We start from the raw sequence: 72,089 nt of genomic DNA on the forward strand, positions 1-72,089 counted from the left end.
CTTTTTTCAATAGAAGGCTGTTTGTCTCCACTGAAAATGATTTTAGTGTTGCCATGTGTATCAATTGTCTTAGCTATATCTTCTGGATCACTTGCTGCAGCTTCTACATCTGTACTTGCTATTGCACCTTGCACTTTTATGTAATGGAGATGCCTCCCTTCCTTAAACTTCATGAACCAACATCTGCTAGCTTTCAACTTTTCTTCAGCAGCTTCCTCACCTCTCTGTCATTGTACAGGGGATATAAGATCTTGCTCTGGATTAGCCTTTGACTTAAGGGAATGTTGTGGCTGGTGTGATCTTTTATCCAGACTATGCAAACTTACTTCATATTGGCAATAAGGCTGTTTTGCTTTCTTCTCATTTATGTGTTCACTGGAGTAGCACTTTTAATTTCCTTCAAGAACTTTTCCTTTCCGTTCCTAGCTTGGCTGTTTGGCACAAGAGGACTAGCTTTCAGCCTATCTCAGCTTTTGACATATCTTCCTTACTAAGCTTAATCATATCTAGCTTTTGATTTAAAGTGACGGAAGTGCAACTCTTCCTTTCACTTGAACACTTAGAGGCCATTTTAGGGTTATTAATTGGCTTAATTTCAATATTGCTGCATCTCAGGGAATAGGGAGGCCCAAGGAAAGGGAGAGAGACAGGGGAACAGCCGGTCAGTGGAGCAGTCAGAACATGTACAACGTTAAGTGATTTAGTTTACCATCTTATATGAGAGTGATTTCTAGTGCCTCAAAACAATTACAATGGTTACATCAAAGATCACTGACCACAAATCATCGTGATGTATATGATAATAATCAAGTTTAAAATATTATAAGAATTACATGGCATAGAGGCACCAAGTGTGCTCATGCTGTTGAAAAAATGATGCTGATGGACTTGTCTGAGGCAAGTTTGCCACAAACTTTCAACTTGTAAAACATGTATTATCTGTGAAGTCCAATAAAGCAAAGCATGGTGAAATAATCTATCCCTTTACATTGGAGGAAGGGCTCAGACCGAAGCTCTAATTCCAACGTTAGTATCAGTTCACACTGTGCTACTTAGGCTTTGCTGAGCCTCCATTTCCTATCTTTAAAAATGTAACTTACACATTCAAGGGCTTCTAAGATATGTTCTACTTTCAATTCAATAATTCTGTGATTCTCCAATTTAGCTGGGACATGCAAATTTAATCCTGTAGTCAACAATCCCTAGTGTAGGATGTTATCAGCAGAAGCACAGTTTCATTTATTTGAAAGGATTCAACTGATATGCTCGAGGCATCAATGCTAGCCTGGATGATGGACAAGAGAATCTTTTCAGCTGTGACCATCTGGCTTAGCCATGTCCCTGACCTTTGCACACTCCAGGCTAAGCAGTCTTTGCTAGGCTATGAGCTATGTCAGGACATGAGCAACAACAAATTATAATTCCACTGCTCAGTTGTGAAAGATCTAAGATAATGGATAATGTGACCTGCAATGGGAACATGAGATGTGGAGACAGACCTTGGTTTAAATGCCGACCCACCTCGTACTAGCTTATGTTTATAAATAGATAAGTGGATCTGGCAGGAAGGAGAACCAGGGTAGGTGAACTCTGAACAGAAATCTAACAACAGGCACAGAGATGGTTTTACTCTCTGCTCCATTTTAAACTGCCTGGACAGAGGTGCTCCTGGACCCAGAGGTGTGATTTCCAGCCAGCCAGAAGCCAGAGGCCTGAGAGCGAATCCTACCCTTAAAAAGTGAAGTTAAGAGAGGAAAGGATGACCTCACAGCAGCTGAGTACAAGCAATTAGCACAAATGAGCGTCAGAATCATAGACCTTCAGATTTGGGAGAAAACTAACTGATGTAATTCTCAATATCCTACAATATCCTGACCAGTGATGGTCTATTCTCTGCTTCGGTATGCCCAGTGGTGGATAATTCATCCTCTCCCAGGAAAAAAAAAAACAAAACTTTAATTTTTTTGCCTTCTGAAATGCATTATTTTCTGAGGACTATTTAACTTTCTTATGTTTTTCTTGTGCAAGGGTTTGAGTAGGAAGTATAAGAAAGAATGGAAGAAAAAAAAATAGCATCTATTGCTGAAACTTGACCTGATGGGTTGATAGTATCACAGTTTCATTTGTTTTATTTTCAGGAATAATTTAACCTCAGAATCCATGAATTGCTATGGAGAAGCAAATCTTTGTGAGCATTTTCTTTGGACTTACTTTGAATTTCATCACTTTAGAGAGAACTATTTTATATTGCTTAAAAATTCAAATTATTGTGACCAAGTTTTGGAAAAATGCCAGAACAAATGGTTTCTTTTTTATATCTATTTCAAATACATAGTTTGATGTTTTCTCTAAGCTCTTGCTTAAAGTGTGAAATTGTTCCCACGGCTCTGGTAATGCTTCTTAAATTTCTTATTAAAAACAAAGTGCAGAAATATACTGTATGGAAAAAAAAACTACCTTTAATAAAAATAGCTAATCTTACATAGAATCAGACCTACAGTGTCTATATAATATTTACAACCTTCCAGAATAGTTAATGGGAATCATTTTCATTTTTCCTCAAACTGGAGTGCTCTTTAGCATTATTTTCTCTTTTCTTAAATATATAGGGCTTATATTTGATGGTAATTAGAACTATTAGAAATGCAGTAACTGTATTTCATAGGAATAATTTGTGCTCTCTACAACCCAATTGCCACTATATTTTAATATCTAATACACAGTCAGTAGAAACTTGCTTTCACTATTCTATTATTCAGTTTTTATACCCCAGAAAGAGCAAACACTATTAATTCTTCCATGTATGCAGTTACGAAACAGGATTATAATGAGGTTGAAGGGTCTTACTCTTTTTTTTTTCTTTTTTTTTAGATGAAGCCTCACTCTGTTGCCCAGGCCGGAGTGCAGTGGTGCCATCTTGGCTCACTGCAACCTCCACCTCCCGGGTTCAAGAGATTCTTCTGCCTCAGCCTCCCAAGTAGCTGGGACTACAGGTGCACGCCACCATGCCTGGCTAATTTTTGTAGTTTTAGTGAAGATGGGGTTTCACCATATTGGCCAGGCTGGTCTTGAACTCCTGACCTCATGATCTGCCCACCTCAGCCTCCCAAAGTGCTGGGATTACAGGCATGAAGCCACCATGCCAGTCAGTTCTGACTCTTAAGGAATCATCCATCCAGGAAATTAAAAAGATTTCAAGAGGAGTATTTATGCATACCAGTCTAAACAGTGCCGTTTATCATCAAGTCATACAAAAACCTACCATTTGAATCTGACTAATTTTTTCTAACAAAAGTGATGAATTTTAAGACAGGAAAACAGAGCAGTGTAGTGTTTGAGAGGGCAGACTCTGGAGCCAGATGGCTCTGAATTTGGATTTTGTCTTCATTATAACTACCTACAATGACCATGAGCAAGCTATTCGGATTTAAACCTAAGCATTTAATTATACACTTAAAGATAAGCCTAATAAGAATTTTTAACCTCATTAAGCTCTTGTGAAGAATAAATAAGATAATACATACAAAATATCTTCTATGACACCTAACAGAGTAGATGCAATAAATATTAAGTGCTGTATTGGTCTATTTTTATGCTGCTGATAAAGACACACGCAAGACTGGGTAATTTATAAAGGAAAGAGGTTTAATTGACTCAGTTCTGCAGGTCTAAAGAGGCCTCAGGAAACTTATAATCACGGGTGAAGGGGAAGCAAACACGTCCTTCTTCATGGGGCGGCAGGACAAAGAAGTGCCGAGAAAAAGGGTGAAAGCCCCTAATAAAACCATCAGAGTTCATGAGAACTCACTCACTGTCATGAGAACAGCATGAAGGGAACTGCCCCCAGGATTAAATTACCTCTAACACGTGGGGATTATGGGAACTATTATACAGTTCAAGATGAGATTTGGGTGGGGACACAGCCAAACCATATCAATGCTATTATGGGATTGCTTAATCCTGCATTCCAGAATGATAGGTTGTAACTGCTATATTCCAGGCCTTGTGAAAGTACTGGGCATATGAATACTCGAAATTCCTGGTTTTATTGGTTCTCAAAATCTAGAAGAGATGAAAGAAACATAAATAACAGGAGTATAATGAGAAAAATGCAGTGGCAAAGGGACATGGGTATATTGCCTTGGGGAACCGAGAGAGACATCACGCATAAGACAATGTTAAGACGCAGAATTTTAGAAACATTTCTGATCCTTTTCTAGCTATGGCAAAGGCTCTATGGATAAGATTTCTGGGAATAAATCATATGCTTCTAAAATCTACTATAATTTCTTCAGGCTTTTAAGGATGCTGTCCAGGCATTATTCTAGAGATTAGCATCAAAGCACAGCATTCACAGCATTTCCAGAAGTGTCAGGAAATTCTATAGACTCTCTTGGGTCCCTTAGCTGATGGGAGAACATATGTTATCTCATATGATGTAGTGGGTTAATTGTGGCCTCTGGAATCAGACTCCTGGGGTTGAATTTTGACTCTTCCACAAGTACCAGTTTGCTGTATGCAAAATACTCAGCTTCTCTACACCTCAGTTTCTTCTTCTGTAAAATGGGGAAGCAGAATAACAATTTTATAAAATTCTGTGAGGATTGAAGAATAATATAGGTAAGTCACTTTCAGATGTTAAGGGATAAATGGATGTTAGCTTTTATTGCATATGATGAAAGAGCTAAAAACTACTCTCATTTCAGGAAAGTTGTCATTGTTTGTTTGGTTTGGTTGGACCATGACCCACTAATCAGAATAAAAAGATGCAACTCCTGGTGAAAAGGAAAAATCTAGAGGTGCTAGAAGGAACATCTCTATTTGTTATTCTGTTCTGTCCTAGTTCCCTAGATGGTGAAGGGTGAAGGGTTCTGTAAGTGTCAAATAAGATAAGGGGCTAGTTTCCATTTACATTGTTGTGATAGCTCTATTTTCTGTGTGCTCGTTCATAATGTTCTTATTTAATGTGTCAATATGTTTTAGTCCTGACATAGCGTGCTCTTGGTTTTATGACCAAATCTGTAGCCATGCTGTCCATAGTTTTGTTTTTCATATTTTAATAAGGATCCATTGGTTTATCCTTTCATCAGGCTCTTCTTGTGAAAAGATTCATGTAAGAATCAGCCAGAGCTAAATAAACAACCCCCTAGCTACCCAAGTCAATAAAAAAAGAAAGCAGCAAGGTCTTGGAAAGGAAGATATGTCATCCATAGAAATATTAATAATAAACTCTGAACACAGGAAGTGGTGGGAGTGTAATTCATACTAAAATAAACATACTGATTAATTAAAATCTCAGTCACCATGCCCTGCCTGCAGGCACTTCATTGTTAGTGTTACCAGGAGCAAAGCTGTATTGTTATGCTCTGATTTCTAGAGATTATCATATGGGATGTCTTATTATAATAATTTGAAAAGCAGCTCCAGAATCACCAACTGCTCCACACCACATGACAATGAAAAAACACACAAACACATTTGATGCGTACTAACAATTTAATATATATATATATACACACATACCATTTCAGCAGTAGACCGAACTTATTTCATTTATCCTTTTTATTTCTTAACACTAAATATTTATTATACTCAGATTTGATAGGAATAAACATTTCACAGGTTTTCTGCTTAAGTAGACTTTTTAAAACCTGTTCAGTATTGTGAGACATAACACAAATACAAAAAAAGTATAAAGCATGGTTGAAGAATACAACGAAAAGTATAAAGAGAACACCCAATATGAGAAATAAAATATTACTACATTCATAGAGGTTTTCTATATCACTGTGTGTCTCTTCCAGAGTCTATTCCTCCTTCCTTCCCACTTGAGACAGCAATTGCCTTGCTTTTATAGCAACCATTTTCTCTATAGTTTCCCAACTATGTGCACATCCCTAGTAATGTAGTTTAATTTTGCATTTAAAAAAATTAATTTGGGCCGGGCACGGTGGCTCACGCCTGTTATTCCAGCACTTTGGGAGGCTGAGGCGGGCGGATCGAGAGGTCAGGAGATCGAGACCAACCTGGCTAACACGGTGAAACCCCGTCTCTACTAAAAATACAAAAAATTAGGCGGGCATGGGGGCGGGCGCCTGTAGTCCCAGCTACTCAGGAGGCTGAGGCAGGAGAATGGTGTGAACCCAGGAGGCGGAGCTTGCAACGAGCTGAGATGGCGCCACTGCACTCCAGCCTGGGCGACAGAGCGAGATTCCGTCTCAAAACAAACACACAAACAAACAAAAAAAAACAAAAAACAAAAAAACAAAAAATTAATTTGAGTGGATACATGCAAAATGTATTATTATATGTTCTGGTTTCATTTATTCAATATCATATTGGAAGATTTTAGAATACGGCCAGGGTTTATTTTATTTTATTGCTATAAAAGTTCCAAACTATGAATACATAATATTACTTAACCATTCTACTGTCTTTGGACATTTGGATTGTTTCCAGTTCGGGATAATTAGAAGAAATGATGCTATAGACGTTCTTTTGCATGTCTTATATTCTGGTCCACATAGGAGGAGATTGTGTGAGTTTTATTCCAGGGTTTGAAATTGTAGGATGATAAGACATGCATATCTTCAGTTTTACTAGCTAATTCCAAACTGTTTTCCAAAATGGCTGTACCAGTTTACACTCCTACTAGCAGTGTATGCAACTCATACTGTTCCCATCTTTCTCAGTCTTATGGCTCTGTAAGGGTGTCATATGACAGTTTTAATGTGCCTTTTCCTGATTACTAATAATGTTAAACACCTCTTATATGTTTCACAACCATTTGAATTTCCTTTTTTCTGAAGTTCCTGTTCAAATATTTTGTCAATTTTTCTACTGGATTTTCTTCCTTTTTCTTATTGTTTGTTCTAAAGTCTCTGTACTAGTCCTTTGTTATTTATTTAACAAACTTTTTTTCAATTCTGTGACTTGTATTTTGACTCTATTGATGACGTCTTTTGATAAAGGAGTTCTTATTTTAATGTAGTCAAATTTAATAATTTATTTCTTAAATGTGCTTTTTTTGTGTCTCATTTAAGAAATATTTTCCTAACCCCAAGGTTATGATGATAGTCTTCTATAGTATCTTCTAAAATCGTTCTAATTTTATCTTTTACATGTAAGTTTACATCCCACTTGGAGCTATTGTTTTTATATGGTCTAAGGCTAGAGAATAATTTCTTTCTTAAATCTAGAACCATTTTTTCATGTAGTTAACTATATTGAGAAGACCATCCCTCACTCATTTTTCTGTAGAGTAACCTCTCCCATAACAATAATGGCAATAATAATAATGGCAATGACAATAATGATATCAAATATGGTGCTCATTGTATATAGTCAAATGTACTAATTTAATAAAAACGTGGCTATTTCTGGGCTCTCTCTTTTGTTCCACTGGTGTATTTGTCTGTGTGTTTATTTATTTCAGCACCAGTGTTTTAATTGTAATAACTTTATCTGTGCTTAAGATGTTTTAAGTGACTACAGTATTACAACATGTTGAAGTATTATAAGATAGTAAAAAACTTGATATCTCTTTGGTAAGTTTCATAATTGTTAATGATCAACTTGATGATCAGAATCCATGTAATATTTAAATGTAGTTAAACCAAGAATTCTTTTTTTTTTTTTTTGAGATGGTATCTCGCTTTGTCGCCAGGCTGGAGTGCAGTGGCGCGAGCTCGACTCACTGCAATCTCTGCCTCCCGGGTTCAAGCGATTCTCCTGCCTCAGCATCAGGAGTAGCTGGGACTACAGGCGCGAGCCACCACGCCCAGCTAATTTTTGTATTTTTAGTAGACACGGGGTTTCACCATGTTGGTCAGGATGGTCTCAATCTCTTGACCTCGTGATCCACTTGCCTCGGCCTCCCAAAGTGCTGGGGTTACAAGCATGAGCCACCGCACCTGGCCACTGATTCATTTTTAAAAGACGGTAAATGATTCTTGATGATCCAACTCTAGTTTGAGAAGATAATATGTAATAAAGAAGCAAATGAGGAAGCAGAGTATCTTAACCAGGGGTGCACATTAGAATAAATTGTGGAGGCTTTCAAAGTTCAAATGTTTTACTAGTCTCAAAGAAGTCTAAGATATAGGATATTTTTGTATTTTGAGAAAGCTCCATAGGTGATTCCAGTCATTATTCTTGTTGATAATTACTCCAAAGAGTAACTTTCTGACAATGTTAATTTTAAGTGCCAAATCTACCATACATTAGTTTATGACTTTGAAGATGTTACAGAAACGTTTAGTTTTCTCAACTGCAAAATAGGGATGAATGACACCTACCTGACAGGGTTTATGAAGACTGGCAGGCATCACTAAATCTTATTTCTCATCCCCCTTTAATCTGGGTTTTCTGGTCTGTAAAATTGAGCTAATGATTACTAGTACAAAGAGCGGCCGAAAATACCTAAATAAAGCAAACTATATGGAAGCAGTTAATGAATTGCAAAATATTATTTAAATATAAGTTATTTTCCTCTAAAGAGCTATCAGGTCAAGGAAGACCTGGGAACAAGAGATAGTGAATTACTTAGTAGAAGGAATGAGTGCAAACTTTCAGGGACTTAGTGTCAGTTTCTATTAGAAACTGAAAATGGTGTCCTGTGCGCCTTCTGAGGCACCATCTTCTTGTCAGTGTGGCCATTTGTCAGGTAATATAAATGGCAGTGGGAGATACGGGCATGTTCTGTTCCTTTTCTTTTCTTTTGAGACAGGATCTCACTCTGTCATCCAGGCTGGAGTGCAATGGCATGATCTTACCTCACTGCAACCTTCATCTCCCAGGCTCAAGGGATCCTCCCACCTCAGCCTCCTGAGTAGCTAAGACTACAGGTGCATGCTACCATGCACAGCCAATTTATTTTTATTTTTATTTTTTGTAGAGATAGGGTTTCACCATGTTGCCCAGGCTGGTCTCGAACTCCTGGGCTCAAGTGATCTGCCTGTCTTGGCCTCCCAAAGTGCTGAGATTACAGGTGTGAGCCACTGAGCCAGGCTATGATATTCCTTTAGCCCTAATATCAAGTCAACCATTCTATTGGTCGCCCCAGTGCAACTAACTTACAGTGTCTGCCCACTTGAACTTCACCTAGTTTACTTGGTTATTATTTAGCAAACAAAGTGGCTTGGACAGCAAATTGGAATGGAAAAGACTTGTTGAGCAAAGCTGGGTGCAAGTCAAGATTATTAGAAAAAATAACCTGCTTCGTACTCACACAGATCCCCAAGAGAGCCTCTTCATTCTGACTAATAAACTGGCGTCTGTTTTCAAGGCTGATTGTTTGAATAAAAAAGAATTTCTGCTTGAAGAAAATGAAAATGTACTTGGGTATCACATGTACCTCACCTTCAAATATCTAACTTACACAATAGACATCCGTAATAATACATCTTCCTCAATCAACCTAAATATATTAAACTGGAGTTTCCAGCACTGGCCTAGGTGTTATTCATGTGCCAATAGCTGTATTCAAGGAAGAAACAGTCCTTAAATAACTGAACTTAGAACCAAAAAGCTAAAAAAAAAGCATGACTCTTAAATGTGGTAATTATTTTTCTAGCACTATGACTAGTAGCCAACATTTTATTTACACTTATCTTTGATTAATCTTAGTTCCTTCCTTATCTAAAATGTTTCTAGTTTTATTGTGTTTAAAAATAACTTTTGATGTGAATGCATAAATTATGTATGACATAGGCAAACAAAAAACAAGCAAAAAACTCTAATAATTTTGTTGAATATTATATGAACTGGACATATTAAGGTTCTCTATAATTTTTTCTGTCAAGTAATTGTAATTGTATCTTGTTTTCGAGGTTTGGTTCAGGTGTTTTCAAAAAGCTTCCTTCAGTCCTGTCTGAGCTAAGAACCTCTGAGAACGCTGTGAATATACATTTAGGGTTATGTTCACCATATGCTACATGTGAAATCATCTATTTCTGTATATTTTCCCCATTGAATTTAGTGTCTGTCCAAAGTAAGGACAGTCTCATTTTACTGCCATCATCTTCCGCAGAACTTGGCACCAGCTGATTTACACCTTAAATGTCAGTTGAATGAACCTGAACTGATACTACCTCTTGCTGTAATCCATTCTTCTCTCATATAAACTGAGAGTGAGATGAACATATTCTACTAAATAAAGATGGGATGAGAATTCTTAACTTCATACTTTGCTGTTTTTCCCTTACCGACCCTCCAGCCAAGAATACTGTGTTAAACTGTTCAGAAACCCAGCAAATCTGGCTGGAAAGAGAACATTATGTCCAAGCCACAGGAAGCACGAAAAGGAAATAAAAGAATTTCTCTAGAAGTATAAAGTTAGAAGTGTTAAGATGCCTTGGAAGCCAGGAACAATTGAAATATTTTCAAAGCACAAAGTTTCTGATTTCCTCAAAAGGAAAATATTTGAGTAAGACTTAACTATATTCTAGCTTCTAATATATTAGCTTATTTTATTTTCACCCTGTATTTGGCTGACTTAGGTGCAGACATTCTAGTAATAATGAGATATTTGGAGTATTAGCATGGCTATTTAAATATAATTTGTATTTTCTCTCAAGATGTGACTTTTTAAAGTTTTTATACAGTGCTTAATCATATTAGGTACATGTTTTCCCCTAAAGAAATACATAAAAAATTTGCAGAAAAACTTCCACTTTTTTCCAAAATTATTTTGTGTTCTTTATTTAGTGTTAAATATAGGCTAACCACAGTATCTTGAGATTGATTATTTAAGAAATAGACTAGTATTATGGATGTGCTCAAGCAGAAAGCTACGTATGCAATTTTAAAAATTCCATTTGGCTGTCATTGGAAAGTGTAATATTCTAGTTTTTAAGTAGACATGCTTTGGAGTCACACAGATGTGGGATTAAATTCAACTTCTGCAGATTAATAAGTGAGACTTTGGGGATTCTATGTAATCTCTTTGAGCTGCATCTTTCTCACCTGTAAAATAATAACACGGTATACATACGGCTTGTTTTGAAGTTTTAAATTCTCAGTTGGGAGCTATTCATATACCCTCTAGGAAATAGTTTTTTTTTTAAACTATTCACTTGATGTCAGGGGATTCCTTTGTCTACTTTCCAATTGGGTATTTTCTAATTTCCAACCTATTATAGCAAAGACAGATCACTGTCTTCATTTTACTAACTGTCTTACTAACTGCCATGTTTTCTATTTCCTTCTACCTCACCGCAAACTCCTGGTCTCTATGATTCCATGCATAGTATAATCATTGAATGTGAATTTCACCTTGCATATAGAGTCTGTTTGGCTAATTTGCTTTCCTCTACTTCATTCATATCCATATACATTTATGAACATCATGTTCTCTTTCCAGTTGCAAAATGTCCTTTATATGGCCTTTAAATGTATTGTCCATTTTGAAAATTAGGTGCACTTTCCTAGGCAGCTCCTCCACACCCCCCGCTCCTTCCAGCCTGCCTCAGTCTTACATATGTTCAGCCAGACTTGGTTCTCTTTGACCACAATTTCACCTCCATTTTCCCCAGTCTGTCCTTGTATAAGTCACAGAGTTCTTCTTACTTTGCTGTACCACGCCTTTATATGTTTATTATTTATTTATTTTTGAGACAGAGTTTTGCTCTGTGACCCAGGCTAGAATGCAGTGGTGCAATCTAGGCTCACTGCAACTTCTGCCTCCTGGATTCAAGTGATTGTTGTGCCTCAGCCTCCCGAGTAGCTGGGATTATAGGCGTGTGTTACCACGCCTGGCTAATTTTTGTATTTTTAGTAGATACGAAATTTCACCATGTTGTCCAGGCTGGTCTCAAACTCCAGACCTCAAGTGATCCGCCTGCTTCAGCCTTCCAAAGTGCTGGGATTACAGGTGTAAGCCACCACACCCAGCCTTTGTCTTTATTTTTCAGGACACTTTCTCTTATATGATTTGTTGTAAGCAGAACATTTGGAATGAAGTTTGGAATGCTGTTTAATCTGTCCAAAACTGTTTCCTTATCTGTGAAATCAGGATAGAGAAGTGACTTTACAGATGTTTCATGAGGATCAAATGAGATGACATACATGAAATTTTCGGCACATAGTAGGTGCTCAAATTTTAGTAGTTTTCTGGCCTTCTGTACATTTTTCTCCCCTGTAGAAATCATTGTGAAAATAAAATTCATTTTTTGTGATAATTAAATGCCTCTTATGTAAGTTTTCCTCCTAGGAACTTATATTTTAAAATTAAATTATAAAAGGCAACCCAAAGAACAAGAGAAAATATGTGCAAAGCATATGTCTAATAAAAGACGTATTTTATCTGCATAGAGTCCCTGACCAGGTCTCCCCTTTCTGTTAACCCATTAATCTTACAAATTACAAAATTTCGGAGCTGATATCTATCTTAGATGTCATTTAGTTTAATTTCCTCATTTTGCAAATGAGGGTGCTGAAGCCTACAGATGTGCATAACAAACATTGTCTATCCTTTCTCTCCAATTACAATCACTCCTTGAAAGCAAAGACTACATTTTATGCACATCCCCATGTGTCTGCAAAATCTAAATATGCTTTTGTGTTGAGAAAATAATAACTACTATGAAAGACTTTGATATAATTTTAGAGTTAAAATATCAAAACATGGTGCCTGTAATGGGTGCCCTTGTTGTCAGTGCTTAAAACCAACAGCAGAGAGGACGTAGAACCTGCCTCTACCATATTTCTGTTTGTCCCCTGCCATCTGTTAGGTCCTTGGATAAACTCAGTCCCCATAAAGGACAGCGTGCATTGTATACGGCAAAGAGACCCTGGACTTTGAGGCTGGACAGATCTGGATTGAACTCTACCACTTTGCCAGCCTGTGGCCTTGGTTAACTAACTTAAACTCTCTGGGCTTTAACAAGTACCATAATGCAAACTTGAAGTGAGAATCAGATACAAATTAGAAAGGCATCTACCACATACATGCTGCATAATTGTCAGCTATTATTATTAAAGTTTATTTGATCTAACTAGGGGAAATGCATGCATAGGATAGATACAACAATCTCCAAACTTGTCTTCCTAAGGGAAATAAGCAGTACAACAAAACGAATGGAACTAGAGAAACTTACTTATTTCATCAATCTTTTGAAGAGCTATAAAATATTAGGGCTCAAGATAAAAATAAAATAAAGGAGGTGGGGTTGGGGGCACAAAGGTGATGTTATGCCAAAACAACAGAAAAATTTAGTTATAAAAAGCACTTTTCTTCTTTTTTATTTTGTCATTTGGACAAAGCAAAATATTTTGCATGATTGCCTTTACTCATTTTTTTTCACTAGTAGTTTTGTTTATGTGGAACATAGACAAAAATAAATCAACTGTATGATGTCATTCAATTGCTCACTGATGTAGAGGTATAGAAGAAAAATCCATGGAATTTGCAGTCACATGGACCTAGGTTCCAATCTTATCACTTCTTATTTGGAATATTATGAGATAATGTAGAAAAAAAAGCATCTGGCAAAAGAACTTAAGTCAGATACATATTTTACTGCAATTTTCAAAAGACATGATTTAAATCAACAAATGCTTCTCTTCTGTTTCCTTTAGGAGTGTAAGATGCAAATGCAAAATCTAACATGGATACAAGTCTGTAGATCTGTGACATTGTCTCCAGGGGGTATTTAGTGCTCGTCCAGTAAATGCATATGAGGCATTAATACAGCAGCTTTCACTGGAAGCATTGAAGCATTGCACAGAATTTCTTATTAATTTTCTTTTGACCAAGTTTAGGGAAGTTTAGAAAATAAGAGAGGAAATCTGGTACACTGGAAGTGGCACAAGACTTAGAGTCAAACACATGCAATTCAATTCCTGCTTTGCTATTTATGAACTCAGTGAGTTTGGAATGCTGTTTAATCTGTCCAAAACTGTTTCCTTACCTGTGAAATTAGGATAGAGAAGTGACTTTACAGATGTTTCATGAGGATCAAATGAGATGACATACATGAAAATTTCGGCACATAGTAGGTGCTCAAATTTTAGTAGTTTTCTGGCCTTCTGTACATTTTTCTCCCCTGCAGAAATCATTGTGAAAATAAAATTCATTTTTTGTGATAATTAAATGCCTCTTATGTAAGTTTTCCTTCTAGGAACTTATATTTTAAAATTAAATTATAAAGACAACCCAAAAAACAAGAGAAAATATGTGCAAAGCATACGTCTAATAAAAGACTATTATCCAAAATATATAAAGAACACTTAGAACTCAAAAATATCAAAAAAAAGCCCTATTGAAAATGGGCAAAGGACTTTAATAGATGTTTCCCCAAAGAAGATATACAAATGTTCATTAAGCATGTGAAACTATGCTCAATGACATTAGTCACTAGGGAGATGAAAATTAACATCATGCTGAGGTGATAACCACTTCACACCCACAAGGATGAGCATAATCAAAATGACAGACAATAGTGGAGAAATTGGAACCCTCATGCATTGCTGGTAGGAATGTAAAATGTGCAGCTGCTTTGTAAAGTGGTTTGGCAGTTCTTCAAAAATCTAAACATAGAGTTAGCAGACAACCTGGCAATTTCACTTCTAGGTATATATCCAAGAGAAAGGAAAACATATGTCCACAAAAAAAGAGTATGCAAGAAGGTTCATAGCACCATTATTCATAATAGCTGAAAAAGTGGCAACAATCCAAATGTCCATCAGCATATGAAAGGTTAAACAAAATATGGTGCATCCATACATAGAAATATTATTTGTAATAAAAAAGGAATGAAATATTGATATATGTTACCACCTGGATGAACCTTGTGAATATTATGCTAAGCAAAGTGAAGTAAGTTACAAAAGATCACATATTATATTATTCCATTTGTAGGAAATGTCTAGAATAGGCAAATGCATAGAGGTGAAAATAGGACTAGTGGTTGCCAGGGGGTGGAGGGGAAAAAGAATCAAAAGCCATTGCTAGTGGATATATTATTGTTTGTTGGTTTTTGTAAATAGACTTTTTTTTTTACTTATTTTACTGTTTTTGAATTTTTTATTTTTTGTAGAGACAGGATCTCACTATATTGCCCTGGCTGTTCTGAACTCCTGGCTTCAAGCAATCCTCCTGTCCCAACCTCCCAAAGGGCTGGGAGTACAGGCATGAGCCACTACACCTGGCCTAGACTATTTTTTAGTGCGGGTTTAGGTTCACAGCAAAATGGAGTGCAAAGTACAGAAATTTCCCATTTACCCCTTGCCACCCCCATACATACAGTTATCCCACTATGAAAATCCCACACCAGAGTGGAACATTTGTTACAATTGGTGAAACTACATTAACATATCATTATCACCCAAAGTCCATAGTGTACATCACAGTTCACTCTCGGTGTTGTACATTCTATGAGTCTTGACAAATGTATAATGACATGTATCCACCATCATAGTATCTTACAGAGTAGTTTCACTGCCGTAAAAATACTCTGCACTCTGCCTATTTGTCCCTCATTCCCTTTACCACTGGAAAACACTGAATTTTTTCCAGTTTCCATTATTTTGCTTTCTTCACAATGTCATATAGTTGGAATCATACAGTATAAAGCTTTTTCAGATTGGCTTCTTTCATTTAGTAAAATGCATTTAAGGTTTCTTCACATCTTTTAATGGTTTGATAGTTCATTTCTTTTTAGCACTAAATAATATTCTATTGATACAGATATCACTATATCTATATCACTAAATAATATTCTATTGATATAGATATCACTGTATCTATATCACTAAATAATATATCACTAAATAATATAGCACTAAATAATATATCTATTGATATAGATATATCACTGTTTATCCATTCACCTTCTGAAGAACATTATGGTTGCTTCCAAGTTTTGGCAAGTAGGAGTAAAGCTGCTATAAACATCCATGTGCAAGCTTTGTGTAGACATAAGTTTTTAACTCATTTTGGTAAATACCAAGGAGTGTGATTGTTGGATCATATGGTAAGAGTATGTTCAGTATTATAAGAACTTCCAAACTGTCTTCCAATGTGATTGTACCCTTGTGAATTCCCACTAGAAATGAATGAGAGTTCCTGTTGCTCCCCATCCTTGCCAGCATTTGGTGTTGTTAGTCTTTTGGCCATTCTAATGGTATGTGGTAGTATCTCTTTGTTATTTTAACTTTCAATTCTCTAATGACATATGATACTGAGCAACTTTTCATATGCTTATTTAACGTCTGTGCAACTTTTTTGGTGAAACATCTGTTCAAGTATTTTATACATTTTACATTGTGTTATCACTTTTCTTGTTGTTGAGTTTTCAAATTCTTTACATATTTTTGATTACAGCCTCTTATCAGATATGTCTTTTTCAAAAAATTTATTTTAAGTCCTGGGATCCATGTGCAGGATGTGCGGGTTTGTTACATAGGTAAACATGTGCCATGGTGGTTTGCTGCACCTGTCAACCCATCACCTAGGTATTAAGCCCAACATGCATTAGCTATTTATCCTGATTCTCTTCCTCCCCTGACCCCCTGCCAACAGGCCCCAGTGTGTGTCATTCCCCTCCCTGTGTCCATGTGTTCTCATCGTTCAGCTCCCACTTATGAGTGAGAAGATACAGTGTTTGGATTTTTGTTCGTGTGTTAGTTTGCTGAGGATAATGGCTTCCAGCTCCATCCATGTCACTGCAAAGGACATGATCTCATTCCTCTTTATGGCTGCATAGTATTCCTTGGTATATATGTACCACATTTTCTTTATTCAGGCTATGATTGATGGGCATTTGCGTTGATTCCATGTCTATGCTATTGTGAATAGTATTGCAATAAACATACATGTGCATGTATCTTTATAACAGAATGATTTACATTCCTTTGGTTATATACCCAGTAATGGGATTGCTGGGTCAAATGGTATTTCAAAGTGGGCAAAGAACATGAACAGGAAATTCTCAAAAGAAGACATTTATGCAGCCAACAAACCTGTGAAAAAAAGCTCAACATCACTGATCATTAGAGAAATGCAAATCAAAACCACAATGAGATACCACCTCATGCCAGTCAGAATGGCAATTATTAAAAAGTCAAGAACCAACAGATCCTGGTGAGACTGTAGAGAAATAGAAACACTTTTACTCTGTTGGTGGGAATGTAAATTAGTTCAACCATTATAGAAGACAGTATGGCAATGCCTCAAGGATCTAGAACCAGATATGTCTTTTGAAAATATTTTCTCCTAGGTCTGTGGCTTCTCTTCTCATTCTCTCTTTGCTTTTTTTTACTTTTATTTTAGGTTCAGGAGGTACTTGTGCAGGTTTGTTACATGGGTAAATTTCATGTCACTGAGGCTTGATGTATGCATGATCCCATCACCTAGGTAGCGAATGTAGCATAAGTAGCTTTCCAACTCATGCCTCCTTCCCATGCTCCCCCATCAAGTAGTTCCCAGGGTCTGTTGTTCCCATCTTTGTGTCTATGTATATTCAATGTTTATCTTCCACTTGTAAGTGAGAACACGTGGTATTTGGTTTTCTATTCCTCTATTAGTTGGCTTTGCTGAGAGTTTTTATTATAAATGGATACTAGATTTTTTCAAATGTTTTTTCTGCATCCATTAACATGATCATGTGATTTTTTTAGCCTGTTGTTTGATAAATTACATTAATTGATATTCAATTATACCCAGTTGATTGATGGTGTTGTTGAGTTCAACTATGCCCTTACTGAATTTTTGCCTGCTGTATCTGTCCATTTCTAATAGAGAGATGTTGAAATCTTCAACTATAATAGTGGATTCATTTATTTCTCCTTGTAGTTAAATCATTTTTTACCTCACATATTATGCTACTCTTTTGTTAGTCATATAAATGTTAATGTTTTTATGTCTTCTTGGAAAACTGACATTTATCATTATGTAATGGCCCATTTTATGTCTGATAACTTTCCTTCCTTTGAATTCTGTTCTGCCTGAAATTATCATAGCTACTCCTGCTTTACTTTGATTAGTATTAGAATTGTATATCATTCTCTATCCATGTACTTTTCATCTATTCATCTTTATAATTAAAATTGTTTCTTGTAGACAACAAATAGTTGGATCTTGTTTTTTGCCCACTCTAACAATCTCCATATTTTCACTGGTGCATTTAGATCACTGATGTTCAAAGTCATTCTTGATATTGTTGGATTAATATTTGTCATAATTGCTACTATTTTCAGCTTGTTGCCCTTATTCTTTGTCCCAATTTTTTCCACTTTTTTTTGCCTTCGTGGTTTTAATTATTCATTTTGTATAATACCATTTTATCTTTTCTCAGTATGTCAGTTATGATGTTTTAATTTTTTTAGTGGGTTTTTAAAACGATTTTTAGTATTGTAGTTTTTTTTACTATTATAATATTTTTTCTAGAGTTTGTAATACACATTTACAACTAATCAAAGCCCACTTTCAGAAACACTATATCACTTGTATTAGTCCATTCTTGCACTGCTATAAAGAAATATCTGAGACTAGGTAATTTGTAAAGAAAAGAGGTTTAATTGGGTCACAGTTTTGCACATTGTACAGGAAGCATAATGGCTTCTGCTTCTGGGGAAGCCTCAGGAGGCTTTTACACATGGCAGGAGGCAAAAGTGGAGTGATGAACTTCTTACATGGCAAGAACAGGACTTGTGGGGGAAAGGTGCTCCACACTTTTAAACAACCAAATCTTCTAATAACTCACTCACTATTACAAGAAGAGCACCAAGAGGGTGGTGCTAAACCATTAATGAGAACTGCACCCACATGATCCAATCATCTCCTCCCAGGCCCCACCTCCAACACTGGGGATTACAATTCAACATGAGATTTGAGTGGAGACACAGATTAAAACCATGTGATTCCACCCCTAGCACCTCCAAAATCTCATGTCCTTCTCACATTGCAAAATACAGTCATGCCTTCCCAACAGTCCCTCAAAGTCTTGACTTATTCTAGCATTAACTCAAAAGTCCAAAGTCCAAAGTCTTATCTAAGGCAAGGTTAGTTCCTTCCACCTATAAGCCTGTAAAATCAAAAACAAGTTAGCTACATCCAACATACAATGGGGGTATAGGCATTGGGTATACATTGCCATTCCAAAAGGGAGAAATCAGCCAAAAGAAAGGGGCTATAGGCCCCCAGCAAGTCCAAAACCAAGCAGAACATTTATTAAATCTTAAAGCTCCAAAATAATCCCTTTTGACTCTATGTCTCACATCTAGGGCATATTGATGCAAAGAGGGGGCTCCCAAGGCCTTGGGCAGCTCTAACCCTGTGTCTTTGCAGGATCCAGTTCCAGTGGCTGCTCTCAAAGACTGATGTTGAGTGTCTGCAGTTTTTCCAGGCACAGGGTGCAAGCTGCTGGGGGATCTACCATTCTGGGATCTGGAGAATAGTGGCCTCTTTCTCACAGGTCCACTAGGCAGTGCCCCAGTGGGGACTCTGTGTAGGGGCTCCAACCCCACATTTCCCCTCTGGACTGCACTAATAGAGGTTCTCCATGAGGGCTCTGCCCCTGCAGCAGGCTTCTGCTTGGACATCCAGGCATTTCCATCCATCTTCTCAAATCTAGGTAGAGGCTTCCAAGCCTCAACTCTTCTTACATTCTACACACCTGCAGGCTTAATGCCACATGAAAGCAGCCAAGACTTATGGCTTATATCTTCTGAAGAAGTGGTCCAAGCTATATGTGGGCCCCTTTGAGCCACAGCTGGAGCTGGAGCAGCTGGAATGCAGAAAGCAGTGTCTAGAGGTGGCGCAGGGCAGTGGGGTCCTGGCTCTGGCCCACAAAACCATTGTCTTCCTAAGCCTCTGGGTCTGTGATGGGAGGGGCTACTGTGAAGCTCTCTGAAATGTCTTAGAGGACTTTTCCCTATTGTCTTGCATATTAGCACTTGCCTTCCTTTTAGTTACACAAATTTATGCAGCTTGCTTGAATTCCTCTTCTGAAAATGGGCTTTCCTTTTCTACCAGATGACTAAGCTGCAAATTTTCTAAACTTTTAGACTCTGCTTCCCCTTTAAATATAAGTTTCAATTTCATGTCATTTCTTTGCTCATGCATATGAGCTTAGGCTGTTAGAAGCAGCCAGGCCACATCTTAAATACTTTGCTACTTAGAAATTTCTTGTGCCAGATACCCTAAATCATTATTCTTAAGTTTAAAGTTTCACAGATCCCTAGAACAGAAGCACAAGTTCTTTGCTAAAGCATAACCAAAGTGAGCTTTGTTCCACTTCCCAATAAGTTCCTCATTTCCATCTGAGACCTCCTTAGCCTGGACTTCATTGTCTATATCACTATCAGCATTTTGATCACAATTTAACCAGTCTCTAGGAAGTTTCAAATTTCCCTTCATCTTCCTTTCTTCTTCTGAGCCCTCCACAGTCTTACAACCTCTGCCTGTTACCCAATTCCAAAGCTGCTTCCACATTTTCAGGTATCTTTATAGCAATGCCCCACTTCTCAGTACCAATTTTCTGTATTAGTTCATTATTGCACTGCTATAAAGAAGTATCTGAGACTACATAACTTATAAAGAAAATAAGTTTAATTGGCTCACAGTTTTGTACAGTGTACAGGAAGCATATTGGCTTCTGCTTATGGGGAGGCCTTGGTAAGCTCTTAATCATAGAAAAAGGCAAAGGGGGAGTGAGGCACTTCTTACATGGCAGGAGCAGAACTCTGGGGGGTGGGGGGAAGTGCTACACACTTTCAAACAACCAGATCTTGCAATAACTCACTCACTATCACAAGAAGAGCACCAAGAGGATGGTGCTAAACCATTAATGAGAAATACAACCACATAATCTAATCACTTCTCACCAAGCCTCACCTCCAACACTGGGGATTACAATTTGACATGAGATTTGGGTGAGAACAGAGATTTAACCATATCACCACTTCACAGGTAATGTATCTTATAATAAAATAATTTAAATTATTTCCTCCCATCCTTTGTATCATGGCTGTCATTCATGTTACTTGTATATAAGCAAACTTAAGCATATATATTTTATATATAATATATAGAGAAATGTATATATAATCAAATAAATTTTTTCTATTATTATTTTGAGCAAACTATTATCTGTTAGGTCAATTGGGAACACAAAAAAATAAAGTTTTATTTTACCCTAACTTATTCTTTCTTTGATGTTCTTCCTATCTTTATGTAGATTTGAGTTTCTGACCTATAATATTTTCCTTCTCTCTAAAGAACTCCTTTTAACATTTTTTGTTAAAACAGACCTATTTTGATTTCTGATGATTTCTCTGTTTGCCTGAGAAAGAATTTATTTCTAATTCACTTTTAAAGGATAATTTTAAAGGATACAGAATTCTAGCTTGGTAAGTTTTTTTTTTTTCTTCTCAAGATTTTAAATATTTTGCTCCAGTCTATTCCTGCTTACATGGTTTCTGACAAGTCGGATATAATTCTTATCTTTGCTCCTCTATAGGTAACATTTTTTTCCTCTGGTTTCTTTCAGAATGTTTTGTTTATCTTTGATTTTCTAAAAGATGAAATGATATGCCTATATATAGCTTTTTAAATATTTATCTTGTGTTCTCTGAGCTTCCTGGGTCTGTGGTTTGGTGTCTGTTATTAATTTGAGAAATTCCTTATTGTTATTGCCTCAAATATTTCTTCTGTTCTTTACTCTCTTTCTCTTCTCATATTCCCATTTTGCTTATGTTATACTTTTTATAGGTGACCCACAGTTTTTAGATATCTGTTCTTTTCAAAATCTTCTTTCTCTTTGCTTTCCTGTTAGGTGTTTCCATGCCATATGTCCAAGCTCAATACTCTTTCTCAGCCATGTCCATTCTACCAATGAGCATGAAAAGCATTCTTCATGTCTGTTAGTGTTTTTGCTCTCTAGCATTGCTTTTTTATTCTTAGAATTTTCATCTGTCTGCTTGCATTGTCCATCTGTTTTTGCATGCTATCTACTTTATCCATCTGAGCCCTTAGCATATTAATTATAGTTGTTTCAAAGTATTGGTCTGATAGTTCCAATATCCCTACCATATCTTAGTCTGGTTCTGATGCTTGCTGTCTCCTCAAACTGTGTTTTTTTGCCTTTTAGTATGCCTTGTAATTTTTCCTTGATGGCTGGATATGAGGTGCTGGGGAATAGACTTGCCTTTAGTAATGTAGTGAGAAGGTATAGGGATGGGAAAGCATTCTATAGGACTAAGATTTGTCCTCAGTCTTTTAGTAAGCCTTTGAACTGGGAATTTCAGAAGTGCTTCTCAGTTTACTCTCTCACAAAGTGAAACAGGATGAATACAGGAGGCAGGAATTGGATATTTCTCTTCCGCCAGGTCACTTAAGTGCTGATAAAACTGTAACAGCTTACACTATAGTAAAACAGTTTCTCTTGAGGGCAGACCTGTTAGGAAGAGCAGAATGCTTTGGTCTATTTGAGAGCATTGGTTTCTTTTCTCCTCTCCCTGCCAGAAGCACATGGAATTTTTCTCCAATATTCATTGTGATAATTTAGTTGAACTCCTAGGGGTAAAACTCACAAAAGTGGGGGGATCTCCCTATGACTGGTTTCCCTGGGAGTTTTTAATGCTCACACTTGTCCTATTGTAGGAACCACTCAGGTCTCATACTCAGGCACTGGTTGGTTCTAATGGAGGTTTCTTCTTAGGGGTTTCTGCTATGGTGAATTATGATTTTTTTTTATATTGGTCCATCTCTCTAATTTGGGGGGCAGCAGATTTTCCTTCTCACCTCACTTTTCTGAAAGATCTAAGAAGAGTTATTGATTTTTCAGTTTGTTCAGGTTTTTGCTTGTTAGGAGAAAGTGACAACTTTCAAGCCCCTTACATATGAGACCAGAAACCAAAACTTGGAAATTTGTTTTTGGAGTAGTGAAAATTCTCTGGAGCTAGATAGGGATGATGATTTAACAACTCTGTTAATATTCTAAAAACTACTGAATTGTATACTTTTAAAAAGTGAATGTATGTCACTTTTTAGTATGTCAATTGTATCTCAATAATAGAATCATACAACAGATTAGCCTGAAATACAAATAACCTTTACGGTTTTCATTCCCGATGACAAAACAAAAAGATGCTCGAGAAATGCTATTTACAACAAAAGTAGTCCTATAATAAAATGTATTTAAATGCTATGTCACAAAGCACAGACCACAATATAATGCTGTTAGGTGACAGGGCTGTAGTGTCATTTTATCAATTACTTTGCTTCAGTATGTTTTTTGACTTGAATAAAATAGTGTTCACCATTAGTCAACAATTTTAACTGATAGCCCTTTTTGTTACCTCCCAGACAATAATCAAGATTTAGAAGTCAGATAGGCAGCAGTGTTTGTTCTAAAACTGAATTCATAGATGTTTTTCTAGTCTGTGGGCTAGAATATGGGACCATGTAGAGTAATATTCTAGACTCCAAAGGAAAGAGCATTGATCAAAACTAGTCAGGTTTCAAAGCCCCAGCCATTTACTGGGAAAATGCTCCCAGAAGATGACTCTGACATTGACTAGGAAACTAGAAAAATAAGGATTGTGTAAACCAAAACGACAGAGGAAATGAAGACCTGCAGCTTTGCAGTGATAATTTTTGGATGGAACAGATTTGTGTCTCAATTCTGCAACTGTGTCTAAACCACCATGATTAGAAGTTTGTCTTAGATCTCAGAGGGTGACCTTAAAAATACCTTTTATTTTTTTGAAATTATTAAGGCTCAGAACAGACCTGGACTGCAGATGGGGTCATATGTGGATCCAGTAATGGAAAGATACGAGACACAGAGGTTGAGGAATTCAGGCAGAGGCTGGCGTGCGGGGAAGATTTTTAGTGTGTGCTGGTTAAAAACTTATCGTCCTATTAAGACTCAGGAACCAAACTGCCTGGATTTGAATCCTAGTTCTATCATTTACTAGCTGAGTGACACTGGGCAATTCATGCTGAATTTCCTTATCTGTGAAATGAGAGAAACAAAAGTACTACTTCATAGGGTAGTTTATGATAAGCACTACATATGTAATAGCTTTGATAAGAGATCAAGAAGTGAATAGCAATGAAAATAAACTCACTGTAGAATTATATAGGAGATATATCTATATATACAAATATATACATTCTTAGCCATATAATGTGTGGCATGTGCACACACATTTACACAAAAATATATTAATAAACGAATCATTAAATAAATACAATTTGAGAAATCTTACTAATTTGCCCTGGTAAGTCATGTTCTCATTCTCACTAGCTGCTCTCGCCTGCTCAGACACTTAAGTCCAAAATGTTGTTTGATGGATCACGGAGATAAGTAGACAAAGAAAATATGGAGACTATCAAAGAATTCAAGACTCATTGAGAAACTACCTTAATTCCAGCACAATCCTTGATTGCTGAGGAAAGCAACCCTGGCTGTGATGAAACACCTAGCAGTGCCCATAAACTCTGAACTGCGGTAATGACACAAGGCCAGACACATTCCTGAAGCCCCAGCTTAAACTGCCTCTTTCCACCATTATTATTGCGTGTAGATATTTAAATTGTCAAAGTCTCTATTTGACTGTCAAAATTGGAAATTACAGTATGTATTTATATTTTCTTGAGAATTTGTGGAATAAATTTCAGTGTAATATGTACTTATATTTTCTTGGAATATGTAAAATAAAATAAGAGAATAAAGTTAACAGTACAGAAATAAAATTAATGTGAATAATGAAATTGTATTTTTAAGCAGAATTGTTTAATTCAGAAAGGGAGATAGTGGGTACATATAATCAAAATGACCATTTTCTCTCAACTCTTCTACTTCACTCCATTCCTTCTGCAGCTGAAAATCAGAAAGAAGGTGGATGGCAGTGTTACACCCTAAGATTGTAACTTGTAAAGAGAGAAGAAGATTATTTTCTAAACTGTTGCAGGTATAGTTCAGTCATTAGTTTAGTAGCACTGGACAGGCCTGGGTTTGATTCCTGCTTTACCTATTATTCAATGTGTGCCTCATACAGATATTTCAACTGGAGCTTCAGTCTCTTCTTATGTGAAGTGGCAGTAACATTAGTCCTCACAGGTACTTAAGTACTTGACACAGTACTTGGCACATACTAGTTTAAATATTCTAGCTATTATCAATTTACTTAAAATTCATATAAGCCACATTATCATTATATTTTCTACTAACTTAATTTTTTTTGTTCTTGGGTTTAAGAAAACCCAGTGGTTCGTTCCATAGTCCATGTTTAATATGGCCATTTTTTTCTTCTTGAACTCCAATGCATCTGTTGCTGACCCTTGACTTTACCAGTAGCTCATCAATATATTTGGACAAAAGAAGAATTTGATGTCTGGTTCAGTATTTATGTAAAGTCAAGGAGTCGGCAGCATATACAGCTGAATGAGAATTCTAGAAATGGCCTTTTCAGCAAATGTATGACAAAGAAGCACTTACTTATTAAGACTCTTCCCAAGTAACAACTTGTTTCCATATTACCTAGTCAGAGAAAGAAATTCCCATTTGTCCCCAAAAGCAGAAAAAACATCAAGTAGTTCAAAAATTCAGGCTTGAGTAAGGAAAAATTATGATGTTTTCCAGTAAGTATTAAAAGATAATTTTAGAATTTTATTTTATTTTTGAGATGGAGTCTCACTCTATTGCCCAGGCTGGAGCACAGTGGCATGATCTCAGCTCACCACAACCTCTGCCTCAGCCTCCCGAGTAGGTGGGACTACAGGCACACACCACTACACCCAGCCAATTTTTGTATTTTTAGTAGAGACAGGGTTTCACCATATTGGCCAGGGTGGTCTCGAACCCCTGACCTCGTGATCCACCTGTCTTGGACTCCCAAAGTGCTGGGATTACAGGTGTGAGCCACTGTGCCCAGCCGAATTTTTTTTTAAATTTAATTTGGTTAACTAAAGGACATTCTTAGGCTATAATTTTATTTCGTATTACCATTCAATGCAAAAAGTGTGATATTTGTTTGAGTTACAGGACTGATAATGCAAATTTCTAAAATCTAAAATGCCTTTTTGCTCAGTTTAGAAATGAAAATAATACAATAAAAGAGAAAACATCTTCTTGGTAAAGAATAACTTAGGAGGAAGGATCCAAGAACACTGCAGGACGTGATTTCAATAAGATTATCAACGAGAAGGAAGGAAACTTGGTCATTAATCATTTGTTTTGGAAATATATTTTGAAAATGCTTCTAAGTATTTGCACTGTGCTATATGCACTGGGGACAGTCATGTTAAACAATTCTTGCCTTAAAGAAGCTTATGATCTAGCAAGAGAGGGAGACTGAGCCATTAATAGCTATACTACATCAATGGTTATAACCATTGATGGCTATACCACAGCCATCAATGTTATATCACATCAGTGGTTATGTTTCATTAGCAAGCAGATACAGGATGCTTTGGGAACATCATGGGAGGGAAGTCATGGGATGAGAAAAAATGAAACTGAAAGAGACTCCTCAGAAAAAGCAAAAACAATATTGATTTTAATAAAATGTCCGCCCTTTTAAAATCAAACACATTTAATACTTTATCTGTATAATACATTGAAGTATGTCTTGTTCTTTAAAATATAGTTTCTCCAAATGATTCTGAGGCTCAATCATGATTACAAGATACATGAAATTAGGCACATTAACATGACACAACTATTCAGTAATCTTTACAGTGCATTATTTATAAGACGCCACAAGTCACAGTTTATACAAGTTAAAATGTGCTATATGAAGTATTTGCAGTTTTTGTGTATTTTTCCCTGCTAGGTGAAGTGAATATTCTTTTAACATTGTACCTTGGTGTTACCTCCTTTGAAAGATGGACATTGAAAGTTAAAAATCAGTCACTATATAGGCACTGCTGTATGGAAAACACATTTTGTGTTTCTATATATTGTAAGCGGAAATGCCTTTTGAGTACATATTTATGCCAGAAAGCTTGACAAACACTGAACAGTCTGTAAAAAAAAAATGGAAAATCTCTTGACCATCAATTCAAATAAATATAATTTAACTATTTGCAGGAATACTAATTTACTTTATTAAATTAATTACTCTGAAATGCTCTTGTTGTCAGGTACCAAAATAGTTTTGAAGTTAGGGAGCTGCTTTCTCTCTTCATTCCTGTGGGTGCCCCAATTCTCTGTAATATTTGCAGCTGAGAAGTATGTCTTTTTATTCATTTTTAAATTTTCATTTAAGTGACAATCAATTGGGAGCAAATTAAATCCTCCCTTAAGGTAAAAAAAAAAAACCACCAAAAAACAGAAACCTCAAACCACTTCTGAATGACTTCAGACTATCTTTCAGTTCCTGAATGCTGCTTTGCATACTGTTACTATTGTAACACACTAAAATGATGCCTATCATAAAATAAGGATGGCCCAATCTGTTGACAATCTAATCTAATCTAATCTAATCTAATCTAATCAAGATGACCCAATCTAATGACAGTATTGGATGGCAAGTACTTCTGAAGTCAGTTAATAGTAACACTTTAAAGAAATTTCATTCCAATAAGTATAGTATAAAAGTCTTTATATTATATGCATAAATTCACAAAAAGCACTTCAAAGATGTCTGGTCAAAACTATTTCCAGAAGACCCCAAAGCCCACACCTTTTGTTCCAAATGTAATTATGACAACTACAACAAAAGTAGTAAAAAGCAAGACAAGAAAATCTTAGTCATTTTCAAATGATTTCAACCCCATTCCTTGGGAGAACAGGTAATCAAAGTATGTTGCAGGTTGTGCTTGTTTTTAAACAGATGTCATCCAGGACCATAGGCTATAAGTAGTTTCAGATTTTCTCATTATCATCATTGTTGATTTTTTTAAATGCGACTGGGCTTGCTTGCTTCAAAGAAGTCTTGGAAACATCTGTGTGCATGGTGGACATGGCTATTGTTTCATAATCATCATCCCGAGACCGGAAATCACAAAAGTTGAAGAAGAACTGCAAGTCTCTCTGGAAGTTTTTGTTCAGGAACCCATAAAATATGGGGTTGACACAAGTGGATATCATTGCTGTGAGGTGGCAGAGCAGGAATAACAGATTGTGGTTGCAGGTAGCAATGATCTGATGATTCCAATCAAACACAGTGTTAAAGATGGTAAGAGGTAGCCAGCAGACTGCAAACGCTACCACAATGGAGAGCAGCATGATATTGATTCTTTTGGTTTCACTGGACCTGTACTTATTGTCTCTCATCTTGTCCATCATGTTGTTTCTCCTTTTTAGGCGTATATATATCTATGGAAGAAAAAAAAGTTTAAATAGAAACACTCATTTGATGAGGAATTCTGTGTAAAGAAGGTAAAAATGGAAATGATAGAAAAAAAGTTTTCTTACCTTGAAGTAGCAAATAAATATAAAACAAAGTGGACCAAAATACTGCAGCACCAAGAGGAGAGTGGTATAAGACAACCTATGAGAGTCCGATGGAAATTGATCAAAGCACACGTATTTGTCTTTGTACGCATCAAGTGTTACATTTTGGAACGGCTCATCAGTCATTACTTGGTAGATCAGGAAAGGCAAAGAAGAAGCCACAGCAAGGACCCAAATCACAGCAATACCTACATAAGCATGTCTATTATTTGGTCTCCACCCTCGAGGGTTGATTATCAGCTGATGTCGTTCCACAGCAATGAGAACCAGAGAGAAAATGGACACAGTGATTGAAACACATTGCACAAAAGGATTCAACTTACACATCGCCTCACCAAAGACCCAGTGGTCCATTAAGGTGTAGACAAATGTAAAGGGGAGACACATGATGGCAACAAGCAAGTCTGAGAAGGAAAGGTTCACAATCAGGATGTTGGTAACATTTCTCATCTCCTTTTGTTTCAAGATGATTATGATCAAGGCCAGGTTTCCAGAGACACCAAGAATGATCACAGCTCCATAAGCAAGAGCTAAGGTAAATATCATGGCCAAGGGCAGATGACAATCATCATTTTCAAAAGCCAAAAGCTGGGCATTCTTCTCTGAGAAGTTAGAGTGGACTGAATGATTTTCAACCTGGGAAAATAATGTTGAATTCATTTTGATTGGTTTGGTTGTTATAGATTATTTTAGACAAATGGACAGTATGTTTCTTCAAAGCAGGTCAACTGTTCAGCTTATTCTTATTCGCCATATTGGAATCCATTTACCAAAATTATTCTGAATTCTTCATTCCCTTGAACTGAACAATCTGTAAAGAGAAAATGACCAATTGCATTACTAATTTTATTGAGGGCAGTCAAAATGACTTCTGACTCATAGAACTCTTAAAAGTGAAAACACTGAAATAAATAAACAAAATATAATCTTGTAAACATCTAAAATAGCAGAAATGGTGAAAACATACTGAATAAAGAAAAAATAAAATTTTTAATTGGACTTGCTTACAGAACAAGTCTTAGTAAAACATAATGGTCCATAAGTTAGTAAGGAATATATAAATCTTATGCCCCAAGTCTTACATAAACAGTAATAACAGCACATTCCTAAACATTGTAAGAATATGAATGTATAAAAACCACTTAATGCACAGATTAAAACATAAGAAAAATAAAAAAACAAAGCAAAACAAAATAAATTACCTAATTCTTCCATATGCTATAGAAATGGAAGAATTGGTGTCAAGGTCAAGTTGTAGCAATAGCTCCACCATACATACACTGGACTGCTTTTTAGGGCAGATGTTATTCAGCACAAGCATATTCAACAAAAGATGATCACTATAGTGAAATATCAAAAAACTTTGCCATGAATGACTATTGAGAGACTAGACAATGTTTAATCCGGAAAATACTTAGTAGGAATGGTGCAGATGTCTTCTCGTATTTTAATGGGTAGCATGTAGAACACAGTGTTGATCTTAGAATGTTACATCTAATTGTATGTACAAGTTAAAAGTAGGACCAAGAGGTGCACATTATTTTTTTAAATCACATCGTTGTGAGGAACAAAAGTTTAATGAAATGGAATTATTTGCCTGCAAATCTAGCAAGTGTTCCATATACAAATTTTATAACCACCATATGAAAGACCATTTCAGAGAGTTCCTATATTGTGTAGGAGATTCTAACTTTAAGAGTCTGTTATTTTATTAATATGTTAGATGCTTTCAAGGATTTCTAAGGTATTCTTTATGTAAATATCTTCCCTACCCACCAGACTATATGTGTGTCCGATGCAAGGATCTAGATTTTAGTTGTAATTTTGGTTTTTCACGGCATTTTGTGATATATTTTTCTCTTATTAACAACACAAATCACAGACTTGTAGAGTTTTAAAAAGTTTGAAATTATTTTAAAAACTCCTTTTCAAAAATAAGTCTGATATTCCCTAGATTACTAAGTAAATATGTGAGACGGGGTTTCTTATGTTAATTAACAGGCCATCGTGCTTGTATTAAGAAACTGAATTTCATTCTTTTCTTCTTAAATAAGACCAATAAAGAAAATCGTGCAGAGTTACTTCCATTGAAAGAAAGATAAGAAACTTAATGAACAAGAAATGCATTCGCCTTTTACTTAATGCCTCTAATAAACCTTTCCTTTAATTTTTTTGCTTTCTAGAACATGAGGTTTTTTTTTTTATTATGAAACCATGATTTGGCCTTAAAAACTTAAGAAGAATAAAGTAAGGGTTGCTACAATGAAGTCAGAATGAAACTATTAAAGAATGGTAATGGAATGACTTCAGATATGAATGTTATTAGAAACGTGGCTCTCTCTTCCTCTACGCATCAACCTGTAATGACTCCCTAATACTTATGTGATAACCACACTTTTTCTCTCAAGAATTCCAAAGGCAGAGAGAATGATCAGTGATTGTCAGAGTTTGAAAACAATCTCAAAGGAGCAGTAATAACTTCAAATTATTTGGAAATCTCTTAAGAATTCAAGAAAATTTAGCATCATATTTCCTATTTAAGTTGCTATAGAGATATTTAACGTGACTTATCAATTAATTATAAGTTTTCCTTCATTATTTGAAGTAAAACTAGCAGAGCAGGGAAAAGCTTTTTATCCTTGTCACCAAGTACCAACAGGTGAATGAGGACCCTGGTTTGAGACACGTGAGAGAGAGAATACTAAGTACATTCCCCAGCCTGACACATTAAGACCTCTGCATTATACCTCTTGTCCACACTTTACTCTAATAATCCCAATGTGAATACACTGCTCTAGGCAGGTGAGTCTGTTCACAGTCTACCAAATATAGCTCTGTGTCTCCACCTTTGCCATTCCTCTTGCTGGGTGTTCTCTCTGTCCCACCACCAATCCAAACTCTACCCATCTTTCAAAGCACCATTTAGTCCCTAGAATCCTTAGTTGGTTCCTCTCATTTTTAATATAACATCTTTGAGGTAGGCATTGTGCATACTTCATAGTGCCTTGCAAGTATTAGATTTAGAACGAAACTGTGTTGACTGATATAACTGATGCATGGTTGGAATAGTAGGTTCTTGGGTAAATTAATCCTAACATCAATAGCTCAATTCCATCATAGTCCTTGAACAGGCAAAATGTATGCTAATCACAACAGCTGTGCTCCTAGGTCATGTATATAGGGGAAAATGTTACACTTTATGTAAAAAAAAATTTCTGAAAGAAAATTTATTCATTCAACAAATATTAATTAAACATTTATTTTGTGTTAGGCATGGTTTTACTGGAGAGAATGTGACCTTTTCACTGAGCTTCTAGTCTTGTGGGCAGAGAAAGACAAGAAAAAAATTAGTAAAAGATATAGTATGCTAGAAGATAATAAGTATTATGAAGTAAAACAAAGCAAGAAAGAGGGACTGGGGCCGGGCGAGGTGGCTCACACCTGTAATCCCGGCACTTCTGGAGGCCGAGGCGGATCACCTGAAGTCAAGTTTGAGATCAGCCTGGCCAACATGGTGAAACCTTGTCTCTACTAAAAATACAAAAATCAGCCAGGCGGAGTGGAGCACACCTGTAGTCCCAGCTACTTGGGAGGCTGTGGCAGGGGAATTGCTTGAACCTGGGAGGCAGAGGTTGCAGTGAGCCAAGATCAGGCCACCTCACTCCAGCCTGGGTGACAGAGCAAGACTCCGTCTCAAAAAAAAAAGAAAGAGAAACTGGATTTGGGGGAGCTGCAATTTATTACTTGACTGTAAAAGATGGCCTCTGACTGTCTGAGAAGAAGGCATGTAAGTTAAGACCTGAGAGGAGTGGTGAGTAGGGAAGCTACGCAAGTATCTCAGGGATTGCATCCCATATGGAAAGAACAAAAATCCCTAAGGCCCGTGTGTAACTGGTGTGCTAAGTAGCAATAAGAAGTAGGTTAAATAAGGGAGGGACTCTTAGGAAATTAATTGGGAAGGCTAAAGAGAGGGGTACAGACTGTAGAGCCTTTTTTTTTATGGTCTTTGCCTATAATCCTGAGAGAGTTGGGGAGCCTCTGGAAAGTCTTTGGCAAAGGTGTGAAGTTTTATGACTTTTGATTTAAAATTACTATTCTAGCTGCTGTTTTCAACACACTCAAGGAAAGAGAAGAAATGGGGAGATTCATTAGAAAGCTAGTGCAATAATTTTGGTGAGAAATAATAGGGACAGAGACCAAGATGTATACCATGGAGAAAAAGAAACAGAAATATTCTATCCACTGACTGATTTTGGCAAAAATGAATACATATAAGAATTCACACAGACATCAAATTATTGCAAAGTACAGGCTACAAACATAGCTTTCTTACAGATGAGTTCAGGTAAACGTACTGAAGCTCTAGTCTGATACCTTTGAAATTGTATTTAATAGGCATGCCCAATGAGGAAGCATTTTTCTTACTAGGTAGAAGTTAATTTAGCTATAGAGAAAATGAAAACTTTATTTTTTTCAGGTGTTTTCAAGCCTGTTTTACTAAGTGCATATTTGATAGTTATTCCAGTTGTGTAAACCAATTCTGCATTGGATAAAATGTGTATTTTCAGTTTACCTTAGTGTAATTTCAAGAAAGAATAACTGTCAGAAAATAACAATACTAAGAGAGAATTTACATACTTTATCTTTGCAAAAGAAAATAATTTGATATTTACTATTCTAATATAATTTGTAAAATAAGCTATGCAGCTACAGCAACTGCAAAAATTAAAGACTGTTAAATCTCAGTGTAGCTGCCATGTGCATACAGAGACAAAACAGAGACATTACATACATCACCAGTTGGCAAATTAGCCCCCTTGCAGAGGGAAATTTCCTCTTCTTTCTTCCCAGTTAGAATGCTGGCCTTTCATTGCTTGCTCTTCGCAGTGCTGTTACTACTTGAAAATATAGCTCCCTGATCATAACCTGCTGCAGATAAATTTTTTCAAATACTCAGGATTGGCTGTTCACCTCACTTGTGTTGGAAAAGAAATGTCAGCCTTGTTACATACAGCCTCCCAAAGTTACTGCTAGCTTATCTAAATGAATTACATAATTCTCTGCTCCTTCCTTGCTGGGGAGGGCTTGTTCAACAGACTGCTGCCTTAAGACAATAAAGACTAATAAAGTAGTAGTCACGGAAGAGCACTCAGTCTAGTCCTGGGTGGGGAACCTGGTCGGGTTAGCTTTCTGCTCCCTCGCTTGCTTCGCCGGAGAGCCGGCCCAGGATCGAGAACAAACAGCTACTGCTTTTCCGTTCCAGACCTGACAGACAAGCTCCACATGTCCCCTGCCTGTGTGTGCCATCCCGCCCGTCATGCTTTCTCATAGGATGGGGAGTGGGGGAAGCAATGCGTGCTCTAATGTGTGTGTGTGAGTGTGAGTGTGTGTACATGGAAACACACTCTCTTTTGCTCCTCTCTCCCAGGTTTTTCCTGTGCTCCAGAAGTTATCAAACAACGAAATGGGAAATGGGACATATTCAGTCAAAATTCCTGTTGGCACGCTTACCCACCCACCTTTTTCATATTGCGTAACTAGGTGAATCGCCCAAAATTTACTCCATTCCTGACTGCCTACTACACACACACACTCTCTATCTCTCTCTCTCTCTCTCTCTCCCATCAGAAAACCTTTCTACCAGTGATAAGAGACTAGCAAAAGAGAAAAGATACAAACAACCAAAAACAAGCAGATCCCAAACCGAAGTCAATTCTCTCTCTTTGGCCCAACATCAGACCTTAAAACATTCTCATCTCTCTAGTCTACCTGGGAACCAACGGCACACCCTATCAAGACACCTCCACCTCCTGTCCATTCCCAATCTCCTAACCCAGCCACGTTCCATCATTACTTTTCTAAAAGAAAGAGCTAAAGAGTTCCCTGATTAGAACTCCAATGATTAAAAGCTTCGGGTGTCTATCGGGGCGCAGCGCCACACTCGAAGCGCCCCGTACTGCGGTGCGCGGCTCGACTGCAGCCGAGACGCGCGGAACCCGCAAGTGGGAGTGGGCTTGCGCGCTGGGGTCCGCGCCGAGGGCTACTCCCACCTCCGCCAGCTCCCAGCCCGACACCTGCCGCGGGACCCGGGCGACGTTGGGCGACGCGCCAAGCTCCCCCTTCTCCGGCTCATCCCAGCCCGTTACTCCGCGAAAACTCCGGTGCGGCCAGAGCCAGCGCCTCCAACCAGCTCAAGACACATAAGGAAAATGAGCGGGTGCGGGATAGACGAACTCGGGCGCCTTCCCACTGCCTCTGCCTTTTAAAGAGAACCGCGGTAGAGGAAAACTTGGATCCCCATCCAGAAATTCCCCGGGAGCAGGTGGTGGGAAAGCCCGAACTGCGCGTAGGGTACCCTCTCCTTTCACCCGCGTCGGCCCCATATCCTTCGGCAGGAGCCCGCGAACGGTCCGGTGATTTGGAGCAACCTGCGACCTGCCTGCACTGGAGACCCCACCTTGGTCCCCCAGAGCCAGTTTCGGACACTCGCATCGTTTTTCTTCCCCTCTCATCCTTCACCTTGTCAATGAGAGATTTCGCAGAAGTCTCTGGAAAGGCATAAACCCGCAACTTACCCTCTTTGGAATTTGTCTTTTTCGCTCCTGCTTATTAAAGAAGGAAGGGTGGGAATGGAAGGCAGCAGAGTGGGGAAGATCCGCTGGTATTTCTCCTGCTCAGATCCTAAAGATTGATGAAGCTAGGAAGAGACGCCTCCTTAAAGCCGAACTCCACCTCATCCTGGATCACGTGACGGCGTCCCGCGAGTAGCGCCTGAAGCTCCCCCAACCCCACAAACACCTCACAAAGGTGCACACTTCGGGGAAGCATTGCCTAGGAATTTTGGAAAGAAAAGCAATCCAACAGAAGCCACACATTATTCGACACAGACGCCCCGCGCAGGGGAAATGAAGCCCTAATCCCCACAGTCCTTGACTCCGGGGAACGCAGGGCAGTTTCCCGAGGCTTGAAAAAGTCGGTGCCACTGTGCTTTTCTTTGTTTGCAGGTCAGTGCCATCTTGTGGCCGAAGTCATACCCGGCTAGAGAGCTCGAGCGCCAGCCCAAACCAGGAATCAAAGCGCTCGCTGGGAAACATGAAATTCGCCACAATAATGGCACTAATATTTTCTTTTGCTTTCTTTTGTGACGCTCAAATAACTCTCACGCCAGTGCCGAGAATTTGTTTTCTTCAGTTTATAAGTGAACAAAGAGAAGACCTTTAAAAAGCCAAAGCAGTCAATCGGCCCTCCTTTCTTTGGCCCACTGAGAAAATGCATTAAGTCAGATTTGTTCCCGGCGCTTAGCAGCTTTTTAGTTTTTTTAGGGGAGAACCATGAGCTGAATATTTCCCTGGTGGTCTAAAAGAGTCAATGCAATTTTCTCGGTGATTAGTACTACAGTACTGAACATTATGAAGAAAAAAATAGAATGTACACCGAGTACGTTGAAGGCGGCCAACCCCATCGTGGTGCCCGACGATTCAGGCCAATTACTGACACACTGATCTTAGATGTTTTACCTGATTCTATTCTAGTTTCAAAAGTCAAAGTTGTAAACACACACATACACACACACACAAATTATGTAGACGATGAACTGATGCAAATGAGTAGAACTTCTTCCAAATAAAATTGTTAAAAATAAGAAGTCTTTCTAATAAAGAGATAGGTCACTGCCCAGAGAATTTATAAAGATTTCATTACAAAAAAATTCTAATGGCAGTCTTTCTTCTAATTAAAATCAAAATAAAATTCCAAGACAAATGGACTCATCTGAACTTTATACTGTTAAAAATCGTTTTCTTTTTCTGATTGTTAGGCTGAATAAACATATTTAAGGTTCAATATAAGCTCATTTATATAGATAGTGATGAACACAATCTCTGGATGTTTTTCCAAGAAAGCTTTCCAAAATATGTGTCACTAGACATATTTTTATATAGTTGGAAAGGCATTGTAATCAAGAATTAAAATGTTATGATTATGTAATGATTGTACTATTATTGTATATCAACAGATATAAGCATACATATAAAAATCTCTAATGGTTAAGCAGAGTAAAATGACAACATAACAGATTCATTTATATACACACACACACACACACACACATACACACACATACTTTTTTTTTTTTAACCAAGGCACAATAATTTTTACCAAGGCACAATTTAGGAATTTCAACTCTTTCAGGGAAGAATAACTAATATTCATTCAGGTTTCTATGCATCCTCTGTCTACTCTATTGCCTTAAGTCACATTCTGTTCTTAGAAGGAAGTTTTCCCCATGGTTTTGATCATCAAATTGGCTATCTTTAGCCTGCTATAAGAATTACAAATGAAGTAATTTAATTCTCTACAAAGAATATATTTTTATGTAGAAACTTTTATTATGTCAGCAAATATTTTGGACTTGAGAATATAATTTGGACTCAGGTACTATGCTTTCTCTATTTCCCAAGAATACTAATGAAGCATGTCTGCAAGCGGTCTAAACTATTATGGCCATTGTATTTTATCATTTTATTAACTCAATTTTTATGAAGTGTTCTCCCTAAGGAAAATTTGTGAAACTGCATTCTTGAGTTATTAATGTCAAATACCAATCTTGGAAAGATCATTTGTCTCAAAGACTCTTTTCTATGACAACTTTATGATACAAAGAGAAGTTCTGAAATGCTCAACAGTGGCTGGGGGCGGTGGATCACACCTGTAATCCCAGCACTTCGGGAGGCCGAGGCAGGTGGATCATGAGGTCAGGAGTTCGAGACCAGGCTGGCCAACATAGTGAAACCCCATCTCTACTAAAAATATAAAAATTAGCCAGGTGTGGTGGTGCGCATCTGTAATCCCAGCTACTCAGGAAGCTGAGGCAGGAGAATTGCTTGAACCCGAGAGGCAAAGGTTGCAATGAGCCAAGATCGCACCACTGCACTCCAGCCCGGGCAACAGAGCAAGACTCTGTTTTGGAAAAAAAAAAAAAAAGGAAATGCTCAACAGCAAAATTATATAATTCTTTAGGAATACAATTTACTAGGATTCTTTCCAATGTGAAAAACAGAGAAATTAGGCATAGTCCAATGGCCAAACACAACATAAAATTCTCCAATAACGTGATCTTATAGAAGATTTAAAATATGCAAAGTAGTTTGAATTTCTTAGAAAATACTTATTAAAGAGTTTCCTCATTCCAATTTTAAGATCATTTATTTTTCTACTCTTCAGTGAATAATCAGCTGCATACTTTCCTATCTGGGATTCAAATTAGATAAAACTTCATCTTTGCTAGGGAGAATGTTTTCTTTAATTCTGTATATTTCTTTCTGTAGTTTCATAACAGCCTGACCTATAAACCAAGGGGAATTACGTTAATGACCTAATCTCATGTTCTCTTGAACAACAGTCTTGCTCTGTGATATAAACTGAGGGATAGGATCTACTCATTAAATTTCTGTAAATCTAAGTTTTATATTCCAAACAATGGAACAAACTTATGGCCTGGCTCAGCCTTTAAATTCCATGATTCAGTAACTGTTTAAATAAAAGTGTGACAATATGCTTGCTACTGGAATTGAAACACACTAATTACTTTACTAGTCTTCTGAGGAATTTCTGCTACAAGGGTTAAAGTTTCTGAAATGCTATCAGGCCTTGATACAGGTAAATTATCATGAATTGTCACTCAGAAGAAACTTAATAGGCATTAACACTACACGTGAAAACTAAAATGTATATGACATTGATAAGGGAGTAATTCCATGGGGGGTAGAACTATGATGAAGCACGTCAGTGAATCAGTTCATATTCTATGAATTGATTTTGTGTCAGGATTTTCCTTCTTTCTGTGACTTACCTGCTGCATTTTTTTGGATCTTTGATGCCCAAGAATGTAAGGCACAATTTTATTTTATGGACCACCAAGAAAAAAATGTTTTCAGTAAAGCAATGGCATACCATCAATAGCCAATGAATATTAAAATATTAAAATGCTTTTTAAGCCCACATCTTAAAGCCAATGAAATATAGTTGGTAAAGAGTTTTGACTTAATCAGCACAATCAAATAGTCAGTACAATCATTTTATTCATCTGACTTTTGGAGAGCACTAACTAGCAGAAAAAAAGTGATGATTAATTTAGTTAAAAATGTGAGTATACAAGTGCACAGACAATTCAATGATCTCCTTTGTGCAGAAAACACGCAATACTATTTGTGGATTTTCTCTTGGTCTTGATTTGAAATGTGAATGCCTTTCAGTAAAGTTCTCATATTGTTACATGGGCTGCATATTTCGGGGCATTTTTAAAAACTCTGTCACAGTAAGGCTCTAGACAAGTAGGATCTTAAAATTTAGTAAATAGCCAAATCTTTTTCTGCATGCCTCATACTATCAGATACCCTTTACATATTCAAAAAAAAGTGTAATGTTAACATTATGTTTTTACTATATGATATAATGAAAGGAACTTTACCACTCTTACTATTATTGTCTGTAATAATTATTATTACTATTCCCTTCATATCTTCTTTTGAAGAGACAAAATAAAAACAGCTGGTAAAAAGAATAAGTATGAATGTCACCACAACAGCTCTCATCATCTGTGACAAACATCTCTAATTGTTCGTCTCGCCCCTGACTCCCACTCCCCAAAATCTCAAGCTTGGTATTAGACTTTCTCACAGCACAACACTTCAGATGGCCAATGTCAATAGATCAGACTTGGCCTATGAAGAAAAGCTATGAAGGTATAATTTTTTCTAAAGAAAGGAGAAAGTTAGGCTGGGTGCGGTGGCTCATGCCTGTAATCTTAGCACTTTGGGAGGCCGAGGCGGGTGGATCACCTGAGGCCAGGAGTTCGAGACCAGCCTGGCCAATATGGTGAAACCCTGTCTCTACTAAAAATATAAAAATCAGCCAGGCGTGGTGGCATGTGCCTGTAATTCCAGCTACTCAGGAGGCTGAAGCAGGAGAATCACTTGAATCCGGGAAACAGAGGTTGCAGTGAGGTGAGATTGCACCACTGCATTCCAGCCTGGCAACAGAGTGATACTCCATCTCTAAATAAATAAACAAATAAGTAGGAGAAAGTTTTTTTTTTTTTTGTACACTTACATAATAGCACAAGCAGGTGCATGCAAAAGTGGCATGAAATGTTCTGAGGCATCATTTTGCTAAGGTAAGTATCCTCCTTTCATTCCTTTATTTAAGGTCTAGCTATTGTTTCCTTTCCCCAGATACAAATACATCTAGAAAGAGTACACATATCTAAGGGTGGTCAATGGTATAATATGACCCATCTGATCTTATGAGATTGTTTAGCTGCCACTCTCCGCTAGCATAGCATGTAGGTTAAAACTCAACTGTGCACATTATTGCAACTACAAATTCGAAACCTTCATTGAGCCTTAAATATTACCCAGAAATGCCTTGGCTTGGGAGATTACCAATCTCTCTCCTCTTAGAAGCTATTTTGAAATCCCACCCCTCTCCCAGCCTCCTACCTCATACCCTCAGTCTCAACGGACTCCTTCTTTTTGGGATAATTAAAGGCCATAGGGTATTTACCCCCTAACTTTCAAGTCCTTCCTTTAGGCAATAGTTCTCCAACCCAGCTGTTTCAACCCCAGGCTTTGAGTAAGCCTGTCCCGCTGAGGTGTCCCAGCTGAGGCCCCAAGCACCATGTGACAGACAAGCCATCTCACTCCGCTCCTCTGAGGTGCTATCCCACCACGCAGCCCATGAGCATAAAATCCATGAGTTGTATTCCACTAAGTTTGAGAAAGGTTTGTTAAACAACAATAAAATAACTATAATACCTGTTCAGTCAACAATTCACTTTTCTTAGCTTAGGACTAAAATAAAGACCAAAACAAAATTGCTCATCTCTTTCTCATAGTAACTCCCTTACTGGAGTCACATCTTCCCTAGCTGCTTCTCTTTCCTGGCAAGCTGCTTTGAGGATAAGGTACATATACTGTCACCTCATTTTTTCCTCAAATATGACCCACCTGAAACTGTTTCTGCCCAGGACACTAATGATCAAAGCCAATGAACACAATTCAGACTTTCTTGTATTTATTCTTTATGTAGCAATGGACTCAACTGAGCATCCACTGTTTCTGGAATCTTTTTTTCCTTTGACTTCACCAACTCCACACTTCAGGCTTTTCTTCATTAGCTGTTGCTCAGTCATCTCTCCCAAGATCTACTATTTCCATCTACTTCTGAGGCTTTTTTTCCCCCTAGGATCCTGTTATGCAGATGAGCGAGAGATGGCCCGTGGGTGATGGCCTAAAATGGTCCCCATACTGTTTGCTTCTTCACAGCAGGCTAAGGCCCTTAGTCCAAAGCCTGCCAGCACCACCTCAAAATCTCACGCATCTAATTGCTCTAAATATAGTCAAAAAGAAATTAATTTTAGCCCATTTAGAGCCTACCTTCTTAAATGCCCCATGAAACTCCACCCAACGTCTGCTAACGATAGATAAGACAAATCTTGTAGCTGTGAAAGACACCAAACCACAGCTCCCTTCAGAGGACTCTGACCCAGAGGCTCCCCAACTTGCTGCTGAGTGACATCACCCAGACATCTAAGTCTCCTCTCTACTTTCCCCTTCTTCCCCTTCTAGGTGGTACCCCACATCGTTGTCTCTAGAAGTTCTCTTGCTAGGAGGGACTACTCCTGTCATGCAACCTCCTGCAAGTGCCACCCAAATAAACTTGTGCTTTTAGTGGTCCTGTTTCTTCCTTGATCAACTCCCAAATTACCAGAATCCAGCAGAGATCCCAATCTTAATCTTCTCCTGTTTTCATTCTTAACACACAAATACACCCTCTGCTATCAACTACATGCTTGCATGTACATAACCCTCAATCTTTACCAAAAGTACGGATCCCTCTCAGGTTTCCTTGGACATTGTGCTTCTCTGTTCGTGGACCTGATCAGCAGCGTCATTCTTCTCCCTCAAGCCAGAACCTAAGAATCGTCCCACGTATTCCACTGTCTCTCACTCTCACTCACAAATCCAACTGGTCTCAGATTGCCATTGATTTTATCTCCTAAATATCTCTCACGTCTGTTCTTTCACCTCTATCAAGCTCTACTTATTTCTCTTCTAAATGGTCTAAATCCATCAGTTTCTTTCACAGCCATCCAGTCATATCAGCTTCCCAGTTTAAATCTTTTAGCTGCTTTCCGTATAGATGTCTCAAGTGAAGGGCCAAAGACATCCTTTTTAATCAACATTTTCAGTATCATCCTCTACCCTATACACTGCAGTCATACGAAACCATTTACATGATTCTGAATGCCTCACACTCTCTCACCTTCATGCTATTACAACACTTCTCGCTTCTCCATCCCCTCCATCTGCCTGGTTAACTCTTACCAACCCTTCACATTTCAGTTTAAGTGTCTTCTCAGCTATAAAGCCCTCTGTTACATCCCCAGTTTGTTTTTAAGAATGAATTACCCAGGAATATAAATAAGAAATAAACCTAGAGTTTATTTCAATTGCAGAACTTATCACATTGTATTGCCATTAATTATGTAGCTGCTCATATCTACAACTATACTCTGATTTCTTACTGACAGTGACTGTTTTCTTTTCATCTCTTAAACTTAGGAGCCTGGAAGGGTATCTAACACATCATAAGATACTGAAGAAGTTTTGTTGAAAGATTGAAAAACTAGGAATAGGGTAGGACTACAAAAATTTTGAATATCACAAATCAAGCCCATTTGTTCATCTCAAACATTAAAAAAGTGTCTTCAGCATTTGAAGCTATGATGAATGATTGCTACTTTATGCATATACATTTTATGCATAGTTTGCTTACTAATACACTCCTTCTGATGATCTGCCTCATATTTTTGGATATTCTTACGTGTTAGCTCTGCCTTCTCTATTAGGTATAAACTTGAATATGGACGCTACTTCCTTTGAAAATGCTTATAATGTCTACTTGAGGAATGGTCTCATATTTTTTTGTACCTGTTCAATAACATATTTTAATAGCTGTATTACCTGTGAGAATGATAAGACTAAGAATGTGGTAACATACATTTTGAAGAGCATATCATTCAACTTTTGATCCTGAGCTTACGCTTTGAACAGTTCTGTAAACATTCTTTTTAAAGATTAAAACAAACCAATATACCAAAAATAAACAAACTGTTTCCCTTTCATTTCCATTTAAATATAGTAAAGCTATATTTAGACTTATAATTAGATTTAAAATATTAACTACAAAAAATAGATAGGAAATGGAAACATTTTTAAAAATATTACAGGATACTTATCTTTTCTCAGAGGAGTTTTGAACTACAAAAGGAAATAATTGTATGGCCTATATATGGATTTACATAATAAAATGTTATATTGTCAAAGGAATCCATGTTCTCTTCTTGTACATATACATATATTTGTGCTGCAAAACCGAAAAACAACATAAAGAATGAAGTACTGATATGTAAGACAGCCATAACTTTTTGAAATGAATAAATGAAATATAGTTAATACTAGCTGCAGAGAAGAAAATGTGCCAATAATAATGGAAAACTTTAGCATCAGTATTTTCTTTGTAAATTTTAATGTAGAAGGAAAATAAACAATGCTTATGGCTATCAAATTTTTCTGAAGATCTAAAAAGATGATTTTTCTACACATATGTTTGTAATGCATGCTCATTAATGGCATAAAGTCGTAAGTAGTCAGGTCTCAAAGGGGACTCCAGATCTTCGATTCAAAATATTTCATTTTACAGGCAAAGAAAATGAAGACTGAAAAATCAAGTGCCTATCTAAAGCCACACCATTAATTTGAGATCAAGCCTGGCTACAACTCAGGTATTCTGATAAGTGTCTATTATAAAAATACGTATGTAATACATGAACATATAAAATATAACTGTATCACATCTATGTGTGTATGTATTTTTAACATGAGTATTTGCTAGTAAAAAGAATTATACATTCTTTCTGAAAATCAGTCACTGTTTTATGGTCTAATCATTAGAGCATCAAAAGGATAAATAAAGTGTTGCTTAAGGAGCACAGTATTTATCAGAAGTCAATAAAATGTTAATGATGCCCCCGTAGGACCTCACAATTATCGTTAAGTTGCCTGGGAAATGGACTCAATGTGCACAATACTTTGGGCTAAACTTTTTTTCAATAGCTTTTGGGTTTTTTTTTGTTCAAAAAAAATCATGTATTTCATAATAAGAAGTTAGCTCCTCATTTGAAGTCCTAAATATTGATTTATGTGACAAATTATTACTATTCCAAAGAAATCAGTGCAGCATAGAGCATCATAAAATATTTTTGATAACACATCTTTTAAGTATTAAGGATTTAAATTTACCGTGATAGAAAAAGTGGATGAAGAAACATTTACTCTTAAGGAATACAACGAAATTCTCAGAGAAATAAATGCATAAAGTAAAATAATACTGTTTTCTATAGTTTATTTACCTCTACTATTTCTATAACTAATGTATCAAAGTCAAATATCATTTGAGATTATACCAAAGCACTTTAGTAATTACTTTCCACAAATAGTAGCTGTTATTAAAATGCAACAGTAGCTTTGACAAAAACCACAGTCATGTTCCTCAGCAAAATATTACCCCAGGAATTGTTGGGTGACTGTTTTATTGTTCAATAATTTGCTTAGGAGTCCCAAGTAACCTTTAACTTTTACCTTTACAGATAAGCTATCTTTCGTAACTGATAATGAACTGTAATAACAAGGCAATAGCCAGTTTAATTTTGTAACATGCATAAAATCCAACTTAATTTCCCAAATGAGCATTTTATAAATAGTGAGTACGAAAAATACATAAAACAGAGGTGGACATTACTATTTCTGTTCTGGTATTCCCCTTCGCTAAGATGTTACTCCATAAAATAAAAATAAAATTATTATGTTCTACAAAGAGTAATGATGATCGGTCTCAAATGCCCCCTGGGAAATTTAAAGGTAAAAACACACTTATCTTCATATCTTCCTCTTTATGTAGCATATTGCTTAAATTTGTAAATTTATAATTTCCTCAAAACAAAAAAACTCTTAATAACTTGTCCACTCCAGGTGTCCTTAATACTGTGTATTGTCACGTGTATTTAAAGAAGAAATGCCAACTCCCTTTTTTGAGACTTGCCTGTTTGTGGGTGCAGTGGGAAGGGAAAATAGCCAGGTTAATTAGAATCTTTGTATCAATGGCAGGTGGCCTTTTATTTTCAATACTCTAATAACAGTGACTTCAACCTAAAGGTTCATATCATCAAAATAGAAAACAAATTTGTGGAAAAGAAAAAATAAGATTTGTTTCATACTTTTAATATGCAAAAGCCTGTAGCATAGACTAGTGTTTTGAAAGTCACAATGGGGTTCACTTGGAAGTTGTTTTAAAGACAATGTGTATTTGAAGTGTACATATTACAACTGTGCAAGAGATGGAAGGATAGAAATTTATGTGGCAATGTGTACTGCATTAACCGCAGAGACGGTGGAGTTAAGAAAGTCTAAAAACAAGCCTTATTTTCTCAAGGTCATCCCTTCTTGACACTTTCATCCCCTGCTCCTTATTGCAGAATCCCAGGTGCCTGCTCAGACGGCCTATTCTGTTAAGCTTTTGGTGAGAATATATTAATATTTCAGGAATAACACACAGAAGAATAAAATAGGAACTGTTTTTACTTGAGTTCTTTAAAAGCTCTAGGATGACTCTTTGACTGATGAAATGGCAATCTATACAGATCCCCTGAGTATTGAATGCTGAAATTCAGCAGAAAGGGGACACAAAAAATTTTCTTTGACCTCTGGTGTAACAGTGATGTCTGCCCCAGATGTTAGAATTACAAGTCACATTGCTCCCAAGGGGTACAGTTCTCTTCGGTTTATCCCACAGGACTCTACTCAGCAGGAGATGCTGTCTGTTACATAATAGTTCTCAGTATTAAAGGGTACAATAACTACACCCTTTCTCATGGTAAAGCTATGTCCAAAGACACATGGACATCTACCCAATGTCTCTTTTCTCCCTTCTTTCCCTCTCTTTCTCTCTCTCTCTCACACACACACAAACACACACACACACACGCGCGCGCGCGCGCGCCTAAAGTACCTGCCAACTAATGATTAGCTAAAAATAAAGCAAACCTGCGCAATACAGATTTGGAAACATTAGGGATGGAAATCATGTTGAGAAGGAACAGAAGGACAGGTTTTTTCTTCTTCTTTTGTGTGGGCTTTTTTCCCGTCTTTTTTTTTTTAACCTATGACAATTCGTTTTTAGCCCTTCGTCTTCTCTTTGCTATTGAATATAGCCTTGAGCAGCGTTGATTTCATTTCAGCTTCACTCCCCTGCTCCTGCCACTTGCCCACACCCACAGCTGCCACTCCTTGGAGTGGGGAAACTTCCCTTCTATTCTGCTGGGCTCATTACCGCAGACTCTGTTGCCTCTCCTGAACATTGGGTCAGCCTCCCCACCTCCACTCTTCCTTACTTCAAAAAGGTGCAAAGGAAGAGCAGTGTTTTGTTTTTCTTTTTTCTTTCTTTCTGTTTTTCATCACACCACCCCCCACCGTCCCCCACCCCAAACAAAGATAAAACCTGAGACTCGAAGCTTGTTCTCAGGAATACTAAGAACTTAGGGGCACAGCCATCCTCACACCAGTCCAAGACTTCTCAGAGTTCACTACACAGGGCTGGGGGCTGGACCGGCAAAACTCGATTTGCCAATCAAGTTAACTTGGTCGGCCTGGGATCCGAGGCTAGGGTGAAGGGACGATATCCCGGGGCCCTGTGGCTTCTCCCTAGAGCGCCCAAACAGCGGCGTAGGTCTGGGACGCCCCCGGCCCCGGGCTTTGGAAGAGGCTGGCGCGGAGCAGGCGCCTTGGAGCAGGGTCTCGGGGGTCCCTGGAACAGTCACGTGTTCTCGAGACGCCGTTAAACCCCCGCCCCCTCTTCCCCACCGCCGCCTCCAGGTGCTGCTCCTGCTGCTGCCGCCACCGCCGGGGTGCAGGAGCGATCGCGCTGGGCCGCGCTCCCGGGAGCCCAGGGCCTGCATTGGCCGGGGCGCCCCGAGGTACGGGCTCCCGCCCCTCCATGCCAACCCCTTTTGCGCCGGGTAGGCCTGCACCGAGGGGCCGTGGCGGGTCCCCGCGCGGGCTGCGAGTCTGCGCAGGTCCCTGGGAGCCCGCACCCCTGTCTCTGGCGCCAGGGCGTTGTCGGGGGTCCCAAGAGGGCGGGGTGGGGAAGGTGAAGGGAGCGCGGCTGGAAAAACGGGGATTAGGGTGGCGGAACAGGCACTTGTCAGGAGTGAAGAGACAGCGGAGAGGGTACTGGGCTGAATTCTTTCGTGCCGAGCAGGTCCCTCCGGTTCCCAACTCACCCAGGTGGAGCAGGCGCGGGCCGAACCCGGGAGGAGAGTGTCGGGGATCCGCGAAGGAGCCTCCTGGGGATGGGGCGGGGGATGGACAAAGCGCTGCCCCCGGCTGGACGCGCTCTGGCTGCAGCCCGGCTGGCGTCCGGAGCTGGGAACAGCAGCACGCGGGGTGCCCGGGTCAGGGCTCAACCCTAGCGGGTCTCTGGCGAGGCCAGGGGCGCAGCCCGCGGGGCGCCACTGAGGCCGTCCGGCTGCCGCGCGGTCCAGCGCTGACCCGAGCCCGGGAGGCAGCTGCGCTCTAAGGTTTGCGCTCCTGTTTGCGAGGTGTCTTCATATAACAAATGCGAGCAATAACAAACATCCATAGAACTCGAATTCCAGAAACGGGAATTCTTTTTTCCAAGTTCACAGACCTTTAGTTAATCTTTTAAAGGAACTGAGGCGTTGTGTTGGACCAAAGCCAAAACGATTTTACCTTAGACCGTGGAAAATAGCCTAAGGCTCTTTCAGCAGAATTTTGCAGTCTGAATGCAATTTTAGATTTCAGATTTCTCAAGGGAAGAGAAACTCTGCTGTTAGAATTTGGAAGGGGGGGTGGTGCATGCCTGTGTGTTTGTCAGCTGAGCAGAGCTGTATTTATCTTTCCAATTCAAATTGTGCCAGATTCTGGCTTTAAGAACAAACCATGGGAATATTTGAGAACATGGAATCATGCTGCTGTTCCACGATCACAGCAAAACAGACAATAGTTGATATTGTATCATTGCAGGAGGAAAAAGAATTACATATATTTTATTCTTTTGTGTGATTGTCATCCTTTGTGAAAAGAATGATGTGTATTTTCATAAAGCAAGAAATTATTCAAAGAAACCTTATTTAAATGTACAAGTCAGACTTTTAATATCCTTTGAATTCCCTGCAGTTCCTCCTATTATTCTTAAGAAGTATCTATTTTCTTAAAATACTTAAAATCTATTCAGAAGGTTTCATTTGTCTAGGTGTCAGATATAGAAGAGTTTATAAGAAAATTCCAGTAAACCTTTAAGAAGATATTTTTTTATAAGTTGCCATAGTTTAATAAAGAACTTTTATTTTTCACACTTTTTACACAGAGATTAAAATTCCGTGTTTCAGCCTGGAAATTCTGATGGTGGGAGATACAACTAATACAAAAGAAAATGAGTAAATATAGTAATTAGGTATGACAAAAGTCTCATGCTGTCAATATCAGATTTCTTGTCAAATAATATTCCATGTTAAAATATTCTTTCTCTGGTTATATTTCATAATTTCTACAGCAATCTCAGAAGATTCACATATATCATTACTTTTATAATAGATAAAATATGTTGCATAAAAATGTATAGCACTCATAATAACACTTGTTGAAAAGTAGAGGGTTATTAAACGTATTTGGATTTCCATTGTAGGTCTGCTCATTGTGTTTTTCAGGAAAAAGGAAGGGAAAGGGTAAGTTTAATGAAAAAAATCCTGCTTTTTTGTTTTTTCATTTTAAGAGCGTTCCTGTACCTTAGATTTTCAACTTAAATATTATTGTACAAAATTTTCCTAATGTTTAAACTATCCCCTGGCTAGCAAGAGGCACTTTAAAAAAAACTACACGTCCACCACCACCCCTCCCCCACCACCCCTCCCCGCCTCCAGCATTTGCAGTATTCATTATTTAGTTGTAAGAAGAAATTCTTCCTTCATTGGAGCAAAGATTCACAGAATGTTCCTTTTGTGCAGACTATATATTAGGTATTATATGTGTGTATGTTTATGTGGTAGATGGTGTGGGGTGGGGCTAGAGGGAGAGCAGGAGAAAGTTGACTACAGTCACACCAAAATAAAATGAATAAATGAATGTTGAATGAATGAATGCTAAGAGACAATTTTTAAAATTTGCTTATCAATCTATCAGTAGCTACATAAAGTATTCATTATATTCAGCAATAATACAAGTGTCCATGCTATAGAGAAATAATATATTACTATCAGTCAGGAGAATGCCATTCATTTATTAATTCATTCATCATCCAATTTGGGGCCTTTTATATCTCAGCAATCTACAGTTACTCAGGGTGTGAGCTTGAATTAATCCATCATAGAATATTCTTGGCATAGCACCTTGCATTAGTCATCTTTATGCTTAGAGCAGAGCAGAGCACCTAGCAGAATATATGTTCAATAAATACTATTTGAACGAATAAAAGAAGGAACAACTAATCATTCCTAGCTGTTCATTAATAGAAGGAGCCTACCCTTTAAAATTATATATAAATTATCTACTTTCTTAAAATACTCAAATATTTTAAGGAATGAAAGAAGCATCCTCAGTTTTTTCTCCAGTGTCCAATGAATACTCAAGATGGCATTTATTTCATCTTCTTACTAAGGAGATGTGGTTTTATAATTTAATGCATTCAATATTTTATGTGCATATATTTAAAATAAAAGTTTTAATAACAGACTGCACAGTCATGGAAATGGATATACTTTTTCATTTACATTTTTTAAATGTTGTAAATATATCTTACAGTTTTAGTTTCATGTTGCTTGTGTGATAGCCTTTATCATGAAGATATTCAAATTTAAAGTGCTAAACTATCTTTATTGTCTATCTAGGTATCTCCTCCTCAATGCATTTTGGGGCCATTTAAAACATCTACAATTTCAATGGTTCTCTATAAATGTATATATAAAGATACATATACACACATATATATGTACACACAAAAATATAGTCATACTCTATCCTGAATTTTCCCACATTGCCAGAATGATTCATTTCTGTTATTTTAAAGCAAGCGAAATTAAACTGCTTTTCTAAAACGATTGGTAACAAATATTTACTTAGCATCCACTATGTGTAATATGCTTTATTAAACATCATTTCTAGAATGAAAATAATTAAGACCTTCATCTCCATTCGAATATAATAGAGAGGTCTAACCACATGGAATGGAGAAAAATCTGAATTTTAGACTCAAAACTACATTGTTTCTCTTACCACAAATTGTGCTGCATCTTCTCTTTCTTTAAAAAATTTTGGACAGCAATTTTACACTAAGTAAGTATCATCCACAGTTACATGTTCCAAAAAGGGACAAAGCCATTGTAGAAGGGGCCGTCTAATTCCTCTCTTGTTCTTGCTTAGGTGTTACAAGGAAAGGCTATCAGTAACAACTGACCTGCCACAAAGTTAGAAGAAAAGGATTGATTCAAGAAAGTAAGTCAAGAGAAGAACAACTAAGCAGGATTGCAGTTATAAGCAGCCTGCACACATTATAAATATAAATAGGATCATGAATAAGCTGAATTGAGCCAGGTGGTCATCAGAACTCAGGAAATTAAGCAAAAGCACCAGTCAAAACTGTGTTGATTAGAAGCTTGCTGACCTATCCAGAGTAGGTGCTGAGAGGCTATTGACTGGGAATATGATGAATAATATGATTCAGTAGGTCATGCGAGTCACTTTTGTACCAGGTGTTCTTTGTCATTGAGGCAATATCAATGTAAATTGTTGGCTAGGGTCTAAGAATGAATGAATACAATCCTAAGTCTTTGAATTAACTTATCCTTTAAAAGGATGTAGTTAGCTTCCAGAAAATAATTTGGTCAACACAGAATCACTTGTAGAAGTTGTGAAAAACTTGTAACTTTTCTCATAGCACAATGATGACTCTGTCATCCTGTTTGAAACTTGCTACATATAGAACTGAAGTTAAACTTATTTGTAATGAATGTATGTACACAATAGTATTTGCCATTTGGAAATTTATTGAACTAAGACCTGCAGGTCCCTCATAAATTAAAGATAACAGTGTTTACTATTAATTTAAATAAACATGTATTTTTATAGTTTTAGTATAGTTATTCAATTATAGATCTAGAAATAAGTAGATAAACATATATTGATAGTTAACAAAAGTGGTTTTTTAACTATATATATATCACAATCTCTATGACAATGTATTTATTGGAATTAATTTCTTTGCTGGTTTGTGTTTTCTGTAGGAAATTCTTGTTAGAAAAACATTAAAGTGGCCAGACAGTGGCTCATGCCTCTCATGTCTATAATCCCAACGCTTTGGGAGGCCAAGGTGGGAGGATTACTTGAGGCCAGGAGTTTGAGACCAGCCTGGGCAACATAGCCAGACCCCACCTCCACAAAAAGTAGAAAGATTAGCCTGTAGTGGCACGTGCCTGTAGTCCCATGTGCCTGTAGTCCCAGCTGCTTGGGAGGCTGAGATGATAGGATTGCTTGAGTCCAGGTGTTCAAGGTTACAATGAGCTGTGATCACACTACTGCACTCCAGCCTGGGCAACAGAATGAGGTCCTGTTTCTAAGAAAAATAAAAAAGTAAAAAAAAAAAAAAGGGGGGCTTTTTTTTTTTTAAATGAGAGGAGGGAGTCCTTTTGTCTCTTATTGGTATGTTATAGGCAATTTAGCGCTTCATCAGGCAGTAGCATCAAAAGCCTAATATGTAGAGGTAAATACATAATGCGATTGAGGTATGACATTAATTTAATTTGAAATGAAGAAAACTTATTACCGGGAGTTATATTAACATCACTTCTACATTTACGTTTAAGGTATAATGTTTTCCTTGAACAATGAATTCATTGACTCATTCATAAGCCAAAATCTATACACAGTTTTTTAATTAATAAACAGGTGAAATTTGATAGTTTGTTTTTTTTTTAGAAAAAAAAACCACCAACAGCACTGCTAGTCTGTCAGTGGTTGTCCTAATCAGAGATAATCTGTCATATCTCAAATGATTGAGGATTGGTCACAGAAAGATGTCATCATCCAGCATTGTGTCCACACAGTCAACAGTACAGCTTGATAAACATATTTAATGAGTGCCTACCATATGCATCTAGGTCATGAGATAGTGATCCTATTCTCAAGGAGCATAAATTTGAACGTTGTACAAACTAGGTGATATTTGTTACTGGAGTTTTGTTTGAATTTTTTATTCTCTCGTAAACATTTATTTAATACCTGCAGTGATGAAGTTACTCTGCCATGTATTGGGATGGATTCCAAAGTGAGTAAGAGATAGTTTCTGCTTTTCCATTGCTTGTAAATAAACAAGGTAGATGGGTAGGCATTATAATGCAATGAAAGCAGATTATGATATGTAGCATCAGACAACTGTAAACAGAATGTAACAGGAGTTCTGAAGAGGAGATCATGTCCAGCCGAGTTGACCAGGACAGGTGACTTTTAAGTTTGGCCTAGATTAAGACAGAAATACACGGAATTTTTATGATAAGATTATGTGACTATACTATGTACCAGGTATATTGACTTGGAGAATAATATTAATGAGTGATTGTAAAGCATGTATCTTGAACAAGTTCTTGTCTACATTTGCCTTTTTCTTTCCTTACGTTATTTACTACACAAATTTTAAAAATGCAATCCACTACCTTAACATAAGTTAATACATCTTAGAAGTAATGATAAAATTAAACTTACTATAATCATTATTGGCTGATACTTGCACTGCACTTGGAATGAGTTAAAGACATCATAAACTTCCTTAGGAGATTAATAAGGTCACGGGAGCTGATTGTAAAATTTAGTTTCCCTCTGAATAGATTAATTTAAAGTAGTCATGTAATTTTTTTTAGGTTGCTGACAAATGTCTTTTTATTCCAAGCAGGACTGTAATATGGATTTAGAGCTCGACGAGTATTTTAACAAGACACTTGCCACAGAGAATAATACTGCTGCCACTCGGAATTCTGATTTCCCAGTCTGGGATGACTATAAAAGCAGTGTAGATGACTTACAGTATTTTCTGATTGGGCTCTATACATTTGTAAGTCTTCTTGGCTTTATGGGGAATCTACTTATTTTAATGGCTCTCATGAAAAAGCGTAATCAGAAGACTACGGTAAACTTCCTCATAGGCAATCTGGCCTTTTCTGATATCTTGGTTGTGCTGTTTTGCTCACCTTTCACACTGACGTCTGTCTTGCTGGATCAGTGGATGTTTGGCAAAGTCATGTGCCATATTATGCCTTTTCTTCAATGTGTGTCAGTTTTGGTTTCAACTTTAATTTTAATATCAATTGCCATTGTCAGGTATCATATGATAAAACATCCCATATCTAATAATTTAACAGCAAACCATGGCTACTTTCTGATAGCTACTGTCTGGACACTAGGTTTTGCCATCTGTTCTCCCCTTCCAGTGTTTCACAGTCTTGTGGAACTTCAAGAAACATTTGGTTCAGCATTGCTGAGCAGCAGGTATTTATGTGTTGAGTCATGGCCATCTGATTCATACAGAATTGCCTTTACTATCTCTTTATTGCTAGTTCAGTATATTCTGCCCTTAGTTTGTCTTACTGTAAGTCATACAAGTGTCTGCAGAAGTATAAGCTGTGGATTGTCCAACAAAGAAAACAGACTTGAAGAAAATGAGATGATCAACTTAACTCTTCATCCATCCAAAAAGAGTGGGCCTCAGGTGAAACTCTCTGGCAGCCATAAATGGAGTTATTCATTCATCAAAAAACACAGAAGAAGATATAGCAAGAAGACAGCATGTGTGTTACCTGCTCCAGAAAGACCTTCTCAAGAGAACCACTCCAGAATACTTCCAGAAAACTTTGGCTCTGTAAGAAGTCAGCTCTCTTCATCCAGTAAGTTCATACCAGGGGTCCCCACTTGCTTTGAGATAAAACCTGAAGAAAATTCAGATGTTCATGAATTGAGAGTAAAACGTTCTGTTACAAGAATAAAAAAGAGATCTCGAAGTGTTTTCTACAGACTGACCATACTGATATTAGTATTTGCTGTTAGTTGGATGCCACTACACCTTTTCCATGTGGTAACTGATTTTAATGACAATCTTATTTCAAATAGGCATTTCAAGTTGGTGTATTGCATTTGTCATTTGTTGGGCATGATGTCCTGTTGTCTTAATCCAATTCTATATGGATTTCTTAATAATGGGATTAAAGCTGATTTAGTCTCCCTTATACACTGTCTTCATATGTAATAATTCTCACTGTTTACCAAGGAAAGAACAAATGCTGGGGTCATATAAAATATATTTATGATAACTATTTATGTATAATAAATAGAAATTTTGTTAACATGGAATTTAATTTATGTGAAAGAGTTATGGATTCGAATGTCAGTTCATAATATATGGAAGATAATTTTATGTGTTATAGTAGGATTAATTTATTTAGTTGTGCAGTCAGTGTCAATCCAATCTGTAATTTCAGTTTAGAAAGTTGTATTACCTTCCACTTCCATGTTGTCTTATAAACAAATGAATTGTATTTTTTGTTGAAAGTAAAAGTTATATCTAACCAACTCAGTACTTTTGTCCAAAAATATAATAAGAAAAAATTTTTCTTGAGGAACTTTTAATTTCAAACTTGAAGAATATCTACCAGCTATCTATATTCATTTCTACTGCACAGGCTTCTTAATGTTTAGTTTGTGAAGTACAGAAAAAATTTAATATGCGTGGAAAATCACAACTAAATGACAGATGTATGCCCAAATTATGATTATAATCTTCAACATTAAGTACAGTTTTGGAAGTCCTGTAGGAAAATGCTATTGCCTATTGTGAATTGGTCAAATTGTCAATTTAACTCCACTGTCCTAGTAATACACAAGTAATTTACCAAATAAAGAATTTTAAATCCTTTCCAGACTCATTATACAACATTAAACACTACCAATAAAAGTTGTTTTCATATACATCTTTTCTATTCTAAAATGTGAAGTCTAAATGGTATCTGTATTTCCAATTATTAAATAATTTTAAAGAATATTTTAAATGTGCACAGATAATTATTTTCTTGGCCAACATGTAGAATGATTAATATACTTTATACTATTTCAATACTGTAGTCTCATATGCTGTCTTGTTAAATTGAGGTCACTCTTTTCAATTGTTGAAACTTTGTTTTAGCCTTGTCTTTTAAAGAACCAAGTCTCTGAAAAAAAAATAGCGTATTTGCATGTACGATTCAGTTGTGCATAATAACATTGATATCTTCAGTTCCTATAACTGATTTAAGCCTTTTCTGTATTGATTCCTATTCATAATAAGGGAAAACAATGAAACAAAACAAACACAAAAGCTCTAAGTTTACAAGTAATAAACCATGCTGGTAAGTATTTAATTAATTAAAAATCCAGAATCTCTATGGGGCATTCTTTATGCCCTCCTTATTCCCTGGATGATATCCATATACGGGAAATTGGTGTGATTTCTTGCCATGGGGAAAATAGTGCTGGTCCACAAAATATCCTCTACTGGTTCCTGCTGAACTCCAGTTGAGGCACGATAATCTTGCCTTGTCTCTGTGTTACATCAGGCTCTGCTGTACCATGTATGCTCTGTTCTCAACAAGGTTAAGGCCTGAGAGTTCAGCTCCAGAATCCCCAACCCCTGCTGACATGGTAGGATTCATATTCTCATTGACTTAAACTGTCGTTGCTTGAGTGTAAGCCACATCCTCTGTTTTGTTCAAAGGTTAGGCTGTCTACTCTGTGGAGTCTCGCTATGCAGTCAATGACATTGCCGCTTGCCAAACCTGGGAACTATTGGAGAACTTTACATTTATCACTGGAACTCTGCAGGAACTTATGAAACACTATTCCTCACAGAGATAACAAAGAACTGAGGCAACTTGGGCTTACTCAGGCCTTCTCTCTGCTCAGATGTGATAAGCTGCCCTATCAACTCTGTTGGGTCCACTCCATGTCGGTACAATAGCGCTCTGCTTCTCAGTCCATTTTTAGACTTTCAAATATAAATCTGGTCACAGGCCCCCTCTGCTTTTAGCTTCCCTCGAATCTTTCTGGTGCTATATGAGTGCCTTTCCCAAGTTTTTATATTATAACAGATGGAAAGGTGAAAAATCTTGGTTCACTTTTGCTTTTCTGTTTTCCTCTTTCCTTTTTATTCTAAGGGATTCTACTTTTTTCTGCCTAGTAAGAATGTCCCTCACTAATATCATCCCTTTTCTCTGCACTCTGACATAGTAGAACTATGTTAATCAAGGTTTGCTTTTGGAAAGGAAGATTTTTATGATTAAAACTTTTTTTTTCTTCTGTCAGTCTCACCATGGACAAAAGAAGAAGGGGAAGGGGAGTAATCTGAAGACTGACCTCTCATTTAAAAGCAATTGGCATTTGCACTTTCACTAGCACAATTAATTTCAAGGTTTGATGTTAGTGGCTGAAGGGAGAAAAATCTCACCGATAAGGGCTCATATAAATGCATAGGGAGGTGTTTTATCCTGTTAGAAAAACTTGCATTAGCAAATATACAATAACTGTCAAACTTCACAGATTTTATGGCTGTTGATAGATGAGTTTAGCTAAGCTGGATAAACTAATTTGGGGCTCTTAAACTATTGAACTCGAAGCAAGAAATTTATCTTTCCTAAACAGAAATAACTGAATGTTCTTAATAATTGAAAGTTGAGAACTTTGGATGGGTTGGTGGACAGAAGTCATTAAGATTGGGATTAATGGTTTTAGAAGATTATTATGAATAATGATTTATTTTATAGACACTTGCTTAGTGAGTTAAACAATTTATGTTCATTCAACTCTCCATTGCTCAAAGGCTGATTATCTTTTTCCTATTCTCTCCTGGTGTCTGACTTGATTACTTATTCAATAGCATCTTCACAAAAGCATGGCTAGGGGAAATGAGATGAAATTATAAACAGTCAATCTCATTACTTTTTTGCAATTATTTAGAAATATTTAATTCAGGAAGAGATGTTAAATTGGGTGTTAGTGGTTACTTAAATTATTCCTGACCAGACGTGGTGGCTCAAACCTATAATCCTAGCATTTTAGGAGGCCACGGTGGGAGAACTGCTTGAACCCAGGAGTTCAAGACTAGCCTGGGCAACATAGGGAGACCTTGTCTCTACAAACATTTTAAAAGTTAGCTGGGTGTGGTGGTGCATGCCTGTAGTCCTAGCTGCTCAGGAGGCTTAGTTGGAAAGATTGCTTGAGCCCAGGAGTTGGAGGCTGCAGTGAGCCATAATCATGCCACCGTACTCTAACCTGGGGAACAAAACAAGACCCTGTCTCAAAAAAAAAAAAAAAAAAATTCCTTCCAGCTATGTTGCCCATTACTGTGAATAATAAAACACTAGATTTTTTTTAAAAAAAGCTGGCAAAAGCACAAAGAGCAATTCAATTAAATGATGAAGAAATATATATGAGGATTATTTTAACAAACAGATGTCTATTGAATATCTAGTGTGTACTAGGGACTCTTTTAGATAACAGACCAAAAAGATCCCTACTCATTTGATGATGGCTTTCTGGAAGGCGGGGAGTCAGTGGCAGGAGGTGAACAAGCAATAGAAATAAGGACAATAAAATGAGGTATATAGTAGTGGTACACTATATAGATACATTTATTGTTTCCAAAGGCTACCAAAACAAAGCACCACAAGCTGGGTGGCTTAAAACGACAGACATTTACTGTCTCACAGTTCTAGAGACTAGAAGCCTGAAATCAGTGTGTCTGCAGGACCAGGCTCCATCCGAAACCTGAAGGAGAGCCCTTCCTTGCCCCTTTCTGGCTTCTGGGGCTAGCTGGCAATCGTTGGTATTCCTTGCAGCTGCATAACTCCAACCTCTGCCTTGTCATATGATGTGCTCCCTGTGTCTCTGTGCTCCAGTCTCTCTCTTCTTATAAAAACACCAGTCACATAGGATCACCCCCCAAACCCATCCACACTCTAGTAGAACATCATCTTAGTCGAACTAACTACATCCGCCATGTCTTTATTTTCAAATAAGGTCACACTCTGAGGTATTGGAGACTAATATTTCAGTATTTTTTTAGGCAGGAGGACAATTCAACCCAATAACAGTATATTAGTAGTGATGATTAGAACCTTAGTACAATACAGAGCAGGGTCAGAAGTCATGCGCACGTGGCATGGATGCAGCTTCAAATGGGATGGTTCCATGCTTTCATTGAGAAGATGACTTTTGTGCAAAGACTCGAAAGAGGTGAGGAAGTGAGCTGTGTGACTATTGGGGAAAAGAGGACTGCAGGCAGAAAGTACAGCCAGTGCAAAGGCTTTGAAGCCAGGAGCACACTGAGTGTCAAAAGAACAGGAAGGATTCACTGTAGCAGAAGTGCAACAGACAGAAATGAAACAAGGAGCCGGTTTAGGGACAGATGTCACAGGTCCTTGTAGGTGTTTGTAAGGATGTTGAATTTCACTTTTGGTGAAATGAGGAGTTATTGTGGATATTGATCAGTGAGAAGACATAATCTGACTTACACTAAAAAGATAGCTCTAGTTATGAAAACAGACTGTGTTCCTCTGACTTCATTTGTGATATTCACCACCATGGATGCTTAATGCCAATATATATGTTAGTTCACTGGGGGTTGCAAAAATGGTGAAGTTTTAATTCTATTATTTCTTTCACATTTATTAGATTAAATACATTAATGAAAAGATACTTTCTTGTATCTATTATTTGGTTATGCAATGGTACAGTTCATTTAGGAAAGACAATAAAAGTTTGATACTATCTCTTTATTTACTAATTGTTAGAAAGTGATCAACTCATGGATGTAAACACATTTGATTGGCTTTGATTCATTGCCTTTATTATCATTATTGAAGCTCAAATAGTTCCATCTTTGGCCAGTAGGAGCCCCTTCAAGTTACCTCCAGGTCATTATGTTTTTTTTGGTTCCGTATTTATAATTTTTACCTGTGAAACAGTCGGATACAGTAGAAGCTACTTAATCACAACAGAAGAAGGTGTCCATTATGTGCATTCTAAATCATAAATGATAATGGGAAAATTTGAAAGAATGAGAGTTTCTCAACTATGGGATTTTAGGTTTCTCTCTTTTTCTCTCAATAGGTTTCCTAAAGGGGTTGAACGTCAAGAGTTGGTCAGTATAATACTGAACCTGGATAATCCTGAACACTTTTAGTAATTTTATTATACTCCATATAATTTGTTTTAAAGTCAGGCTAATGCAACACATGCAGTTCAATGTAAATCAGAAACATTTTCAAAAGTGTTGAAAGCTAGGACTGTTTAGTAGTGGATATTCAGGAAAATAGCTTTTCCAGGTGAAATGGTGGCCAGTCTGGCACTAACTACTCTCAAATTCACCATAGAAGTGTTTATGAGGATGGTGATAAAAAGGATGACAAGATATTACAATTATATTCTTTTACATTTTCCATGAAAATTCTTGTTCCTAGTATTACATCCTAAATACAGGTTTATAATCCTTTATAAATCATTACTGATCTGACCTGAAATAAGAGGCTAATTATGGTCTTTATTTAGCCCACTTGGCAGGTATCGTCATGCATTTTGCTACGGAAATATTAATATTTTTGATTACAGACAGCGACCCCAGACCACACTGGGGGTAGTAAATAATGCATAGCATAGATATCCATATAATATTTATATCCAATATGAAGTTATATTAATATTTTTCTAAATATGCCTGATCTCAGAATTTTAGATACAGGGTTATGGATATACAATCTATATATCTACTACTTACTTATTCCCCATCAACTGCACTTTAGTAAATAATTTCTTTGGACTTTTTTATTCCTTATGTATGTAGGTAGGTATGTATTTTTAAAAAGTGTCAGTAGATCTGTCACATAAGTCTAAATTTTCTAGTTCTAAAGTTCATACCTTTTTCTTAGATGCTAGCTTGGAAAACCCACCATCTAAATTCCCTAATCCTTGAGATAAGAGGTCTAGAATAGCAATAGTTTTTGGCAGGCATGGCAATTCTGATTAGTCTTGGGTGCTTGGCTACCAGGTAGCAGGGACTGTAAAGGCCTCTCTGGTCTCTGGAGGTGGGGGATGATATGAATGATGTCCAGTGCCTTCCCTGGAAGCAAAGAAGCAAAATCAGAGCAGCACTGGTGTGGACCTTGCTTCAGTCCATTTTCCCATCTAATCCAGGCACAGTCTCTAGTCTTCCTCTTTTCAACAATTGAATCGAAACCTAACAATTAGAAAACATTATAATGATCATTGGTATGATAAAAATATGAAGTGTTATTTTATCATCATCATTGTCATTGTTATCACTGTCATCATAGACAATGGAAGCTTATTATTTGCTAGACACACTGAAGGCACTTTATGTGAGTGATCTCATTTGCATCCCTGCCTTCAAGGACAGTGCCATTGGTGCTGCTGTGGGTCCGTGTCTCCTTAGTGTGTTCTTCAGAACTTCCGGTGGCTCATGGAAGTATTTTGGGCAATTAAAGTCACTAAAGACACAATGACGTGCTATTTAAATATCTACTAAAATATTATTTAATCTCCCTTCTTTTAACAGAGCAGTTTTGAGAGTTCCCATGTGCACCTTGAGTGGAAGTTTAGGATAGTTAATACAGTCCAGAGAGCCTGCTGGTGACGCAGTAACTCAGCTGATAAAGCACTTAGCAAAATGCTGTAAACCACAGTGGTACTTTTGACCATTATACAGTTTGTAATTATTTTAAGACTTAGGCTTATGTTGTTTAACACGGACCACTGTTGAATAGGAAACAAAGGGAACACTGCGTTAAACTACAAGTTAATAAGGAGGATGATTGTGGTGATAAACCTGCAAATTTGTCTCAAGATGATGTATAACAGCTTTAGAAATTCCATTATCTAATTTAAATGTTTATATAGCATATTAAGATACTTCTATACCTAATAAAAACATTGTTAAATGAGAAAATAATTGGGCCTATTTGGTGTTTGATTTATTGGGAACAAAGATGATCAAATCCATAGTAAAGCTTTGAAGAGAAGCACTAAACTGCTAAAATATTGAATCATTTGGAATCAAAATGTAAAAATATTATAAAGTTGAATTTATGAAGTACAAAATGAAACAACTACAAACATCAGATTGTGAAAGTAGGTTTTTGAGTGTTTTTTTTGTATATTATTAACTTCATCAATATTTAGTTTCATCAGAATCTATAGTTTAAAATACATCTACCATCAAAAGATACTATTTTTATTTGGGAATTTGTGAAATTATTTCAATTTATTTTAAAGTAAGTTAAGTATCATGTGTATACGCAAAAAAATCAAAATCTCTCTCTCTCCCTACAGATATAGTGAATATTGTTAAAGGTAAATGAAAATAAGATCCTCCTCCCCCTAAAATTAAAAAAAGGGAATATATTAAACAGCAGCTTGGGCAGTCTCTATAGACACCTTTGTCGTACACTCGTACATAGTGGAGAGCTAAGAGTTTGGTGGCAATTCAAGAGATAGAAAAGAAATAGGCAATAGAGGTCCACTCTGATCTTGGATTTTATCTGTTCTTGGTCTTTGTTAAAGTCTGCTGACAGCCTTCCCACACTCAATGCTAACCAATTTGCAGTCCTCTTCTCCAATTAGCTGGTCTCACCTCTCTTTTCTCCTAGAGTTAACCAGCATCTTTTACTGAATTTTTTTTTCTATCACCTTTTGTACACATTTTCCTTTTTTTCTATTGTGTATCTTGATTAAAATGGTGACAGATTATCCCCTACCCTAACTTTAATGATTTTTCTTAAAGGACAATTTGATTCTTATTAGAATTTTCTTTTTTGACTTATTAGAACATGATGGTGAAAAGATTTGTTTCTTGTTTGAATGTAACTCTATTATCATAAGAGGTCTCTGTCAGAAGCTTTGCCACTTTTCAGATCACTGTATTTGCCTTCTCAGGGTTTAGTCAGCAGACACCTACATTTAGATTCTTCTTTCAATTCCTGAGTCCTTTAAGGAATATATGCCCACTTTTTCTGCCTCCGTTTTACCAAAACCCAAGTTTTTTTGTTTCTTGTCCTCCAATAAGACAGACAATTTCAGACACCTATATGTAGCTGTAATTTGCTAATCCTGACACGTAATCAAAAGGAATAGGAATGGGAGAGGGAGGGATGTCACAGGTAATTCAACGAAAATATTTAGCTGACTTTGCTATGCCTTTTTCACTTTGGAAAATTTACTGTTTTTGTTATCATATTCACATAAGTTCTTGATAAAACAGGTGTTTACTACCCTGAATACACACTATTCCAGGATTACAGTGATGAGTAGCAAAGAAATGACTTCCTAATCACTTAGGTGGGTGATGAAAGGTTTATGGTGGTCAATACAATAAACTGATATTTTCACTGTATCAATTCCAGCTGACCACAGAAAGCTTTGAAGCGCCTGATTTTAAAAAGTCATTTCCATTATTTTCATTGTACTCTTATTCCAGCAACCAGGTGAAGATCTATTTTTGGTAACAGCTTTATTGAGACATAAGTAATATACTGTAAAATTTACACTTTTAAAGTGTTTAATAGATAGTCACAGAGTTTTGCAATTAATACTCCTCTCTGATTTCAGGCTATTTTCATCACTCCAAAAGTCCCTGTGCCCATTAGCAGCCACTCATCATTTTCTCCCTCTCCCTTCCTTTGGCAACCATTAATCTAGTTGCTATTTCTATGAATTTTTCTTTTCTGGACATTTTATATAAATGGAGTCATATAATATGTAGTCTTTTATAACTGGCTTCTTTCAATAGTATGTACTCAAGTTTAATTCATGTGGTAAAATGGATAGTACTTCATTAATTTTTATTGTCACTATTTTATTGCATTGATACACCACACTTTGTTTATCCATTTTCTGCTGATGGACATTTGGGTTGTTGGCATGAAGTGGTACCATCTGTAGTTTTGATTGATTTGCATTTTTTTTTTTTTTTTTTTGGAGACAAGGTCTCACTCTGTCACCCAGGCTGGAGTGCAGTGGAGCAATCGCAATTCACTGCAACCTCCGCCTCCCGGGTTCAAAAGATTCTCATGCCTCAGCTTCCTGAGTAGCTGGGATTACAGGTGTGTGCGACCATGCCAGGCTCATTTTTTTTTTTTTTTGTATTTTTAGTAGAGATAGGGTTTCACCATGTTGGCCAGGCTGGTCTTGAACTCTTGACCTCAAATGATCCCTTACGCCTCAGCCTCCCAAAGCGCTGAGATTACAGGCATGAGCCACCGCGTCCAGACTGATTTGCATTTCTCTAATGATCAGTGATGTTGAACATCTTTTCATGTGCCTATTGGACATTTATTTGCTTATCTGCTTTAGAGAAATGTCCATTTATCTTTCCATTGTTGAGTTGTAAGAGTTCTTTCCATATTCTGGATAAAAGTCCTCATCAGACAGGATTTGCTGGTGCTGTCTCTCATGCTGTAGGTTATCTTCACTTTCTCAATGGTATTCTTCAAAGCTCAAAATTTTCTAGTTTTGATGAAGTACAATTTCGCTAGTTTCTCTTTTCACTTGGGCTTTGGGTATCATGTCTAAGATGCCATTGCCTAACCCAAAGTCACAGAGATTTATTTCTAAGTTTTCTTCTAGAATTTTAATAGTTTTAGGTCTTACATTTCTGTCTATGATTCAATTTGAGATACTTTTTGTATATTGTTTAAGGCAGAGGTCCAGCTTCATTATCTTGCATATTGCTATACAGTTGTCTCAACAACATTTTTTAAAAAGACTTCTTTCCCTATGAAATTCTCTTGGTACCGTTGTCAAATATTAATTAATTTTCAATGTAAGGATTTATTTCTGGACTTGGAATTCTACTCCACTGATTAGCATTTCTACCCTATGTCAGTACCACACCATCTTGATTACTGTAGCTTTGTAGTTAAATTTTGAAACCAGGAAGTAAGTCATCCAAATTTGTGCTGTTTCAAGATTGTTTTGGGTACTTCTATTTGCATAAATTTCTCACTCTCTCCTCTCTTTTTGGAACTCCTATTATGCCTATATTGATCTCATAGTAAAATGAGTTTGTTTTAGAAAATTCTCTATATTTTAATATATTTGTTATTTTTCCAAGGCCATTTTTCATCTTATTATGAATTGATAATATTCTTTAATTCTTATGCTTTTAAGTATTGTCACTTTTAAAGTCTTTTGCGTATTTCCTTTGATTTGTGTGTTAGATAAACTAGGTGTTACAGAAGCATATCATTTTCTCTTTTCTGGTAATTACAAATAATTGTCATAATCATTTCCTGCTCAAGCCCAACTTGCTGGTATGATGACAACAGCAGAAGTAGCAAACTAAATAATAGACTCTCAACTCTGGGTAACTTGTGTAGAATTCTTTCTTTTACTAGGAAAATTAGCCTCTGCTTTTCCCATACACACCACAGGAAACTGTGGTATGGGTAAACACCAGCAACTACTGCATCATAAAATGGGTATGGTAACTGGAACTTCCCTGAACTGACCAGAGAACTCGTGAAAATTCTCCAGGACCCAGAAATACATGTTTAGATTTACTTTTTTGTTGTTATTGGTGTTCCTGTTTTGACTCCAACTTTCTTTTATGTTTTTTCTACTACCCATGGTAGAAAATAGTGCTTCCTATTTCAGTGCTAAAATTTAGATGTACAGATCCACTATTTTAAGGTGATGTCATTAAATATAGGGAGTAGTAGAAATCTCTAATGCCAGTTTACTTTCCTCTAAGTATGAGCAAACCATGTATTCAAAGAACCAGATGTATATTTTCAGTATTCTGTAGAAACCAGTTGGAAGTGTTGTACTGACACCACTTATTGTTTACTCTCCTTGTAATTTTTTTGGTGCTAATCTTTTCCTCTAAGATCAGGTTAATATTTGTAAAATGTTATTTGAACATACTTATATATTATACTGTCAGTTTTCATTCATATCATTTTACTCCCTAATATTAGGAATTTCTGATTTCATAGTCTTTCTTTTCAAAAGAGTTTGTTTCAGGTGATTTTTACATTCATTTAGGTGTTTTGATTATTTAGCCATAAGTATGTAATTCTAACAAAAATCAATTTTCATTCCAACAGAAGGTTTAAAGAAAAATTTTCTTCTTATAGTAATCTGTGGATATAAAGGAAAATATGTAAAGTCTAACCATATAAAACTGCCAATAATCAATCATTTTGACTTACAAAAAATGATCATATCATAAGCTTCAACCTATAAATAAAAGCCTGGAAGTTGTCCAACATTGGCAAGTTATAGAGACTTAAGACTATTCCGGGAAGGAGATTTATTTTCTTCTACTTCTTTATATTTGTATAATGTTTCTTTTATGTTTATTGGTTATAAAAAAACTTAAGCTATATTAAAATACTATGGCATTCACTTTAAGAATATATGTGACAAGAGGGAGCTATGGAATCTCTTGAAAGCATTCCACTAAAATATAATCCCCATGAAGGCAAAGACTTGTCTAAATTATTCATCAGTATATCCTCAGTGTTTATTCTGGTGCTTGGCTAAGCGAGTGATAATTAAGTGTTGTAAGATCAAATCTATGAACAGAAATATAACAAGCCTTCTCAAATAATTAAATATATTTTTAGAATCAAGAGGGTTCATGAAGCACTGGGGCCTCAGTCACAAGACATTATGAATCTTCAATCTTGGGTTTTGCCACTGAGGTGATTTAATTATTGTCCATGTATCTGCTTTTCTTCTGAGTAACTATCAACTCTATGAATTTGGTCTTCTCTATATATTATTCTCTTCTGTTTCCTTCCTATTTTCTCCACTTGCTATGACACTCCTCTCTTCTCAACATCAATTTTATCTCAGGATCCTAAATTTAATATCTGGCATTTCTTAATTGCACCCCATTCACTTTGCTTATATTGCTAACTGCTTCATTTTTTTCACAATTGGGACTAAGCATAGTACCTGCCTAGATAATGGTATTTTTAGATACTGTGGGAAGTAAAAATGGTCATACAAAAATGATGTATCAGGCAGCTTTTATGGCCATTGGTCTAGAGATAGGAAGTCCAAAGTGGTAAATCCAGTGATGAAGAGAGAAAAAGTTGCCTAGTGGAAAAGTCCCTGTGGCAAGGGAGAAACTTTAGAATAATGATTACACTCTATGGTATTTAGTTTTCTACTGGTGACTATGCTGTGCTATAATGTTGCATTCTTCCTCAGTATCACCTATCCCATTTTCTCCAGAAAATCTACAATACATAATAGTCTTGCTTAAGTGGCTGTTTTAGGGGATGAATGAAGTGGGATGGAGAGAGGGTGGCAACTAGAGGAGCCCAGAACAATGGTGAGAAGACGGACAATAATGGGAAGCAATCCTCAGCACATCTTCACTTAGGAGCAGACGTGATGTGAGGGAGAAACATTTCCCCCCATATATGAGATGAGAGTGGCCCTTGAAAGAGTTACACTTAAGACTCAGTGCTCCCTGTGTTTATTATCTCTGATGGTGACACAGTTGTAGTCACCCCTATGTCCTATTTTGCTTCCACTTTCCCAATTCCTTCTCATTCCTGATGTTCTCATTGGGGAAAATAAAAATAAAATTTTCTGCCAGTCCACTGAATTCTCTCCACAAAGGTAGAAAATAATTAAGCAATTTCATTATTAGATAAACATTAAACCAGATTGCAATGCACATCACAGGCAATTTGCTAAAGCAATTGTAAGAACAGAAAGAAGTCTCACCATTTTATAAAAATAGGCAGATGCGACTGGGCGTGGTGGCTCACACCTGTAATCCCAGCACTTTGGGAAGCCCAGGTGGGCAGATCACGAGGTCAGGTGATCGAGACCATCCTGGCTAACACGGTGAAACCCCGTCTCTAATAAAAATACAAAAAAATTTGCCTGGTGTGGTGGCGGGCTCCTGTAGTCCCTGCCACTCAGGAGGCTGAGGCAGGAGAATGGCATGAACCCGGGAGGTGGAGCTTGCAGTGAGCTGAGATCATGCCACTGCACTCCAGCCTGGGTGACAGAGTGAGACTCCGTCTCAAAAAAAAAAAAAAAAAAAAAGAAAAAAAAAAAGGCAGATGCAACCCATTGCCTGTATGTTCTCAAGATAAAGGATAACTTGTCCACCAGTAAGAGGACTTGACAGAACAATTTGCTCTATGGAGTTTATCCTAAATTCACTTGGTACTGCGTGGACATCTGTGTTGGCTGATTGTCTTTATCCAAAATGTCTTATTCTCCTATGCTATGCTATGCTATGCTATGCTATGCTATGCTATGCTATGCTGGTAATTACAACTGAGAGCCAGGAACCTAGTTAAACTCCTATAGACAGAAATATAGGGGTACTATCTTCCCTATGTGTACAGTTCAAAGACAGGGCTCCAAGTTTCTTCAGGAAAAACACTCCTGAGTAATAAAACTGTCAGGACGCTTTTAGCTTTTTGGAAGATTTACATCCAAATAAAAAAGACAGAAAGAATTTACAATTACTTGTTTTTTAAAGAAAATGATGTAAGAGAAAAGAAGGGATATCTTTCTTCGTTGGCACCTAAGAAATCATGTTTGTTGTGGTTTTTGTTTTGAGATTTGTTTTTACCCTTACACTGTACAACATTGGTTCACAGAAGGAAGCAATTTTGCTCCCTAGGGGTCACTTGACAGTGTTGGGAGATATTTTTAGTTGTCATAACTGGGAGATGGGAGGCTACCAGCATCTAGTGTGTAGAGGTCAGGGATGCTGTTAACCCATCTTACAGTGCATAGGACAGTCCCCTGCAACAAAGAAATATCCAACCCAATGTGTTAACAGTGCTAGGATATATTTATATAACTCTTCCAAGGGCCACTAGCGTCTCATATGTGAGGGGAAATATTTCTCCATTCCACTTCATTCATCCCCCAAAACAGCAAATATATTTATATTTTTGTTCCAGTCTAATTATTAACAGCACTCACTTTTTATATATTTATATATTTGCTGTACAAAATATATATATACGCTGTCCCAATGTAATTATTTTATATATATACTATATATATATGATATAGTCATCTTGTCTATAAGCCAATTGCCATTAATTTTACTGTCAATAATTATCCTCAGAACACTTATGCCATTAACAGAGCCTCTTAGAATGTTCTGGTGAACATTTGAAAAATGACTTTCTGCAGGAGAGTTGGAATGCCCTGACTTGGAGTGTTCATGATTTATGTAGTGTACATACTTCCAACATGGTCAATATCAGGCTATCATTTAAAGTTCAGAGAATTTGAAAACAGTGCTAGTAGTGGCTCTGTTTAAAGATCTCAGGAACCCATTTTCTACTTTGTTGTTCTGCCATCTCTAGGTGTGGCATTGAGCTTTCATGTCATGAGCAAAGATGACAACTAGAGCTGTAGTCATCACCGGGGCAAAGAGCATGAGCCAGAAAGCTTTTAAAGAAGGCTGACACATAAGACTTTTACTTAGGTTTTGTGGTAGGCTAGATTGTTTTGCAGCAAATATTCATTACCCATCTCTCTTCATGGGATGAGTTTATTTCCTTTTCTATTGATGTTGTGCTTGGCCATGTGATATGGTTTGGCTGTGTCCCCTCCCAAATCTCATCTTGAATTGTAATCTCCTTAGTCTCCGTGTGTCAACGGAGGGACACAGTAGAGGTGATTGGATCGTGGGATCGTTTCCCCCATGCTATTCTCATGATAGTGAGTGAGTTCTCACGAGATCTGGTGGTTTTATAAGGCAGTTTTCCCTGCTCCAGCATGCTTCTTCTCTCTCCTGCCACCTTGTGAAGAGGTGCCTTCTGCCATGATTATAAGTTTCTTGAGGCCTCTCCAGCTGTGCAGAATTGTGAGTCAATTAAACCTCTTTTCTTTATAAATTACCCAGTCTTGGGCAGTTCTTTATTGCAGTGCTAAAATGGACTAATACACCATGTAACTTGCTTTGGCTTCATAGCAGACAGAAAATATTTCTCTGCTCCTTGACTTTAGATTTGACCACATGACTTGCTTTGGCCAGTGAAATATTAGTGAACGTAATATGAACAGAAGCTTGAACAGTGCCTGTGTAACTGGGTTTGTTCTGTCTTTTGTCATGGGAAGAATATGCCTTTAGAGAACTGCTGGTTCAGGATAAGAGACACAGGAAGCTGACCTGGACCCTATCCATAGCTTAGAGCCAAGCCCAGAAGTTCTAAATCAGTTCTATATTAGCTGAACTCCAGGAGACTTCACAGATACGTGAGTAAGAAATGTATGCTCAGGCTGGGCGCGGTGGCTCACGCCTGTAATCCCAGCATTTTGGGAGGCCAAGGCGGGCGGATCACGAGGTCAGGAGATAGAGACCATCCTGGCTAACACGGTGAAACCCCGTCTCTACTAAAAATACAAAAAATTAGCCGGGCGTGGTGGCAGGCGCCTGTAGTCCCAGCTACTCAGGAGGCTGAGGCAGAATGGCATGAACCCGGGAGGTGGAGGTTGCAGTGAGCCGAGATCGTGCCACTGCATTGCAGCCTGGGTGACAGAGAGAGACTCTGTCTCGAAAAAAAAAAAAAAAAAAAAAAGAAATGTATGCTTATACTTGTAACCATGGAATTTTAGAGGGGCTTGTTACACAACACTGTTTTGGCAATACCTGACTAATCCTGTTTGCCACATTCAGTCTAATGATTACTCCTATCTACTAGAGAGGCTGTTAAGTGGAAACTTTTTTCTGTCATACACTCTTAACAAAAAATCAGAGTTTTAAAAAATTACTAAAGGAGGAGGGTAATGGATATTGAGGGCAACTAACAATGTCTATTACAATTTTAGACTTTGCCTTTTCAGTAAGCATCTATCCTCCTCACTATTGAGATTCGCAAAGCGGTCACAACAGAGTCTTTTATATGAGGAATTGTGTCTGTCTTCTTTGGTATTTTTAAGTCCTGAGCAACCTGTTTATTGTCAGACGTTGAATATTAAGGTATAGCCACCCTTCATATAACTGCATTATAACACAATTTATTAAATATAATCATTATTTGAAATACTCAACTTAATAATATAATTAACAACATAAAAATGTCAAACTGTGTCTTAAAGGTAAGTTAGTCATGAAAAACCTGGACATATTTATAAAATATATATATATGTGTATATATATATATAAAATCATGTTTGAAACATCTCTTAAAACTGCTAGTTCCTGGGTTATTCATTTAGTCAAATGATAGAAATAAAATCATTGGATTTAACATTGTTTCCAAAGGGACCTATTAAATCTGCCAGCTTAGAGACAGGAAGAGGCTGCAAACAAGAATGACACACAAGTCGGCGTTTGACTCATGGTGCTTGGTTTAATTGTAAGTGTGTATGTGGCAACTGGAGAACACAATAAAGTCATTATACTTTTTTATTGCAGCTCTCGACCAAAGCAGGGAACTGGGGAAATCTAGTTTAGAGTAGACAAAATAAATACAAACTGTACAGCCTACCTCCTTGCTCCAGCAGAGCCCCATATCACCTGCAATAAGCTGTAAACTTTCACAACCTGCCTTGGATGGACTTCTCTAACGACAATCCCATTGAAGAATGGACTGAGAAGAAAAGAGTGAAATGGAAAATTTGGAATTTACAAGTGGAGTTGGAGAAAGACAGTTGAGAAGACTGGGGTCATTAGTCTGATTATGACAACTAGAAAGCTAAGAACATCTGATTAGACTAAGGACATAAAATAGATTAAAGATTGCAGCTAGCCTGGCAACAAAACGACACTATATCTTACTGAAATAAATTTAAAAACTAGCCATGCACAGTGGAGCTTACCTGTAGTCCTAGCTACTTGGAAGGCTGAGACAGGAGGCTCACTTAAGTCCAGGAATTCAAGGCTGCAGTAAGCTCTGATCACCCCACTGCACTCTAGACTGAAAAAAGGGAGAGACCTCATCTGTAAAAAATAGATAAATAAGCAAATAACTTTTATAAATTAAAAAAAAATTTCAGCTGCCCAAAGAAGCTAAGCTTTCTTATTCTAAGAGCCCTGAAATATGCCAGCACCAAAATCACTTAGTTTATCTAGCCACTTAATCCATTTTTAAATTTAGTACACTATGTTTCCTAACTATCCTTTATTATCAAGAATTTTCTATGCGAAAATCCTCAATAAAATACTGGCAAACTGCATCCAACAGCACATCAAAAAGCTTATCCACGATGATCAAGTCAGCTTCATCCCTGGGATGCAAGGCTGGTTCAACATATGCAAATCAATAAACGTAATCCATCACATAAACAGAACCAATGACAAAAACCTCATGATTATCTCAATAGATGCAGAAAAGGCCTTTGACAAAATTCAACAGCCCTTCATGCTAAAAACTCTCAATAAACAAGGCATTGATGGAACGTATCTCAAAATAATAAGAGCTATTTATGACAGACCCACAGCCAATATCATACTGAATGGGCAAAAACTGGAAGCATTCCCTTTTAAAACCGGCACAAGACAAGGATGCCCTCTCTCACCACTCCTATTCAACACAGTATTGGAAGTTCTGTCCAGGGCAATCAGGCAAGAGAAAGAAGTAAAGGGTATTCAATCAGGAAAAGAGGAAGTCAAATTGTCTCTGTTTGCAGATGACATTACTGTATATTTAGAAAACCCCATCATCTCAGCCCCAAATCTTCTTAAGCTGATAAGCAACTTCAGCAGTCTCAGGATACAAAATCAATGTGCAAAAATCACAAGCATTCCTACACACCAATAACAGAAACTCAAAGCCAAATCATGAGTGAACTCCCATTCATGATAGCTACAAAGGGAATAAAATACCTAGGAATACAACTTACAAAGGATGTGAAGGACCTCTTCAACGAGAACTACAAACCATTGCTCAAGGAAATCAGAGAGGACACAAACAAATGGAAAAACATTCCATGCTCATTGATAGGAAGAATCAATATTGTGAAAATGGCCATACTGCCCAAAGTAATTTATAGATTCAATGCTATTCCCATCAAGCTACCATTGGCTTTCTTCTCAGAATTGGAAAAAACTACTTTAAATTTCATATGGAACCAAAAAAGAGCCCGCATAGCCAAGACAATCTTAAGCAAAAAGAACAAAGCTGGAGGCATCATGCTACCTGACTTCAAACTATACTAGAAGGCTATAGTAACCAAAACATCATGGTACTGGTACCAAAACAGACATATAGTCCAATGGAACAGAACATAGACCTCAGAAATACCACTACACATCTAAAACCGTCTGCTCTTTGACAAACCTGAAAAAAACAAACAATGAGGAAAGGATTCCTTCTTTAATAAATGGTGCTGGGAAAACTGGCTAGCCACATGCAGAAAGCTGAAACTGGATGCCTTCCTTACACCTTGTACAAAAATTAACTTAAGATGGATTAAAGACTTAAACGTAAGATCTAAAACCATGAAAACTCTAGAAGAAAACCTA

At 37.1% G+C, this 72,089-nt stretch overlaps 2 protein-coding genes across 6 annotated transcripts; one reads left to right on the top strand and one right to left on the bottom strand.

Moving 5' to 3' along the window:
- Positions 1–26,481: 26,481 nt before the first annotated feature.
- On the bottom strand, positions 26,482–47,121 carry NPY1R (neuropeptide Y receptor Y1). 3 transcript variants are annotated; one of them, XM_054486319.2, is made up of 3 exons: positions 34,985–35,288; positions 28,371–29,220; positions 26,482–28,271 (listed from the first exon to the last, which is right to left on the bottom strand). In XM_054486319.2, the coding sequence occupies exons 2-3, from the start codon at positions 29,067–29,069 to the stop codon at positions 27,819–27,821; spliced, it is 1,152 nt and encodes a 383-aa protein (XP_054342294.1). In that variant the 5' UTR covers positions 29,070–29,220; positions 34,985–35,288; the 3' UTR covers positions 26,482–27,818. The 3 variants fall into 3 exon arrangements, with proteins under 3 accessions (XP_054342294.1, XP_054342295.1, XP_054342293.1); XM_054486320.1 differs by lacking the exon at positions 34,985–35,288 and adding an exon at positions 46,807–47,121 and having other exon boundaries at positions 26,487–28,271; XM_054486318.2 differs by lacking the exon at positions 34,985–35,288 and adding an exon at positions 33,202–34,092 and having other exon boundaries at positions 26,526–28,271.
- Positions 46,392–54,493, top strand: NPY5R (neuropeptide Y receptor Y5). Of its 3 annotated transcripts, none has more exons than XM_054486315.1 (4): positions 46,392–46,500; positions 48,231–48,270; positions 49,961–50,032; positions 52,482–54,151. In XM_054486315.1, exon 4 carries the CDS (start codon positions 52,491–52,493, stop codon positions 53,826–53,828), a length of 1,338 nt encoding a protein of 445 aa, XP_054342290.1. In that variant the 5' UTR covers positions 46,392–46,500; positions 48,231–48,270; positions 49,961–50,032; positions 52,482–52,490; the 3' UTR covers positions 53,829–54,151. The 3 variants fall into 3 exon arrangements, with proteins under 3 accessions (XP_054342290.1, XP_054342289.1, XP_054342292.1); XM_054486314.1 differs by lacking the exon at positions 46,392–46,500 and adding an exon at positions 46,602–47,999; XM_054486317.1 differs by lacking the exons at positions 46,392–46,500; positions 48,231–48,270; positions 49,961–50,032 and adding an exon at positions 51,978–52,032 and having other exon boundaries at positions 52,482–54,493.
- The last annotated feature ends 17,596 nt before the right edge of the window (positions 54,494–72,089 follow it).

This window comes from Pongo pygmaeus, chromosome 3 (assembly GCF_028885625.2).
Source record: "Pongo pygmaeus isolate AG05252 chromosome 3, NHGRI_mPonPyg2-v2.0_pri, whole genome shotgun sequence".
NCBI lineage: Eukaryota > Metazoa > Chordata > Mammalia > Primates > Hominidae > Pongo > Pongo pygmaeus.

Coding starts and splice junctions, on each gene's coding strand:
- NPY1R (XM_054486319.2), bottom strand. CDS start 29,069: ATGAATTCAACATTATTTTCCCAGGTTGAAAATCATTCAGTCCACTCT. Junction 28,272..28,370: donor TATTTATTTGCTACTTCAAG/GTAAGAAAACTT, acceptor TTTCTTCCATAG/ATATATATACGCCTAAAAAG.
- NPY5R (XM_054486315.1), top strand. CDS start 52,491: ATGGATTTAGAGCTCGACGAGTATTTTAACAAGACACTTGCCACAGAG.